Here is a 72,089-nt window from a genome sequence, read left to right as displayed (position 1 = left end):
GTATGTGGTCATTACCAGACTTGACATTACTTTTTTTGTCAATAAAGTTTTTCAATTCATGCATAAGCCTCTTGACCAGCACTTCAAGGTTGTAAAACGTATTCTTAGGTATCTTCACCACAGTGTGAACTATGGACTTTACTTTACAGCAGTTATCAACTTGGATTTGGTTGGTTATCCGGATGCAAATTGGGGATCTGATGTGGATGATAGGAGGTTTACTACAGGATTTCATGTGTTCCTTAAAGGTAATCCTGTGGCTTGGAGATCTAAGAAGCAACAAATTGTCTCTAGGTCAACTGCAGAAGTTGAGTATAGAGGGCTAGCTCACACTGTTACAGAAATGGTCTGGCTAGAGTCTCTCTTGTTTGAGTTACATGTTTCTACCTCAAGAAAGGCAGCAGTGCGGTGTGATAACTCAGGAGCAGTTGATGTATATGCTAAAATGTTGCACTCGAAGTTCAAGCATGTCGAGTTAGATTTGTTCTTTGTTTGAGAGAAAGTTGTTACTGGAAAGCTAAGGGTGGGGCATGTTCCAGCACAAGAACAAGTAGCAGATGTGTTTACCAAACCTTTATCAGCTTTAGATCGTATCTTAAAGTTGTTGCAAAATTTTGAACAAACAGCAACTATTAAGGGTAGTTCCAAGATGAAGACATGTTAAGGAATGAAAATTGTTATAGCAGTTAGTAGGTAGAGCTTGGTAGTTAAGGTTGTTATAATTAGTTATTAGGTTACAGATTGTGTTTAAATACCATGTCTTGGTATTCAGTTTTATAAAATAAGATTGAACCTTTCCAATCACTATGGATTGTGTTCTTGTTCACTTGAGTTCTTTGTATGTTTCTCATTAGTTTATGTTCGTTTATTAAGTTAAATAAACGAATATGAACAAAAATTTTATGTTCGTTTAATAAAGAACGAACACGAACAGAGGTGTGTTTGATTCGTTTATGTTCATGAACAAGCTCGTTTATTGACTTGTTTATGACTCGTTTATTTATTAATGATATTTTCTTATAAAAATTTCATTAGTATATGTTAATAAAATTATATTTGTTTGTACTTTTTTCATTTATAATATAATTATTAATATTTATATTTGACTATTTTATATCGAAACAATATATGTGTGTGTATGTATGTATTTATTAATTGTTTGTTTGTTTATTATTTATTAACATTGTTCGTGAACATGTTCAATTATATGTATATGAACATGTTCATTTAATGTTCGTGAATATGTCCGATTAAGTTAAATAAACATGTTTGTAAACATTAAACAAAGGAACATGAACACACATAATTTTAAATAAACAAACATGAACAAAAATTTGAAATTCTTAACGAACACAAACTGAACACGAGCAAGCTTAAAAATAAACAAACAAACATAAACAGATATTTGTTCGTTTAAACTCGATTCATTTACCGCCCTAGTTAAAAGTACAAGTGACTTCCCGCATTATTTTGTCTAACTTTTTAAGAGTTTTTCTTGTTTCATTTTATGAAACTCCATTAAAAACTGCTGGTTAAATTTTTATTTAGGAGTCCCTCGTACAAGTTTAATTTATGACCGAAATTAAAAGTTTATCTTTCTTTTTTTTTCCACTCATGGTAATTTTTTTTATTACTTTTTGGTAGATTAAAATTTTCTTTTACATCATTATAGTTTCTTTTGGTTCCATTAAAACATATTTAGAATTCATATAAAAGGACCGGACATCACCACAAAAGATCAAGAGCTAATTGCATAGGTAAATACACTTTCTGAGTCATTTTAACAATTCAATTAGTCAACATTATAAGGGAAAAATGGTTAAGACTCATTCTTGATTCCCTAATGACTAGGGTTTGTTGATGTAATTCTCTTTCTCTTAATTTGTAACTTGACTTTATAAAAAAAAAAAAACCCAAATTAACAGCCTAATTAGCCTTCACTATCAATTAACTGAAAAATGCCATTTTATATTCGACGTTGACAACATACGTGAAACAATTTAGCTTATACCATGTCGTTTTGATCCCAGTATCCTGATCCACCTTAGTATTGGTCCTGGGAGGTTTCTTGGACTTCTTGCTCCTAGAGACTATAGCCTTCAGAAGGTAAAGTCATAGGTTTTTGTCAGGTTCCATAGACAGCGTCAATTTTTATAACAATATAGTTATACAAGATGTTGGACAATCTAAAGAGGATAGTTCACACTATAAATGGTGTAGAAAGCTGCTAGAATATGTGGTAATATCGTATATAATACGGAGAGTCACTAAAAATAGTGATTTAAAAGAATTTGGAATAGTACTTTTGTAAAGTATTGAGTGTGGCTTTTAATATTCATGCCTTGATATGGAAAAGGGATATTTATATAGTGAAATCGGTTTGGCATGCGTCTTAACCATTAAGTTTCTTATTCCCTAAGTGCAGGTGGTAAAGCAGTAGATGCTAGTCAAAAATATTGTCGAGTTTAGATAAAACTTTGGTGTTAGAAACTTGACCTGTTATGACGAAATGTGCGTAAGTCTAGCGAGATATAGTAGGAGAAGGGCATAAGACATACAAAACTATATTCATATTCTAAACAGAAAGCATGAAAAGTGGGGATTATGCGGCCTCCTAATATATACTACTGTATAAAATTATAACTTCCAAGATGTGTAGAGACAGCAGAACCCACACTACCACGCGTGTGCTTCCTCGTGTTTTCCCATTTTTTTTTATGGTTTCTTTTACTTAGGGTTGCAACCCCACCCACTTATTCTGCATCAACTCCAACACAATTTTTTAAAATCATTTTTCGTATATTTAAAATCATTACATTCCTTGGGCATAAGAATAATTGTAAGAAAAGGCATGATTGCTGAAATGATATATATGAAAATAGTATATATATTTAATTTGTGTGTGAAATATATAGGATGGGGGTGAGAATGAAATAAATAAAAAGTGCAGCTCTTTGGTTGTTCCTAAGTTGTAAGTGGAAAAATTACGATCAGCAAAATGATTTTGTGGCTTGAAAATCTTTGCCATCAATATCATATATCTATGCTTTTTTGCGCCTTTATTATTAGGCTCCCAAAGCACGCGCATTAGCCATTTTAGCCACCACTAGCTACTCTTTTCTCTTCCTCCCACCCACGTATGACTTCAGTTTCACCTAAACCAATTTTTCTTAAATTTTAAAATAAAATATATTACGCCTTTAAATGATTGTGAAATAGATAATTTGAGTCCACTCATTTTTTGGTAGGAATTGTTGATTCTCTTAATGAAGTCAAGTAAGTAATACACTCATCTAGATATTTTGTAGCTTCCATTCTAAATTTGGCAATTAATATATATTAGAGATGTTGCAAGTTGATCACATCTTGGTCTGTAAGATAGCAATTGGGAGAGATATTTATATACTGCATGTATAGTTCGATCGGTTTTTTTTTTTTGTCATAAATCAAATGATGGGTGTAATAGGAAAAGTCATTATCCTGAATATTTAATAAAAGAATGCGAGTAGTACAGAATCCAAAAACATGATCTTCGTCAAATTAATTCCAACGTCTACTTTTATATCAAATTTTGTGATTTTTTATTTATGGTTTATTTTAGATTCTATAAGTAAATTAGGTCTTGTAGAAGTATAAATATTTAGAATATTGTCAATTTTTAATGTTGTTTGTGGAAGAAAAAAGTACACTGCCAGTGTATCAAATACTAATCCAGTAAAATATTAAAAACACACACATGACAATTTTAGGATTGCTTGTGGGATAAAAAATACACCAAATACTAACCCAATAAAATATTAAAATAAATATTTAAAAAATACGCGTGACAATTTTTAAGACTGCTTATGAAATAAATATATATATATATATATATATATATAATGTCATTGTACCAAATATTGACCATTTTCTTTTTATTCATAGAAAGGAATCCAAAAACATTTAAGGGGACTTTTGGTTTTTAGAATACAAAATTATCTATGTTAATAGAATTATCTAAATATTAAATTATGATAAACGGTTTATTTATACGATTGTAAAAGTCAAGTAGTTTTACACACTTTCGTAACTTTTCTTTGATTAATATTTTAACAATTCAATCGTCATATTTTATGTTCCATTTATATAAATTATGCATGGTATGTTTTGAGCAAATTAAAATGCCTAACTCTATGTTTTATGTAAAAAATTGAATCGTTAAATATATATATATATATATTAATAAAAGTAATATTTTAGATCAATAAAATCAACTGTTGGATTGCTAAAATATTTGTAAAAAATTTATGGAAGTGTGTAAAAGTACTTGAGTTTTACACCAATGTGAGTGGATTCCTCCTTTAAATTATTTAGCACATTATATGATTGGATATAAGATCTTTGTTGTATGTTTAATTAAATGTAAGATTATTTTAAAACATATTTTACTAAATTTATCCTCATATAATTTGTTTTTATTTTTTATTTTGTATTGCGTACACAACAATTTAAGCTTGTAATAATTTATTTTAATAATAAATTAATGCATTTCTCTAGTAAAGTAATTTCTTAGGGAAGAATAAAAATTAGTTAAGACTTTCCTTTTATCAATGTAATAAAAATGAAATAAAAAAATTAGGGTTAGGGTTTTTTAAACATGTTATTTGTTGTAACTTACGGAAAACTTTAAAAAATTACAAAAAAAAGAAAGGTAAAATATTTTATGTTATTTGATAGATTTCTTAAAAATATTTCATAAAAGCTATTTTTAATGTAACAAACATACATTCGATATTTTCTTATCTTTTATTGTTTAATTGAGTTTATTTTATATCTATAAATTTATATTTTGCATCGTTTTTGCATATATTAAGAATATTTTGTTAAATTTAAGTTCATTACAACGTCATTTTTTAGTTACATGACTACCAAGTGAGTATTTTTATTTAAAATGTGACATCAACAAAATTGATTTTTTTACCAATATTAAGAATAGGACTTGATTTTCAAATTTAAAGAGTAGAGGAACTAAATTCTTGAAAATAAAAGTACAAAAATTAAATTGTAAATTTGTGAATAGTACATAGATTTATGACATATTTTAACCTTTATACTACAAAACATTTATTATTAATATATTTATAATTGTAATAAATATTTATTATTAAAAATTAATATTGAATATTTTCAATAATATGTGAAGATTTATTTAAAATTATTATTTTTAAAATTTATTAAAACAACAAATTATATTAATTATATTAATAATTTATTTTATGACTAAATATAAATAATTAAATATTTATTTTTAATAATATTGAAAAATATAATATTTTATATTAATATTTTACTAATTTTAAATATTTTCAAAAATAAAATTATTATCAATATAATAATATTAAGCTTGATTTAAATTAATTTTTATATAAAAATAAAATTACCTATAGAGAAGCTCTTTTCCGGAAAATGACTTGCGCTTTTCAAAAGGGTAAGTCATTTTACAGGAAAAAAGGTTTATTTTAACGTTGACATGTAAATCATTTTTCGTCGACCAAGCTGTTTTTTGTGAAACAAACACAGGAAAATGTATAAAACATTTTCCGTCAAAACCTTTTATATGTAAACAATCGGACCCTTAGTCTGGTTCCCACTTACCAAAAAAGGCATGAAAGGTTTTAACTGTTACACAACTGTTTTCTCGCCAATTTATAAAGAACTGTACATAAGCTTATAGGCCTGAATTGTGAATATCTTTCAGGATGCGCAACTTTCCGAATGAGAGCAATCAAAGTTTTATAAAGCGCCTCCTCAAGCAAGTTGCCATTCAAAACATCCTTCACCATCGAAATCACTAATTCACCAACAATCTCCCAATGAGTCTATTTTTTTTTTACGTGATATCCATCGATGCAAGGTGCCTTTGACTGATGCATCGCAAATAATGCTGCATGAATTTCCTCTCTCAAAAACTCTAGCTGTAATATTTCATATTCAAAAGTATGAATTGTGAGAAAGAGATTACCCATTGGAAACCTACCAACAACCGAATACTCAATTGAATAAAAAGCATGGAAGAACCTAATAGCTTCTGTAATGACTCGATTTTAGCTGGTGTTAAAAAAATATGATTTTAGAAACCCAATTCCATAATCCGAGTCTGTGAGATTATAATAGGAGGATTTACAGATTTAGTATGAAAATATATTAAAGAATTGGTAAGAAATTAAACCAAGAAAATCGTTAATTGAAGTTTAGGGACTAAATTATAAAAGTTCAATCACTATTGAGTTTTAATTTAGAAAATGCTTAAGGACCTAGTTAGTAATTATCCAAATGACCTAAATGGTTAATAAACCATTTTTTTGTATGAGATAGCGGAAAATGATAATTATGATGATACCTACTTAGTTTTCATAATTGAAATTAATAAACAAATGTATGCCTTAATTAAGTGGATTAATCATGATTAGTTAAGTTAATTAAATCCTTAATCTTAGTATAAATATTAAATAGTGGGGAGAAAGAGATGAGTCTTCATCTTCTCCAAGTCTTTTCTGTCCAAATAGGAAGAAAATGAAAAAAATGTTCTCTTTTGCTCTGTTTACAAATTGGTGCAAAATCTTAAGGTAAACATACTTTTTCTTTGAAATTATTATATTTTCATGATCATGTAAGCTCGATTAAGCTTACCCATGTATTAGATTTTTCAATTACTAAATATTTATCAAGTTACTATTAAAGGGTATTTGATGAAATTGAGCTTGATCTTGATGAGAAATTGAACTGAGTTTTGAGCATGTTAGCATTGAGTTGAAAAGTAGAGAAAGGTGTAGGAATTAAGTAGAAATCTAACTAGGCTTTATAATTAGTTTTGTGACATTAGGGACTAAATTTAAATTGAAAATTTTTATGATATTATGTTATAGATTAAAAGTGAAATCGAATTTTGATCCAAAGTTAAATATCAAAAAATATAAGTATATCGAATATAAGGACTAAAATGGATAAAATGCAAAATATGTTTGATTATATGTATTTCATGTGATTGAGTGGAAACTAATACTATTTTTGAAATTGAATTATTGAATGTAGCTAAAGACAACATCAGGTCGTCTCGAGAGAAAGGAAATGTGAGAGTCGTAAACAAGTAACGACAACAGTTTGTACTTTCATGATTTGAATTATATATATGTCTTGTTACAAACTAGCTTATTTGAGTTAAGCATCCTACGTGTCTCATGATTCGATTTGTATTAGATAATATGAAATGTTGTGAATTGAACTGAGATGAGATTAGCATGGTACAAATGAGTATTATATGAAACTATGATATGTGATAATGAATATATAAGTGTTTGGATCATTGATTACCCTATTAACTGTCTCGAGTAGAGTCAGGTAAAATTGGCATGCTATAGGATTAGTGTAGAGGGTTATATTTTAGTTTATACCAATAAGGCATAGAGCGCAAATTATACTTCGGACATTGCGATGAGGTGTGGAGCACACATTACTTTGGTTTATATCGATAAGGCACGAAGCACAAATTATACTTCGAACATTTCAATGAGGCACTAGGTGCCAGATATAGTAGAGTGTTGGTAGGATGGTCTGTGTATCCGTTTTAAGTTCATGTCTGATTAATATGGACTATAAAACATATACCAATTGATATGAAATGTTAATAGAAAATGTTGTATCATGTATATAAATGTTAGAGTGACAAAATATAGCATGTGAAAGATCATGCGAACCGATTAAATAAGCCCTGAGGGCCGATATGACTATAAAATGAATCAATGTATTCAAAATAGAAATGAGAAAAAGGAATGAACCTTGTAACATGCTATGATACATAAGTGAATGTGACATGATGATGAAAAATACAGTATGATATGTTCACATGTTATGTCAAATGAAATATGGTATAAGTTTTGGCACAAGAGACATGAGTTGTAAATTGAATTTGTTTAATACTAAATCACATTTTGATTGCATTTTTAATATCTTATTTTTATTGTACTATTTATTTAAATCACAGAAGTACAACTGAGCCTTATTGCTTAGCGCACAGTTTGTTTATTTCCATGTGCAAGTACCATTAGATCTCGTGGTTTTGGAGAAGTAAAACATCTGTAATAGCCTATTTTCAGTGATGTTGAAAATAGTGGTTTTGAGACCACAATTTAAACCAGTGAGTCAGTAAATATTATTTATTTAATATTTACGAGGTCATTAGAGGGTCATATTAAATTTTGGTTCGAAAATTTTGATGTTTGAATAGTTAATTAGGGAATAAAGACTAAATTATAATAGACATAAAAGTTAATTGCTATTGATTATTTTTAGCTAAAATGCATGATTAATGTTTGTTTAAATATTTAAATGGTAATTAGACCCCTTTTAATGTTTTTAAACGATTAGTGGGTGAACTAAGTTAAAAATATGTATTTTATAATATTTTTTGTAATTAAACATATGTTAAAATAATTAAAACAATGTCATCATCTTCGTTCTTGCTCCTCCACTGAAAAACCAAAGAAAACACTATTTTTGAAAGGTTGGAAGTTCGGCCAACTCTAGTCCATTGCATGTAAGTGATTTTCAAGTTTGTTTTTAGTAAATTTTATGTTTTTGATATCGTTGTAGCGTAATCTAGCTAACCCAGGGACTATTTTTGAAAAGTTACCATTACTTCTCTTAAAGCTTTTCTAATGTTAATTGTTGAGTTTGAAGCTTGATGCTAAAATAAGACTATTTTGTAAGTGAATTTGGTTAGTTTCAGTTTAGGGACTAAAATGTTAAAATGATGAAATTGGTATGAATTTATTATAAATTTAGTTGTTTGAGAGTTGCTAAGGGATGAAATTGAATTCATCATTAAGAACTTTAGCTTAATTTTGAAAAATATGTAAGTTTCGATTTTAGAGATTAAATTGAATAAAAAGTAAGAGTTTAGAGAAATATTGTAAAATGCTATTAAAAGGGTCATATTCATATGTTTAGAAATTATAGGGTATTTGGAATTGTTAATTAGGTTAAATTATTATATAGATTAAGAAACAAATCAACCGGTCAATAAACGCGAAAAAAAGAAAAATTGCTGAATAGTCCTCGGTGTTGTGTTTGTTGTTGTTTTGTTTAGGTAAGTTCATATTAGGTTTATTTTGAATAATACTTCTTTATATTTTTATTACGTATATATGTGTTGGCATTATTTGGTTTGAAATAAACATTGAAATAGATATTGAAGGACTAAATCGTAAAGTGTAGTAATTATCTGTTTTTGGAATGAATTGAGAGATGTTATGGAATGTAATTGGCCATGTTGAATATGAGACTATGTTATAATGATGGAAAGTGTATGAGAATTGAATTAAAGCCCGTGTGAACTTAGTGAATTATTAGGATATAAATGACATGTCATTAGGGTTTATCAAACACTATGTGTAGGTGTTTATATTTATCAGGTACTATGTACCGGTGACTATATTATCAAGTACTTTGTACCGGTTTTCATAGTATATCAAACACTATGTGTCGATGTTTATATTTATCAGGTAGTATGTACTGGTGGTGGATACCATACCGATGGCTAAGATCCAACATTTGTAGCGGATTCTCCATAGCTTGTGTGAGCTGCATCGAGTAATGGTTAATGTACCAGTTTACGACTCATGAGAGGAAAGTTATCCCGAGTATCCAAATTTAATTTACTATAGTTCTCTATGAAAAATAATAAATGAAAATGAATTGAAATGGAAGTCTATGGTATAAGATGTTATTCATGAAATGAATTTTGAATGACATGTGTATTATGCTATCTATATGTCTTGGTGATCATGACTACCCATTTTGGTATGGTTGGGAATACGTAAGGTGACAAGAAATGCTAAGTTATCATCTTTATTTCAATTAGTAAGATTTTAAATGAGAGGTACGTTGTGTTTAAATTATACGAACTTACTAAGCTTTTAAGTAAGCTTACCTTGTTTCTTTTTCTTCCTTGTAGATTGTTCGAAATCGTGTCGTCGATTAGATCATCTTCAAAGCTCGCACTATTCGTCAACTCTTTTGGTAGATTTTTATCATTTTGGTTGGTTATAAGTGGCGTATAAATAGGTTAATGACAATGTGTATATACGTAGTTGAATAATGTTTTGTGCCATCTTTATTTGAACTATATGTATAGATGTAAGCCTTAATGATTGTTTTGGTTGGTTATGGCATGTGATGGTATATATATGTTTTGGTACTTATGGTTATTTTTTGTTGTTGAATTTGGCACTTGAGAATGATGATTTGGTTATGAAAGTATGACATGAATATTTGGATATACTTGGTGTGAATGGTTGATTTAATCTTGATAAATTGTGGTGTATAATGTGGTATATTAGTTTGGCACTTAGGGTGGATGATTCAAGTTGTGTTTTTGGCATGTTTTTGGTGTATTTGAGCAGGTTGAGGAATGGTATATTTGAATGTTTGGAGTTGTAACTTGCCTTTTAGGGTATCCTTTTGGCACACACGGTCTAGCACACTACCATGTGCCACACACAGGCAAGTGGCATGACTGTGTGGTTTGTAAGATTTGGGAGGTGATTGGTGTGCACGACCTCAGTGAGTTCTACGGTCATGTAACTCTATTTTACACGACCACAATCTATTACACGGCTTGGCGACACGACCATGTGACCTTGTTATATACGAGTTCAGTTTGTTGCACGGTTTAGGTACACGACCATTTATTTAGCTCCACATGGCCTGGCTAAACAGCCGTGTGACTCCTATTTGGCTTTTTTACCTATCTTTTTGTACAAGTTTTAAATTAGTCTTGAATTGATTCTGACTCGATTTAAGAGCTTTTATAAGCTCAATTAAGACTCGATTTTGGTTGTAAATCATATTATTCTTATATTATTGAATGCTTTGTTGTTTGATTAAATATTAAAGTTGAATTCATAGGTGATAATTGTCGTTAACTGCCGTAACATCTTATAGCTTGGGTTCAGCAATCGGACCGGATGTAGGGTGTTACATTTAGTGGTATCCGAGGCACGAATGAAGACCTCTTTTTCTTTCATGTTTTAATGTTTTTATTTTAATTAAATTTTAACTTAATTAATAAAATATACTATAAGAATATGCACTGACCGTACAAGCCATTTCATTATGGTCTATTTGCCTCTTAACCCCTCAAACATTTTGACAAATAAAAATTAATATCAATCAATTTTTAGTTTTCTTGGATTTAACCTTTTTTCATTAACTAACCATTCAATCACTAAAATTTTTGGACCAAATTTCAATTCAACTATATAAAAGCTCCATAAATATTTAGTAAAAATAATCACGGGCTCGATTTACAAAAATGAGGCACCGATACCTTATTTTTCAAAATCACCTATCTTTCGAAACGTACCACTTATTCCTTGACTAGTTGACCAATTAATAAAATCTATTAAATCACAATTCATAATTATACTATATTTAACTAAAAATATTAATTAAATATATCTATGGAATCTCTCGTCAGAATTGTGGTCCTGAAACCACTATTTTCGACACCACTGAAAAATAAGTTGTTACAATTACCTCTCATTCCCCCTTCTTCTTAGTAGCATGAATAATGGCATTAATGTCTCCTTCTAGTATCCATGGCTCCAACATACTATTGGCTAACGAGTCAAGACTATTCCACAAAGCCTTTCTCTTGGAGCAATTTAGGCTTGCCATAAACAATGGTAAAGAAAAAATTATGAGCACAAATATTAATGCTAACATTTAAATGAGCTAACAGACTATGATTACCAATATTAGATGTAGTTACATTCTCACGCCAGCAAGTCCAAATGCCACTAACAAGACCATGTGCCTCAATTCAATGGGAGAACTAAAAACCCAATTTAGAAATCACTTTATAAACTACTACACCACTAACTTGTGTTTCAACTAAAGCCAAAATGTTCAAATTATGCTTTCAATAATACTAACGGATCACATGGTAGAACCTCGGATTTCCACATCCTTGAGTATCCTAAACAAGTATTTTAAAATTCATAGAATAATATGAGAAAAAAACACACATAACCTAGGAAAATTAACATTCACCATTAAAACCATCAAGCTCATTACCATGGTTTGTACCAACATCTACTTACCCTGGGTCCATTTCAGTCACCCAGGCACTCTTATGACTCTATCGAGAATTCCTTCCATTACTAACATTAGATTCAACATCTTTATTCCTTTACCATGAACCTTCACCTTTTTTTATCCTTTAGAGCAATCAGGTAATCCTTCCATTTGATCTTTGAGACATTAGAAGGCAAAGAGGATGAGAACCCATTGTGGTAGAGTCGGATTGCTTCACCATCTCCAATGTAGGAATCTTCAATCATGATATTGGGATTTTGGTTCTTCTCAAGTTGAACCACAATATGTTTATTTGGGTACAAAATTAAACTTGATCGCACAGTTGTGAAAACAAGATCCTTTGGGTTAATATCTGAACCTTTACCCAATGTTGCTGGCGCAACCTTTACTGCCTCCGGACATACTAACATCCAGAGTAGGAATACTGCTACAAAATATATGGAATTGAGGCAGTGTCCGCAAGTATATGGGTCAAGTTGTAATATAGTTACAACGAAGTAGGTAAGTACTCCGAGGATCGTACCCAAGGGATTACAGTTTGGAGAGAACTACTAACAAGCCGATTACTGGAAATAATTACTAATCTACTTGTGTCAAGAATTAGTAGTGTTCATATGGAAGTAAGATGATGATAATATTAATAAACTAAATAAATTGAAGTAAGCCTAAATTTACTCCTAAGTTTATGCATCGGTTTCTCCTATCCCTTGTTTCAACTATGCAAGTTCCATTAGCCTAGATCCAATTGCTTTACCTAATAAATTATTAATGTAGGGCTTTATTCAACCAGCTAGTCATCAACCTAGATGCGCCTCTCGACATTCAACTAACCTAATGAGTCGGCAAGAACTATTTATCTCTCGACCTCACAGCTCAGACCAATTTAGGACTAAGGTGTTCACGGATAGACCATACTGATTTTGGGCTAATTCCCACCTAAATACTTCCTAGGGTCGTCAATCCTAGGGTTTAAGTTCTTCCTCTCCCAAACAAATAATCTGCTAAAAAAACTCTATCTTTCAATCAAGTAATAAGATCAATACAATTGAAACATGTGAAATATAGATAAAGTATAAACTGATTCTAATATTTTACGCAAACATTCAATTAACAATATTAAAAAAGAGATATAAAGAATGGAATAAAGGAAAGACATGCTCATAGAATTATCGATGAAAGCATAGCTCCGGAACAATCTCCACTCGTAAGATTCTCACTTGAAAATAGGATCTTCCAATTACAAGAACATAAAATACCCTAAGTAAAAACTAAAAACAAAATAAAAACTCTAAATATATTTTCTATCTCCCTCAAATTGTATGTTTAAACTGATTATAAAGGACTTTATATAGGTTAAACTTGGAATATTAAAGTGCCAAAACTATTATTCAATTCCTTGGAGTTTGATTAGGACAAATACACCTAATTTCCCTCAAAAATGTAATTATCTCGTGTAGGGATTTTTGGGTTGCGCGAGGTCAATGTTGCAACATAGTGGGTGTCATGACATAGAAGGGAGTGTGTCGCGACATCGAAGGTAGTTTCGCTCCAGGACTTGTTTTTGGCTTCTATCTTTGGTGTTGCGACATAGGCATTAGTTTTAGCTCGACTATGTTTCTTTAGCTCCTGATTTGCCCTATAACACCATGTAACCTTATTTAGATATATAAAATGTAATAACAACTACTCAAAAGCATAAATTACTACTTTAAGCATAAAAACATAAATATATACTGAGATGATCTGATTTAACTATTAAACAAGCTAAAGTTAAGTGTAAAAAGGATGTAAATAATTATTTAATTCATGGTAGATCAAACCTAAACTACAGTGCCTATTTTGGATTAGTCTTGACGGGGCCCAGTCTTAAAACTTGATTTATTCTTTACATTATTCCCAATAGGTTGCCTACTATTTTTCTGGCCTGCATTCAATTGATTGCCTAACCTACATTCACCCAAGCCCTCCATCATAAAAGATGAATAAATATTGACTTGAGGACTGTTATTAATACAAAGATTATCGCTAGCCCCAAAATTTTATCCCATAATTCTGTAATTGAATAGAATATTGATCTTATAGGATTCTTCCTATTACATCGCCTTGATTTCCACTTTCTACCTTTTTCCTTGTCGTCGTTTTTGACGTTCCACCACCATTCAAGGGCCAAATTGCTCAGATGCAGCTAGGTCAATTACTGACAAAGAGACACCAAAAACTCCACTCTTTTCCTTCTTTTCGTTTGCTACTTTCATTAGTTCAGGCTACTTTCTTTAGTTCAGGCACCATTCCTTGGGGTGACCATATAACCCACAATTGAAGCAAATATTAGGCAAAACCTCATATTCAACTTTCTACAGCCAATTCTCAATCACAACTTTAGACACTAAGGGCTTGTTGAGGTCTATCTATACAGCCATAAGAGCAAAACACCATCTTGATCCATTATAGATTTTTTAGTAAAATTTAATCACTTTCCCAATTAATTCCCAATTGCCCAGGAAGCCTTGTCCATATTACAACCTTTTGGGGATACGACTGTTTAGTGGAAAAAAAAGTGTCCAAGATGGGTTGTCAAATATTGAGCAAAAATCACCTTACAGCCTTCCAAGAGAACCTTGGTATAATTCGTCTCATATTTGAACCACATCAAAAATTAATCATATCCAATATCCATAAGATGAATTAGTTGCTTCGCATTCCACAAAGTATGGATCTTAGCAGACAACTAGAGAATTAGATTCAAAAGGGTCGAAGTTCTCATCTTCAAAATCTGTCATAATCATTTGGCTATACCCAAAGTCATTCAAGAGCATATCCTTAAATGAAGGATATCTAGTATCATCCACAGACATTGCCATCCACCTATTGGATTTGCTGTCCTAAGTGTAGTATTTTCGTTTATTTACACTTGTAATTTTTTGAACAGATTCGTTGATAAAATTATTCATGAATTACATTAATATCTTTTGTATAATGTTCTCATCTGATTTTTACATGTAAAGCAAAATATAAGCAAATATTAGCTCGTTTGTTGTCTAATGTTTAACTAGTACTAAGCAAAATTACGTGGTCGAATCATAATATGGAAAGAAAAATTATATTAGTTGACGAACCTAAACATGCTCTTATTCTAATTAGAAATGAGCTAACCAATTGAAAGACTAATATGACATCTATCAAGTCCAATTGGGGAGATTTTTTACCTTAGGCATCAAAGTGGATGACTCCTAGAAGATAAAAACATAGATGCGACTGACTGGACTAACCATATATCGGTTGGACATAAGAAGAATAGATCTTGAATCCATTAATTGATTTATTCACTTGTGACATTCAAAGTGTGGCATACATTAATCTTGAGTGGATGACGAACTATGTATGAATGACTAATATACTTTAATGTAAGTAAAAGCTCGGGTTCAAATAGATAAGGAATCAAAAGTTGGTGCATTGGGTATATGATTTCTACAGTATGTAGCCTCATTCACAACAGTGGAATTCATAGCCTGAAATATAGGTAAATGATATCCTCTCATTGGCATTACATGGTTGATGGAAAGTAAACATGGCCACAGGTTATTCATCCTTGTGATGAATGACTTGATTACTATTTGATATTAATTTACTTTTAATGAATAAAGATATAATGGTTTACCATGAGATAAAATAAAATCATATTGGAAGAACAAATTTATCCCAAAGAAATTAAGGATATTGTAATGGCCTGAATTTTCAATGGTGTCGAAACGGTGATTTGAGATCACTAAATCCGACAAGTGAATAGAAATTATTATTAATTTAGTGAGTATAAGTTAAATGTGAAGTTAGGAAAAATTTTGAAATAGTGAATAGTGTACTAGGAATAAATATTAAAATAATTAGAATCGAAAATGAGGTATCGAAACCCCAAATTCATAAACTGAGCCATAAATATTTATAGAGTCTCATTGAGTTGGTATTAAAGTTTCATTAGAAAATTCTAACGTTTGGGTGGTCAATTAATTAAAAAACCGAATCGAAAATAATATAAAATTTGTTAAAAGTGATTAAATAGCGTAAGTGATAAATAAGGAGGGACTTAAGGCATAAATATGTCAATATGGGATAGTTGAGACGACATAAGAGAAGAAAAATCTGAAAAAGTGATGTAATAAGGGTAAAATTGGAAATTTTGTAAAATTAACAAATAAAAATCTTAATTAAAAGAGTTTCGGAAATTCTTCATATTTCTCAGCCAAAACGCCATATAAGAGTCCTCCAAGCTTTTTTTTCATATATTTGAATCATTTAAGTTTAATTCTTGATTATTTCTTCTAATTTTGTGATTTTGATACTTTTACAATTAGGTCCAACTAATTATTTCATTAGTTTTAAATTTCATGGCTGATTTTAGAGTTACCATTGATGAGTGTTGAATTTTTATGATGAATTAACATGGAATTAAAGCTTTAATTTTATTATATGATGATTTTATTAAGTAATTTTGATAGAAATTGATTTTAGGGACCTAATTGTGAAAAATTTTAGAACTAGGGTTTGGTGTTGGGCTTTTGAAAATAAAAGGCTATATAGCAGTGTAAAATATTTGGACAATGTGTTAATTGAGAAAAATTAGATCAATTGAGGGGTTAATTGAGAAATGACTGAATTGTATAAACTGTGAAATTTGGGGCAAAATGGAAATTAACTGAATTGTATAAGCTGTGAAATTTGGGGCAAAATGGAAATTAACATTTTTCACTAAAGCAGTTTTGGATAGCAGCAGTAGTCTAACTTTGAAAAAATCACCAAAAATTGTGGGAATTGAATTAGAGGATGAATAAAATAAGAAATTAAAGCTTATTGAGTCTAGTTTCTCATAGAAGAAATGGTGTAAGCAATGAAATTATAAATCATGTAATATAATAAATTTTGTGAGACAAATTCAGAATGATTTCGGGTTCACCTGTTCTGAATTTGGAAAATCATCAAAAATTGAATAAAAATAATTAGGGAATTAAATTTATATATTTAAAATCCTGAATGAGTTTATTTTCAAGAGAAATAAACGGGAACATCATTCAAATCCCGTACGAGGAGATAATTCATTTTTAGTGAAGAAGGGTTGGAACTGTCAGACAGTAGAATAGGGGTGACTTTAAAGAATAAACTGTATTTACTGGCTAAATCAAAAATTTTGAAAATTTTATGGTAAGAAGATATGTGAGTTTATTTTCAGGGAAAATTTTGGGATCTTAATTTGGAGTTCTGTATCTCAAGATAAAAATAATTTAGTAACTATGACACGGATAGACAGCATTGAATATACATAAGTAAATAGTAAAATTATAGATAATGTTACTTATAAGTGGGTTATAAACATTAAGGATGTGAAATGGAGTGAAGGTGAAATCAATATTGATAAGTGATTGATTTTACAATGATAGATGGAGAACCCGAAACAAGCCGAGGAAAAGAAAAAGTAGCTGATTAGTCCGTAAACTTTTACAAATTCTGCAAATCGACCTAGGTAAGTTCATATGGCTGAAATTTAATGATTAAATGTTAATTTCATGAATTATATAATGTATGATGAAATATATTTATTGTTGAAATGAGAATAAAATAAAAATGTGAAACCGAATAAATGAACAAATTGAGCAGAACGCCGGATTTGAGTACTTCTGATCAGTGACAAGTGATAAGTAGTAGCTTCAGATACACTTATCTGATCAGTGAATAGTGGCAAGTGATAAGTGATAGCTTTAGCTACACTTATCTGATCAGTGACAAGTGGTAAGTGGTAGCTTCAGCTACACTTATCTGATCAGTGACAAGTGACAAGTGATAAGTGGTAGCTTTAGCTACACTTATCTGATCAGTGACAAGTGGTAAGTGATAAGTGGTAGCTTAGCTACATTTATCTGATTAGGGACAAGTGATAAGTGATCATACGTAAGACCATAGTTATACTATGGCAAAGTGGAAGTGAAGTACTCAATTTTCTGTAACCGTTCCCTAATTTTGATTAAGGATGGTAAGTGACAAATGGGCCCAAAAGAATTATAGTAAAAGGATAAGTAGTAGTGAGTTTATACCAAGGGACTCACCAGTGATTGTGGTTGACAGGTAAACTTAGTAATGGTGTATAATGTATAAGTGTATAAATGTTTGGTAAGATTTATGTTTTATGCCTATGAACTTACTAAGTTTCTATAAACTTACTTCAGTGTATTCAATGTCTCTTGCAGATTGACGTGAAAATATACGGAGGATCGGATCAGCACTGAGGATCACACTATCCAGATTATCCCTGGTAGCTTTTGTAAACTTCCTTTTTGATTTATATGGCATGTATATAGTTTGATGATAATATAAATACTAAAACTTGTTTAATGAATATGTATTAAAATAAAGTGAGATGAATATGTTAAATAGTATAATTATAATTGAAGTATGATTTGGTATCAAATTGATTGAAATAGATTGGTTGGTTTGGATTGATCTCCGTTTTTAAAAATTGCAGGGCAGGTTGAATATTTATAAAGGGATTATATTGCGTTTTTTTTAAAAAATAAAAAATAAAAAAATTTTGGGACTTTGCGAAAAGTTCCCTATGGTTTTGATTAAATCCTGGTTTGGTCCCGAAGCATGTTTTGGGCTTTGGAGACCTATCTAAAGGATGTCATGACATGTTTCAGTAAATAAATAGTAATTAACTTGTAATAACGGGAAAATTAATTAGGTAAACTTCGGTAATGCCTCGTACTCTATTCTGGCGAAGAATACGGGTAGGGGGTGTTACAGATATCCTATGAGGGTAAGACACTTATAACAAGGTTATTGGACAAGCATAGATCGAGTTGCTTCCGTAATGGTATGCCATTAGAGAGAACTCAGTCACGATACTATAATGGAATGAATTCATGACTATATGAGTTCATAAGGAATAGGCAAAAAGCTGGAATTTAATTATAAATCATTTGAGCCCTAATCGCATATGTCCAATCGGCCCCTCATCTTGTTCGTTGAAACCAAAAATAAATTGCATGTTAAATCAAATGAATAGAAATTGATGGAAATGGTAAAGTTAGAGAAATAGGAAACATTTGGAAATGAATGTGGTTTTCTCTAAATGAAGATGCCTTGAAAATGAATTTATGGTTTTTTGAATAATTGAAGTTCGAAAGTGGAAATAAATTTATTGGTCATGGTGAATCCGTTGAATGTAGAAATATTAAATATATTCTCATATATTCTTTTAAAGTAAAATTGTCATGATTTTAACAGAATTAGAATTGGGTTGAGAAAATTAATTAATTGAGAAATCAATTTAATATGTTTATTTTGGGAAATAGAAAAATAAATATCGGGTTGGGTTGAATTATAAAGTATTGAGTTAAAAGTTCAGAAAGTACTTATAATTGGACCCGATATAGGAGAGGCCCAAAAGTCCCTCATGTTTAAAGCAAGGGATGGCAAACCCTAGTTTTTTTAACTAGGGTTGTCACCCACCTAATCCTAGTTAAACTAGGAGTTCGTTTTTTCTATTGAAATAGACTTATACAATTCAACAATAGTTCTACTTCTTGTAATACCCCTGACCTGTATTCGTCGTCGGAATAGGGTACGAGGCATTACCAGATTTTACCGAATTAATTTTTACGTAATTACGAGTTAAATACTATTCATTTACCGAAACATGTCATGACGTCCTTAGATGGGCCTCCGAAGATCAAAACATACATCGGGACCAAACTGGGATTAAATCGAAACCATAAGAAATTTTTCGCAAAATCCCAAAGTTTTTTTTTATGAACTCAATATAACCCCATTATAAATTTCTAACCTTCCCTGCAATTTTAAACCGAGACCAATCCAAACCAACCAACCCATGTCAACATATTTTCAAGATAGATTCAAACATATCCATAAGATAACCTCATCACATACCAAAACCAAGATTTGTTAGCCATACCAATGGCTAACCTTACATTCATTTCACATTAACATTTACTTTATTAGCTTATACATGCCATTGATTTCCAAAATAAAGTTTCTTTATATACCGAAATCTTGAGGTTGATAGTGTGATACGTCTCTGGCAGAATCCGACCTCCGAGCTCTTAACACTACAAAACAGGGGAAAAGGAAATAGGGTAAGCACTTTGTGCTTAGTAAGCTCATGTAACGAGAATTATACTTACCTAATATTTTCAATACAATGCAATAAACATTCATACATCCATTCAATGCATTCTTCCCCTAACATGCACAAACTCAACATTCAAGTTAGTCCAATAATTTCCATGTATCAATAATACATACCATGATTGATTAGCTCATCACTACCATGATTTCCATCCCCTTGTTATTTTTCCATATTTATCCCGTTGAATTTCTCAGAATTTTGATGGATTTTCAGGGGTACACTTTAGTATACAAATCCGGGTCCGTCAATTCATAATCATGTGCGCACATTTCCATTTCAGAGAGCACACTCCCGTGAACCTCATCCTTACAGCAGGATTACCAGTCCAGGCTAAATCCACTATAATATAAACTCATTGAGTATTGTCGGGATTACCAGTCTAGGCTAAAACCCCTGCAATGACAATTACTCTAATGAGCTTGGATCTAAATTACCAGGCGAGGCTAAATTCAGACCTTAATTCGAATTACTTGTCCGGGCTAAATCCATTTTCCACATATTCTTCGGGAGGGCTATATCAGGATAGGATCACTCATCCACGCTAGATCCTTTTTACCATCAATTCCTTTTCAGAAATCCATCGAATTTTCCTTTCATTCAACTGGGATTTATTTTCCCTTTTCATCAAGAATATCAATACTTCATCAATTATCATTCAGTACACATCCAAATCATATTCACATCAATAAAAATATATTTCAAGCATTTAAGAATATAATTCAAGTTACACGAACTTACCTCGATACTTGTTCGTATACGAAAATCTACTAATCTCGAACTTTTTATTTTCCTCGATCTAGCTTCGTATTTGAATTTTCTGGATTTAAATAAATAAATTTAATCATTAATTTAATACATTTCATGTTCATATGTAACATTCTCTATAATTCCATTATTATTTATAGTTCATTTAGAGTTGTCTCCTTGAGTCATAGTCACTAAATTATTTATATCTTGAGCAACAAAACTCCAAATTAAGATCTACTTAATTTTTCCGAAACTACACTCACATATCTTCTTACCATAAAATTTTCAGAATTTATAGTTTATCCAATAAGTACAGTTAATTCTTTAAATCCATCCATGTTCTGTTGTCTGACATTTTCAACCCTTCTTCACTAAAAATTTAATTTCTCCTAGTACGGGATTCGGATGATGTTCCTATTTGTTTCTCTTGAAAATAGACTCATAATAATTTTAAAAATATAAATTTAAGCCCCAAATTATTTTTATCCAATTTTTATGATTTTCCAAAGTCAAAACAGGGAACTATAATTCATTCTAACCTTGTCTCACAAAATTTATTATATCTCATGATTTACAATTCCATTAATTACACTGTTTATTCTATGAGAAACTAAACTCAATAATATTTCATTCCATATTTTTTCATTCTCTAATTTGATTTTCACAATTTATGGTGATTTTTCAAAGTTATCCTACTGCTGTCCAAAACTATTTTAGTGCAAGAAGTTAATTACCATTTTCCCTAAGCTTTCAATAAATGATAATTTCGTCTCTACTCAATTAACCTCTTAATTGAGATGATTTTCTCAATTAAAACTTTATTCTATCACTTTAAACTACTTTATAACCTTTGGAAATCAGAATTTCAGCACTAGACTTTAATTCCAAACTTTTTCACAATTAGGTCTTACAAATCAATTTCTATTGAAATTACCTAATAAAATCATCTCATAAACAAATTAAAGCTTCAATTTCATGTTATTTCATCATAAACTTACATCACTCAACCATGGTGACTTTCAATTTCATCCATGAAATCAAAAACTAATGAATTTAGTAATAGGACCTAGTTGTAAAAGTCTTAGAAACACAAAAATTACAAGAAATAGGCAAGGATTAACTCACTTGGTGCAAAAATTATGAAATACCAGCTTGAATAAACCCTTAGGACGTTTTTGGCTGATGATAATGAAGAACATATGAAGAGAATTCTAGATATTCTAATTTGGTTCCATTTTTATTTTAGTAAATTTTGTTATTTTCCCATTTTGCCCTTATTTCACCAATTCTCCTGATTTTTTTCTCAGCTTATGTTGCCCAAAATATCTCCTTTTGGGCTTATTTGCACTTTATGTCCCTCCTCATTTAACAATTGAGCTATTTAATCCTTCTAGTAACTTTTACACCTTTTTTTAATTTAGTCCTTTCTCACTTAATTAACTACCCAAACGTAAAAATTTTCTAACGAAATTTTAATACCATATTACTAACACTTCATAAATATTTATAAAATATTTTCAACTCAATTTTATGAGATTGAGGTCTCGATACCTTTTTACCCAATTTTCTTCAATAATTTCTTTTTTAACTAACCATTAAATTGGTAAATTTTTTTCTATCGATATTTTCATACGATTTTCCTATCATATCAATATTCATACAAAAATATTAAAATAAATTTCTCTTTAAATCGATTTGTGGTTACAAAACTACTATTTCGATAACCCCAATTCAAACCATTACACTTTTTCTCCTTATAAATAGATAGAATCAGTAGGACTAAAAAAGAGAAAGATAATTTTTCTACAACTTTGAGGATTGTTATTTTGTCCGAAAATAGTGAGAATTTATTTTCTAAGTATAAAATTTATTTCCAGAATAACAATTTTATCGGTTTCTATTCAAAGAGAATTTGTTTTCTAACCGCCTTTCTCTCCGCTTCGCTCTCATGAACGACTGGAAAAGAGGAAGAAATAAATAGATAGAGACAATGATTGAATAAAACTAATCCGTGCGATGTCTATAAGTGTGACAGGCCAGTTGTAATATATTTGTACAATAGGGTATAGGAGTACTCTGAGGATCGAACCCAAAAAGAGTAAAAAATTGAACAATTTCTATTAACAAGCATGCAAAATAGAGAGTCTAACCAACTAATTGCTAAAAATTATATTATGAAAAATCATACATTCAAGAGTGATTACACTAATCTACTATCTAGCTACCAAGGACTAAATTGTAAAACGTGCAAAATTATGAAATTAACAAATACTTAACAAACGGTGGTTGATTGATTTGATATGGTTCACTCATTCTCGAATTAGGGATTTAAATTGCTTAAACCCCTAAAATGGCTCCATTTTACCTCTCAGTCTCAATTTTACCAAGTTAGACAAGTTAATTAGATTTATCTCTCGATCTCACCAGCTAACCCGAGATTAACGAATCGGTGCTCAACAGGATCTCCTCTCAGACTCACTTGCCTAGATATTATCTTAGGGTTGTCAATCCTAAGTTTTTTGGTTCATTCAAATTAGCCTAGTTTATTACAATTTGGTCCCTCATCCAAAAATTAGCTCACCACATCTCCATGAACCAACATTCTTAACAATTTAGTTACCTATACTAAAAATAAAGCTAACGAACATCAAACCGCAGAAGATGGAAGCCATTAAAGAAAATCTTAAGAAAAATGTATAAGTTTGCATTTTTATGCAAGAGAACTTTAAGAAAATGTAAAGAGAAACATATTACATGAAAATCTAAAACAAGAAACATAAAAGGAACAAGCTTAATAGATTAATGTAAAAAGAAATTTAAATGCATTAAACTAAAATTGAAAATGTCATTACAAACAAAGTAAAAGTGCTAAATGTGTAAATAAAGCTAAGCTACAGTGTTAACTAACTTAACTAACTATAAAAACACTAAGAACGGAAAGAAAGTGTAGAAAAATAACTTCTACAACTATAGAAGATGAAGAAAAATGAAAACCCTAGAAAAATGTAGAAAAAAACCTAAGAGAAAACCTAAAGGAAACTAAAGTTAAACTTCTCTGTGTGTGGCCCCCTATCTCCTTAACTAATTTTGGCTGATTTTAGTAGCATTTCTGACCCAAAAAATGTGACAAAAATACCCTTGAACGGACCCCTTCTGATTGGTGCTTTAGTTAGACAAACATTGCCACTAATGCCATTTTTGTCCCCTGACGACAGTATATTGCGATACCGAGAGCTTAGTATTGCGACATCGTCACTAATCTTGAAATAGGGGGTCTCCTTGTCACTTGGATATCGTGCTAGGGGGTATCGCAATTGTCAAAAAATCTGGTCTGAAAACAGTTTTCTTGCACAATGAAAAATTAAAATTTTGAAAACCAAACCGATTTGTGTTATTTATAACAACAAACCCTAACAGAATTCATACATGTGCTTTCAGCTTAGCGAATGTTCTTTGTTTCCAGATTTCAACCAAACGATCTTCTTCACTATTCTTGTACTATGGACTATTTCAAGTGTGGGCTTGAACCAATTGAATCAAAACACAGAACTAGAAAAGGATTTCTCTCTTTTGTTTGAGGTGAAAACAAAAATTCTCTCTTCTTTAATAGATACCAGTAGAATAGTTATTCTGGAAAAATATATGTAATAGTTAAGAATAAATTCTTTCAATTTTTGATAGAATAACAATATTTCAAAGTTATTTTTAATGCCCTATTGGTGCCATATATTTATAAGAAGAGAAGGTAGAGCCCTTATTGAGTTGTAGTGGTTAATTTTAAATAGAAAAACTTCCTACTTAGAGTTTGAGTGGGGTGGACAGCACAACCTAGTATTCCTACTAGGGTTATCACCCTTTTCATGTTATATGAGGAGTTTTGGGCCTCTTTCACATCGGATCCAATTACGAGTACTTCTTGAGCCTTTTGACCTAGTACTCTATAATATGATCCAACCCAATTTAGTTTTTTTTTATTTCCCAAAATAAACTTTAATAAATTATTTTAAACAATTTTCTCATCCCTATTTTAACCCCAATAAAATTTTGAAATTTTATCCTCGATAAGATTTTTGATGATTTTACTCCTGGTAAAATTTTGAGAAAAAATGTTTAATATTTCATAAATGAACATGTTCACTGTGACCGAATGGTTTATTTTCATTTTCGGACTTCAAAACAACTTAAAAACATAAACTCATTCTTCCGATCATTTTTAAGTAATCCATATAAAATTGCAAATTGATCATTTCTATTTCTATTTTTAAAAACCTACATTCATTACCAAGTGATTCCATTTTGGAAAAAACCATAATCCTTACTGAATGTTTTTCATTTCTCTTTTCCTATTTATTTTGTTTATTTCTATTCAAACTTGTAATTTATTTCTAGTTTCAACGACCTAGCGGAGGGATCGACTGGACATATATAATTAAGGCTCAAATGATTTATAATTAAGTTCTTTCATTTTGCTTATTAATAATAAACTCATTTAGTTACAAGTTCATTCCATTATAGTATCATGACTGAGTTCTCCCTAACAACATACCATTACGAAAGCAACTACTTAGTGTTCGTCCAATGACTTGTCATAAGTGTGTTATCCTCATAAGATATCACTAATCTCTTCGATATAATATCCGTTCTCCTAATATGATCATACTTTATCTAACGATAATAATTACATCTTCTTTCATGAAAAGTAAATCACTATTAAATAGTGATCAAGTCATCCATCACAGAGACGAACGACCCGTGGCCACGTTTACTTTTCATCAACCATATAATACCTATGAAAGGATATCATTTACCCATGTCTAGGGCTATGAATTCCACTGTTGTGAATGATGCAACATACTGCAGAAGTCGTACACCGAACGCACCAGCTTTCAGTTCCTTATCTATTTGAAGTCAAGCTTTTGCTTACATCAAAGTGTACGAGTCATACAAACATGGTTCGCCATCCACTCAAGATTTAGGTATGTCATACTATGAAGGTCACAAGTTAATAAATCCATAAACGAATTTAGGATCTATTCTGCTTGGGTCCAGTCCAATGTACTGTTAGTCCAGTCAGTCACGTCTATGTCTCTGTCGTTTAGGAGTTATCCGCTCTGATGCCCAAGACAAGGTATCTCCACAATTGAACTTGATAAATGACATATTAGTCTTTTAATTGGTTTTCTCATTTTTTATTAGACTAATAGCATGTTTAGGTTCATCTACTAATACAAGTTGTCTTTTCGTACTACGATCCGCCCATGTAAAACTGCTTAGTATCAGTTTAAATAATAGACAACCACTGAGTAACATTTCTTCTATTTTTCTTTGCATGCAAAAACCATTTGAGAAAAATAATACAAATTATATTAATTTGTTTTATTAACCAATCTGTTTGAAAAATTACAAGTTTTACAAACACATATACTACACTTAGGGCACCAAATTCAATAATGATACCACTACCTTATGCCTTGGTCTCAGTACTAATAATGGTATCATGACTCTAGAGCCTTGATATCATGATAAACTTGCATTGCTGAAGTTTTCATACAATTTTGAACTTCTGCCAAGTACCTACAACATTTAAATGAAAGTTAGGGCACCAAATGGCACGATTTGCCAACTTGGGTCTCAAAAGTAAGTAAAATGAGGAAATTTTACTTATTAATCAAAAAACTTAAAACTATCAAAAACTACGTAAAAAACGCTACTTTGTTAGAAAACAAGCTCCTCAAGTTTATTAGGAAAGCCTAATTTGTCATATCAAATTATGACAGATCACTTTCTCTTGAAAAAAATTAAACTATTCATGGTTCTATGTTAGATTCAAATTCGTTCGAGCTCACACTCGATGCAGTTCGTGGTACAAGAATAGAGGAGAAGATCGTCCGGTTGAAAGTTACGAATGATAAGGATCTATGTAGCCAAAAACACAGGTGCGATTTTAGTAAAAGGTTTATTGTTATAAATATCACAAATTGGCTCGATTTTTGAATTTTTAATTTTCACTGTGCAAGAAAATCATTTTCGAACAGGATTTTCTCCATCACCCCCACCATATTGTGTTTCATCCTCACACTATCGCACCTTTTTAGTGTCATTGCCTTCATTCGTTATCATTTAAGAATTGTAACATTCAAATTCCTAATAACTCAAAAATTTGAAATAAATGAAGGACTAAAATGAAAGAGACTGCAAGTCAGTGGCCTTTATTGAAATAAACGAAAAGTTGGAAACTAAATTGGACATGGTTGAGAACCAAACCTGGTTCAGTTAGGATGGAACCCGTCGATTCCTTAGTGGGAGACATAATAATTAGCTATTGACGGTTCCCCTAAGGTTGGTAATAGCGTAGGAAGGGCTATAAATAGCTAGAATATGGTTTCTAGGGTATGATTTTCTTCTCGACTTAGTCTTATTGTCTCTTTTTCATCATCTTCTTTGGTAGCTTAAGGAATGAGGCTATGGAAGGTTCTGCTTGGAGCAGACTTCATGAGAATGGAGATGGAAAAGTGGGGAAACCAACAAGTAGGTAAGGTTCTTAACCCTTCTATATACGTAAAGATAAGGACATAAATTTATGGACTATAAAACCATTTTAAGGGTTCTGCTATGAGAATGGAAGCTTTGGAGATCGAAAAGGTTAAGCTATGGAAATAATGAAGTTTTACATAAGTTCCTAACTCCAAACGTGTTGTTATGATCTACGTTGTTTATGTCATGTTTGGATAAACATGAAGCATGATGATATGTACATGCATTGCATGACTGTGGGGAAAACCATCATGGTTTAGATTAAGTTAGGATGGGAAAAAGAGAGTGACTCTATTAGTTACCGCATTGGACAAAGCTCCGGACCTTGCGTAGGGAATATTGTGGTGTTTTAGCATCAATGTTAGGTGGTGTAAAGGAGGTAATGATAGGAGGATTCGGGAAATAAAATTATAGAATAGTAATTATCGCGACGGCGGTATTGATTAGTCCTCGAGGAGACACCGTGACGATGGTATATGGCGTAAGACTATAGATGAAAGAGGCTATGGCAATCTCGTATAAGGTATATGGCGTAAGATCATAGGTGAATGAGGCTATGATAGTCTGGTATGAAGTACATAGTGTGAAACCATGGATGAAGGATGCCATGGCGACATGGTAAAAGGTATAAGGTATACGGTGTGAGACCATAGATGAAAGAGGCTATGACAGCCATGTATATTAAGTAAGACCATGGATGAAAGACTTCACAACATCATGAGGTAGTACGCTAGGATGGCGAAGCAGTATAAGATCATGAATGAAAGACTCCATGAAATCCATAAAAAAATTCGCTGAGACAGTAAACATAGAATAGATAATCCGTTGGGACAATAAACACAGAATAGATAAAGTTTATAGAGACAGTGAATACGAGGTAAGTGCACCAGGACAGTAAACATAAGGTAAGTCTGATGGGACGCAGAGAACGAGGAAGAAGGGTATAAGACCATAGCTTGGCTACGGAAACCCATAGAGTCTACCATGGAATAGATGCAGAAAGTACGTCAAGACCTCAAATGATAAGTATACGGCCAGTGCGTCAAGTACGATAAACCACGCAGGTGGAAGAAGAGTTAAAAGAAAGTGTAAGTAGTGGCAAGCGAATTTGGAAGAATCTGCCAAAATGATTGAAGTGATAATGAAGAATACATGGGAAATGACTCAACAAGAATTAAAGAGAGATAGATCGTACGAAAGTTGGCCTAAGTATGGAAAAGTAAGAGGAGACAAAATTTTTGTCGAGACTATTCCTCTTTGAGGAAAGTCCAATATAGGTACACCGCCGAGTGATAATTCCCGTAGAGAGGAAACAAGTAAGTGAGATGGAAAACTCTTATAGTCACATGGATGATAACTTGTTGACCCAGCACATTAGACCAACCTTCACATTTAAGATATGTGAACTCCCAAGTAAAGGCTAATGAGAGGGTTGGAGTACTAGAATTAGATCCACCACTACGAACAATAACGTGGAACAAGAACAGGTTCACAAGAAGGGTGAGGTCCGCTGTAAGTTAGCACATAAGGAAATTCCCACGAGTCTTCTAAGACTAGTGTATGGAAGGAGAGGAGTTCGCTAATGACTAGACCAACCAAAGAAGGCCGCCAAGGAAACGTATGTCCTAAGAATCCTTGTGCAGAACATTAGGATAGTTATCATAGAGAGCATTAAACACTCTATGTATAAGGTATATAGAAGAAAAAGAAAGACCTGGCACGACGAAGTATTAGAGTTATGGTCGAGTAGAGAGCCCGACTAGAAGAAGGTCTTACTGTGAGACAAGTAGCTTAGAGAAGCGGGTGAAGTCCTTCACCCTGATAAATAAAACTCGCCTTAAGCGACCTGGGAGTTAAATTAAACTTAATTTGTTTTACATTTGTTACCCTTGTGTGATAGGGTTATTTATGGGTAGTAAAGGAACTCGCCAAGTTCATTTGAACTTACAACAATGTGGTTGATGTTTGCAGGATTTGTGAGGTTGATCGAGAACTCAGAAGAGGGACCAAACCAGTTGGATTGGTGAGATCGAGGTCCACAGACAACTCAAATCATACACATAGGAAGGGGGTACCATTGGAGGCTTTGCCTCAGGATCAAAACAACGAAGCCAAATAACCTCCCTAGAATCTAGATTTTTAGGACAGATAGTCCTTAGCAAGATTTTAAAAGTTGTATTGTAAACAAATAGTTTGATTAGAGCTAAGAATTTGAGAGAATAAGTATTCAGTGGCTTTAAGCTTTAGTTGTAAGAATTATTATTTTTTCCATATTTATTAGATTGGTTTTATTATTAGTTTGCTTTATAGCAGTTAAGTTAGCAAAATTAACTATAGGTCCATTTGTAACGCTCCATATTGGGATCCCGTGGATAGGTCGGGTGTGGGGTGTTACAAGAATCTCTTTTACAAATATACTTATTAATTCATACAAGATAAGGATGGATCCTTAAGAACTTACCTTCCTTTGAAAGAACATAATAACCCATTTTCCTTATTCTCACTAGCCCAAAGCTTCACCACCCACATACCACTTTCTTTCCTTCATAACACATAATATACATAATACCCAAAATCATGCTAAGGAAGAACTCACGTATAATAACATTGAATAATCATATTAGAGATGAAAAGCTTTTCTCATTACTCTAAGGAAGGTGGACGACAAAAAGAAGAAAGATGATGGCTTTCTTCATTTTTCTCTCTTTTCTTCACATAAATTTTAGTCAAAGTGAAAACCAAAATTTAAATTAATGCCTCGCAATTTCCATGAATTAAAAACTTCAAATATATGGCCATCCATTTTCCCATCTTTTCATAAATAAAATAAATTCTACAATTCTCATTATAAAACTCTTGAAAAGCCCTAAAATTATTTATTGAAAAATTTGCACTTTTAGCTCCTTTCCAATATCACTTCACTTAATTATACCAAATATTACACTTAACGCATTAAATCTTCACATAACATCAATGTTAAAATTGCATTTAATCCTTTCTAAGGATACCAAAGATGGAAAATCAGTAATTTGTTCAGTGCACTTTTCATTTTATTCAATTTAGTCTAACCTCACTTTTCTTGATACAAGTACATTTCCCATGACATTTTAATATCAATGTTATTTCCAGAGTTTGAACCTATGTTCTCTCTTTTGGAGTGCAATGTGATTCATCACTACACCCAATACTTATAAAAAAAATTAATTACATTGTTTCCATGTCTTATTTGGCATTAGGTTATCACCTTCTCTATCTCTAGAAACAAAACATATTTTGAAAGGAAAATTAGTTGAAAGATACATCTTAAAAGCAAATTTAAATTTAAAATAAAAATCTAAGGATTTGTTTAGTTTTAGGAACAAATGCTATTTTTGTTTTGTTTTCTTAAAAGATAAAAAAACTAAAGAAAATGTGTTTAGTTAAGAATTTTAAAAATAATATTTGAATATTAGAAAGTAATAAAATTTGTTTTCAATAAAATATGTTTTGAACTAAAAAATATTAAAAATGAGGAATTTTTTACTTTGAGTTTATGAATTAGCCTTTGTCCAAACTTACATAAATGTAAAAATATTTTTAAAAAAACAGTTTTTAAATATAAGTTCAAATCCATATGAATGTAATAATTCATGTTTCTATTATAAAAACAAAATAACTACTGAAGATTTTTCATATTTTTATTTCTATTTAGTAAACATATTTTCTTATTTTAAAAAGAAAATAAGAAATAAAGTTTCCAAAAAAGGAAAAAAGAAGGGAAGGGTCAAAGTTGAAAGATGGTAATTATGGTTGGTATTTTGGAAAATGTAAAAAATGAAGGAGTACGTGAGTTTAAAAAGACTAATAATGAAAACAAAGAGAGGAGGAAATGCAATTCCAATGAGAAGGTGGAAAATAAGTGGGTGGGGCCAAGGTGGCCACTAAAAGCTAGGAGTGCGTGCCACGTGTTGACTTCCTAACTCCCTTCACTATACGACCTCATCTTTGTTTTTTACTTATTTCATTTTCTATTTAATATGAAAAATTTTATTTAAGAAAATACGCGTTGCCTACATGTAAAAACAATATTTTATAATAATTATTTAAAAATATAACATATTATTTTAAATTCTAAAATACATGATACTTCCATGTATTAATATTTCATGACATAAATTATATGTTTTAAGTATAAAATTTAGACTTCAATTTTTTAACTATAAAAATAATTTGTTTGGAGCCATAAAAGTTTAAACCTTAATTTAAATTTTCTCTTTGTCTAATCTAACTTTTAGTTTTTGTATTTTCTCTAATTGTTTTATTAATAGTTGAAACATAATATAGAAATACTTCTTACATCTAAATTTATATTTCAAGAATTAGAAGTCACATACAATGACAAATAATTACAGAAAAGAACTACAAAATCAGGAACTAATATCATAGAGTTTTTGATGTTTGTATAAAAGTGGTAATCTCAGTTTTCTCAAAAAATTTACTATTTCATTATATATAAAATAAATAATTTATTTATGAAGAAAAAATATTTGAGTAAAACTAATAATTAAAATTTTTATAATATTTAATTATAATTTGATTTTTTTATTATTAAATTCAGGTTTGGGTTTTTCAAGTTCGAATTTTTTACTTTTTTTGATCAAATTGGGTTTAAAACGAGTTCAAACTAGGGTTTTTCGAGGTAGTTTCTTTGGGTTGAGCCCATTTTTTGCCGAGACATCTCTTTTAATTAAATTATAATTTTTTTTAAATTTATTTATATTAAAAATAATTTTTTAATAGGTGGTGTGGCCATAACAAGAGACACTGCCTTTTACTGTTCATTTCAACCCATTTTCGTAAATAATCTTTTTTCCACCCCAAATTCATAAGTAACTTTTTTGTATTATTTAAATAAAAATCTTAGTCTTTGTATTTTTATTTCTAAGAGTTTAGCCCATTTACTTTTCAGATTTCAAAATTCAAGTTCAGTTGTTAACACAATTAAACTTTTTTTGTTAAATTTATTGGTGTGACATTTTCAAGTAAAAAAAACTCACTTAGTAGCATTGTAATTAAAATTGACACTGTAATGAACCTAAATTTAATAAAGTAATCTTAACAGTGTTAACGATTGGACTTAAATTTTGAAATTTGAAAAAGTAAAGAGTCTAAATTTCTAAAATAAAAATATAAAACTAAATTCTAAATTTATAAAAAATAAAAGATTCATAACATATTTTAACCTCTAATTAATTACTACCAAATTCATATTTTTCTATAAAATTTTGGTAATTATGGTGTTGATTGCATTCTGAGTTTGTTTTTCAATTAACGATCACCATAATCAAGCACCAAATTTTTATTGGCATTGAGGGAGCTTTTCACGAATTTTCAAATTTTAATACAACTTTTATCTCCCATAGATACTGAAAAGCCTTTTATCTAAATGTAAATGTAATTTTTAAATAAAAAAATTTGACGTCCTAAGTGCAAATGTCGTCAGGGAAACAAGAGCTCCTCCACCAAAGTAAAAACACCCAAACGCACTCTTATTAAATAAATGTTAATCATGACATCCATTTGATGTGTGCATCCTACTCATCATATATATATTTTTCTAAAAAAGAGTTACAGCTTTAATTAGGTTAAATAAAAGTAAGTGATATGTAAGAAGAAAATAAATTATGACATCTCAAAAATGCAGAGATGGAATGCGATTTCGATGGATTGTCTTGTCAAAAAGTCGAACATAGAATAATATAATGAAGATCCTGTTATTTTGATGCGATTATTGATGGTCTGACTATATATTAGATGATATAATTTGACAGTCATAATTATTTTTATTATGTTAGGGTATCTCTCCATGGAAGAACACCCATCACAAAAAGTAGTAGGTTTCATAGAATATTATTAATAATAAATAGTTGATTTTTTTTGTGGTAGTAAATTAACTGATTGAAATAGAAATTTAGCATCCAGGAAAATTAACGTAGAAAAGCAGAGAGAACCAATGTCCAAGATGGAACTTTTGAAACAATAAGAGGGAATGATATGTATAGGATAACAGAAAATAGCTATACATTAATTAAAAGAATACTTTATACCACACCGAAAATGTAAATGGTAAAAATATTATGAAGGTATTTAAATTGGGAGTTAAATTGTATTTTATTTTTATTATAATTAATTAATCTATGTATATTAAATTAAAAGAAATTTAATTTTTTCTACTAAAAATTTTATCTATTTATATTGTTAAAACTGTGCATAACTAACTGAATAACTAAATTAAATTTTACAATAAAAATAATTAAAAATTTTAACCAAAAACAACCTCTATATGAAAAAGAAAACCCTCGTGCATACATATATAAGAACTATGCAAGTTGGGGAGGCAGAAAGGGGGTGCACTCAACCCTAGAAATGATGCCCACCAAGACAAAGTCGAGTAGCCAAAGAAACTCGCCCCCTCTTGGCTCCACACCCATGCCCTAGCTCAGTGCTCTCTGCAACTTAGCAAAATTAATTATTTATTTATATAAAATATGGGATGGTAATTGGAAGCCGTTTGATAGGGGGGGGGTGTTTTTCTTCTTTAATCATTTCTCTTTTATGATAAAGAAGAAAAAAAGGTAAGAATATTAGACAAAGACTTTGCTAAACATCCAACTGATTATATATTATTAAAACATGCAATGGGTATAGCATAGTGATATCGAATTTCGGCGATACGAATGTTTAAAAATCAATACAAATAGCAGTTATCGGAAGAACCCCTTTTTGATTTGATTTCCTCTATAAAACAAGTTGAATTCACTTACAAAAAATCAGCATTAGCAATATAGCACAATTTCCTGGCCATAGCCTGCCTATTTACGAATTATACTAAGAAAAAGTAAAAATGATTCCCCGGCCCCAATAGACGTATGGATATACCCTACGCTGTGGCCGTGAATGTAACGCAGCATCTGCCAAAGTTTTGACTCCGTCTTTGGATAGTTTATTTGTCAAAAGAGGAAATCTAATTGAATTTCGCTCATACTCTTTCATATAAAAAAGTGTTTCAATAGACAAATTTTCAATGCATAAAAAATAATAAGGATAATACCACTCGCTTTATTATAAAATTGTTTACATTTACTCTTTCCAAATATCCTCACTTATAACTAAATAAACTCTTAAAAAGAATTAAGTAAAATAATAATGAATATCTACGGAATACTTTTTTTACCAAGATGAAAGTTAATAATGAATATCTATAAATAAATAAAAAAGTAAAAAAAAAAAAAAAAACCTTACCACTGCGTTAGACACCAACATTTTGGCTGAAGCATCATGCACCAGTAAAGAGAAAGCATCAACAGTGAGAATCTTTTTTTTACCAATTTATCCTTCATTTTCTTTATTCTTAATTAATCTCCATTTGGGTGTTATAAAAATGCATATTTAATATTAATTAATATTAAAATAAATATTAATAGAGGATATAATAATTTATTATTTTGTTATATAAGATGTAAATTTTGGTTTTATAATAATATTAATAAATAAATTTTATACGATAGATATACAAATAATAAAAAATTAATTGTTTATTGATAAAAATATTATTTTGACATAAATAAAAATTCAATATATATGATTTTATATGAAATATAATTATTTGTTTTAAATATATAATTTAAAATTTAATGCTCTCAATAGTCATTTTCTAATTAAAACATGGTCCAACTAGTTGTTAAGATGAATTTTGATAGAATGTTGTAACACCATTATTGAAGTAATGGTAATCTATATGGGCAGTACTTATTTTGTTTTAGAAAAATGAAAAACTCTAATATCATCTGCAGACTTAATGTTGCCAAAGGAATTTATTTTTGTATGTATATTAGACTCGCTCAAAGTTGTGTTGAATCAAACAGTTTGCAGCACTCTTATCTTTCAGCTCTGACACCACCATTCGCAAGAGATTTTCAAGAATAAAGGTTTCATTGATTAAGTTCAAAATCAAACTCCAATGAAAGATTTCGAATCTAATACGAGAATGGAAAGCTCCAAATAGCTGCATTGATAGAATATCAATGTTCATAAATCTATACAAAGTGAAATGACAAAATTCCCTAGTTATATGACTGACTGCCAGACACACAGGGTGACATTCTCGGCAGGACAAAGAACATAAACTCGAAAGAGTTAAATGTAAGACTGCGAGAAATGGTGGGGGAAGCACCACCAATTTCATTGTCTTTTATTGTACACTGCATCACAGAATTTTAAGAATAAATTCAGAACCCAACAAAAATGGCGTTTTCTGTGTTTGAAGTACTCTTAGACCTTAGTTGTTTTACTATATTTGGCAATGTTTGGATCTTCCACTTGCTTCACTATATGGCAACTTTTTCATGTAAAATGGTGCATGCACGGAATGCGTCATAATTTTCCACCAGACATTTGTCCAAAAACTCTGTTTAATAGGTTCTACATGCATCAAACATGTGCATGTCAAAACAAGAGCAAAAATCATTAAGTAATCACTGAGATGCAACTATTTGCAGGTCTCAGGCGTGATCCAAACTCATGCACCACTTGTCATGATTTGATCTAAGCACACCACATTCAATATTAACCCTACTAAGTAGATGATGATATAAAAAGGGAACTTAGGAAGAGATTAGTTCACTATTATATTTAATGGTTTGGAGTTGGTATTAGAATGATTTTTAAGGGAAAGGAGGTGGGCTCCCACCATAAAGAAGACTATCCCTACATCAAATAGCTTTAACACACAGTACAAATTCTTGTTTCTCTCTCTCTCTCCCCCTCTCTCTCGCTCTCCCTCCCTCCTACAATATATTTATATGCTCTCTAGTGCACACTTTGGGAAGCTCAGTTAAAAGGAACTTGTTAGCTAGCTTCTCTCCATTCCCCACCACACCAGCACCAGCACCAGCACCAGCACTATCCACCAATACCAAACATATAGCATCACTTCATTTTAGCCATGCCTCTCAACTGCGTAGCACCAAAACCCGAACATGCCTGCAATGGACGAGTGGAGTCAGAGACGTCTAAATCCCAGAAAAAGGCTGCCCTTGCGTTCCCAATACAACACAATTCCCAGCCTCCACCCAGACTCACCTTGTTTCATATAACTTTGAAGGTCTTATTATTAATAACAATACATCATGTATTAGTTACCATTATTTACTGTCTTAATCTTTTTTCTCATATTTGTTTATTTACATTTCTGTGATTCTTTACACAGTTTGAGGAGGTAGTGTACAAGGTGAAGTTGGAGGAGAAAGGAACATGCTGGGGTTCATGGATCACCCGAGAAAAGACCGTACTCAATGGTATAACAGGAGTGGTTTGCCCTGGAGAAATACTAGCAATGTTAGGTCCATCAGGAAGTGGTAAAACCACCCTCCTCACCGCTCTTGGGGGCCGTCTGACTGGCAAACTATCAGGAAAGATAACATACAATGGGCAACCTTTTTCTGGTGCCCTAAAACGAAGAACTGGATTCGTGGCTCAGGATGATGTTTTATACCCCCATCTCACGGTGACGGAGACCCTTTTATTCACAGCACTGCTGAGGCTACCCAACAGCTTGACCCGAGACGAGAAAGCCCAACATGTGGAGAGAGTTATCGCTGAGCTGGGACTGACCAGGTGTCGAAACAACATGATTGGGGGGCCGCTTTTCAGAGGAATATCGGGTGGGGAAAAGAAGAGGGTTAGCATTGGCCAGGAAATGTTAATAAACCCGAGCTTACTTTTACTAGATGAGCCCACCTCGGGTTTGGACTCAACCACAGCACAACGGATCCTCACCACAATCAAAGGCCTTGCTAGTGGAGGCCGAACTGTTGTCACCACCATTCATCAACCGTCTAGTCGACTGTATCACATGTTTGACAAGGTGGTTTTGCTCTCGGAGGGTTGCCCAATCTACTACGGTTCAGCAGCTTCAGCCTTGGATTATTTTTCCTCCATTGGCTTCTCCACATCCATCACTGTCAACCCAGCTGATCTCTTGCTTGATCTTGCAAACGGTAAATTTTTTTTTTTCAACTTTCTTGTATTTACTTCCCTTTTATGACATATATAGAGATTGATGAGAAATTGAGATGTGGGGAAGCTTTTTTTTGTCGTTGTTGAATGTTCCTTTCCAACAATAGATGGGGTATGAATATGATCGGTTGGCCTACCAAAAAATATATGGTGCTTCCACCTTTATATCCCTTATGGACTATGTCGTATTATCAGACCCCACCCTTTCATACTTCCCTTCCTCTTGTCACTTTGCTTTACCATTTGATGATCTGATTCTGTGGTCATTTTCAACAAATACTATCACTGTACTAGGGTTATAATTTACTATCATCAAAACATATATATCAAATTTCAATGCAGGAATCGGTCCTGATTTCATGAACTCAGTGGAGCAAGTTGAGAGTACGGAAGAAGAACAGAAATCCGTAAAGGATGCTCTTCTCTCTGCTTACGAAAAAAACATTTCCACAAAGCTGAAAGCTGAGCTTTGCAATTTGGATGTCAATAACTTCGTCAATACAAAAGAAGCATCAGCAAGTAAATTTTCTTTTTTTCGTTTTTACTTAACTCCGGTTTTGAGGGTGAACTCGAGTAGTAATTTATGATGCATTATATTAACGCAGGATATGAGAAGTCAGAACAGTGGTGCACAAGCCGGTGGTATCAGTTCAAGGTGCTGCTTCAAAGGGGGGTTAGAGAAAGGAGATATGAAGCCTTCAACAGGCTAAGAATTTTCCAAGTGATCAGTGTGGCAGTACTTGGTGGACTACTATGGTGGCACACCCCAGCTTCTCACATCTCCGACCGCGTAAGACTGACAGTTCTTCTCTGTTAACCCGTTTAAAACCAAACAATAGTGGTGACTTCCATGCTAAGCTAAAGTTTCAACATTTTACCCAACTTCTTGTCATAATTCTGTCTAATTTTGAAATTCATTTTTTTTTACTTTTATTAAAAAATCGAAAACTTAGTCCTTAATTTAATTTATGAATATTTTATCTTATTATTTTATAAAATTGAAAATTTGATCTACTATTAAACTTTGAAGTTAAATTGTTAACTTAAAATGAACCATTCAACCCTTTCCCCGTGAAAACAAAAACAAAATTTGAAGTAAAAACATATTTTTTTTTCACATGTTCAAATTAGTTCATGTAAAGTAAAAATGAGTAAAAAAATCAAAGCTTTTTTTTTTATAAAGGATTTATTTTTATTTTTTTGGAATAAGATTAAGAAAAAGTTGAGTCGTTTATAAAAACGTCGATAGTATTTTTAATGTTAAAATTACTAGTTATATATATATATATATATGTATACATATTATAGAAGTAAAAAAACTATTGCCAACTTCGACGAGCTAAGCAGGCTTTTTGTATCTTAAAAACAGATTGCACTGCTGTTTTTCTTCTCGGTCTTCTGGGGATTCTATCCACTCTACAATGCGGTATTCACATTCCCTCAAGAACGAACAATGCTAATCAAGGAACGCTCTTCCGGAATGTATCGCCTTTCATCCTACTTCCTCGCCAGAACCTTCGGTGACCTTCCACTTGAGCTTGCCCTCCCCACAGCTTTCGTATTCATAATCTATTGGATGGGTGGCCTAAAACCAGACCCTCTCACCTTCATCCTCTCTCTGCTAATCGTGCTTTACAGTGTCCTCGTCTCTCAAAGTCTGGGCCTAGCCATTGGGGCCATTCTCATGGACATCAAACAAGCCACCACCTTAGCTTCCGTCACCACACTTGTTTTCCTCATAGCCGGGGGATACTACGTTCAACAAATCCCTTCCTTCATATTGTGGCTTAAATACCTGAGCTACAGCTACTACTGTTACAAGCTTCTGCTAGGGGTTCAGTACAATGAGGATGATGTTTACGAGTGTGGGACGGGAGGATTGTGTAGGGTTGGGGATTTACCTGCCATCAAATCTATGGGATTGAACCATTTGTGGATTGATGTGGCCATTATGGCACTCATGCTGCTAGGCTACCGACTCCTCGCTTACATGGCTCTTCACCGAGTGCGGTTGAGGTAAAAAAATAATTTATATGTAGCAGCAAAGGTGAATAATTTTTAGATTAATTTTGAAGGAAATTATGTATCAACTTTTTTGTTTGTCATAGTTGTTAGATAATATACTACTAACTCACATGTTCTTGTCCTAATTTGAGTTTGATGAATCCAAAGAGTTAATTTTAAATAAACACATGAAATATATATAGATACAAAAACCAGACACCAAGAGTCCCACTAATATTATGCAGTGGTGGTGAGGTCCAGATTTTGGTGGGGTTCTGAATCTAAAACCCACTTTAGCTGAACTTCAACAGCATCCTCCAACAGGGCTAAACCTAGTGCCCTCAACAGAAAAGGGAAAAAAGATTGAATAATTTATGTAACACCTGATCATGGTGATGACTGATGGAAAAGACAGGAGTTAATCAGAGCATACCACCAAAGCTTTCTTTTTTCTCCCTTTAATTTGTGTATTAAAATTAGCTTTTAAATTAGTAAAAAAAATGAGAGAGAGTGATCTAGATTCAGTTAAACTTGGATCTTTTCTGGTCAAAAGCAAGTGAGACAAAAATGAGAATCCCAATCAATATCATTGTCCACCATTATTATTCAGTAGAATTCTTTAGCAAAATCCTTTTTTCTTTCTTTATAGCATAAAAGGGTGGCTATTGGCTATTTGTTTGAGAAATTAATTTCACTTGATGTTCCGTTACTATAATCATGATTTGAGCAAATCCCAAACATGCATTTTTTCCATCTTAGATAAGTAGTTGCCTGACTATCATATATAATTTTCCAAGGGAAAACTTAATAGGTGATAATAATATTTATGGTAAAAAAAGTTAGGAGAGATAAGGGGGAGAGGACCACATGTACATCCACATGGTGGTAGGGCAAAAACGATGAGTGGAGAATCGTGTAAACAAGAAATGACAGCACAGGTAGGCATGGGCATGCCAATTTATATATACATATCCATGTCATTTCCTACTTGAAGATGGATCGTGTATTCCACGCTAAAAATTCATCATCCTCGAACCATGCCAAGCAAAGGACAACTTGTAAAATCTGCACCCTGTCCTGTCCTTTTATTCTTTTATAATAATAAATTAATGGATGATGTGGGTTTCATTTTCAGCTTTCTTTTCTTCTAAGTGCTAACCTCATCAGGGATACTACATTCCCAAACTCTAATAAAACCAAAACACTTGGATTTTAAATTTAATATGAAGAAACTCAACTCATGATGCAATAAAAGATGAGTAGTAAGGGTCAGTTCTTCATTGCTTAAAAAAAATACTTCTGACTTCAAAAACACCTTTAGAAGAAAAGCGGTGCAAAACAAGTTGCTTTTAACTGAAATTTTTAGCATTTTAGAAGTGCTTTTCAAAAGCACTTCTGAAACTGAAAAGGAGAAGCTAAAAATTTTAGATTTTCCTCTTCCAAAAGTACTTTTGGTGTTTAATTATTTTTTCACCCCTCCAATAACATTGTACTTTCATTTTCTTTTCTTGGTGCTTAATTACAAATGTGTTAAAATCATTAATTAAAAATAAAAATATATTTTTAAAAAATACTAATTACAAATATTTAATGGTTATATTTAAATATTTAAAATATAGTTTATATATTCTAATTAAATTTTATAAATAATTAATATTTATTCATTAAAATATTTAAATTTTATATTTCATATATTAAAATATTAACAACAAATTATAATAATAATTTTATATTCTTACTAAAATATAATAAAATTAACAAATTTAAATATTATTTAAATGCATATTTGTTACTTAATAATAACATGTCTAAAATTGACATTTTATTTCTCAAAAGCATTTTTTGACAGCAATACTAAACACTCAAATTTTAAATCAAACTTTTCAAAAACACTTCTCAAAAGCATTTCTCAAAAGCACTTTTCCACAGCACTTCTCAAAAACAATGAAGAACTGGCCCTAAGTTTAAAGGTGGCTTACCAACCATGTAGCTGTCTATCGTTCTCATGCTGCCAACGGTATAGAATATGTAAGTAGATCAAGTCCATAATGAAAATGTTGGAAATTTGGGATTTAGAAGCCCTCTGCGTCTGCCTAATTATTCATGTAAAGGTTGCAGGTGTCTTCAACGCTCGTGTTTCCGCCTTACTGTTTATTTAGTTACGTATGTTTTAGGTCATGGTGTCTTTCTTTTCTTTAAAGGTCGGTACAAACTAGGAAGCAAGTTGCCTTCAAATATTCAAGTGTGATCTTCGCATATTACTTTTTTTCTTTGAAGGATGATGATTCCTTTCAATTTTGTTTTTTTTTTTTTTTTTGGATACAACACATTGCAATTTTCTAAAATCCAACACTTATGTATTATTGGATCCAGCACCTTTCAAATTATTTTAGATCCAAAACTTATGTATTATATATATATGGAATTTTATTTTTGACCTCTTTTTTAATTAATCATACATTAACAGCTTAAGAACTTTTACTCATGCTATGATATTATAGAATTTAAAATTATTTTTGTTAAAAATATCCTACTGCAAAATGAAATTGTTAGCACTGACAAGAAATAAAATTGAGTGTAAATAAATAAACCAATCATTGTGTCGTGGAAGAACCACTGTCTTAGAAGTAAATTTGTCTTGATCGGTACAATCTAGTAATGAACATCGCCCTCCAAGGTTGACGCAGTAGTTCAATATTCATACACTCAAATAAAGAAGGGAACACAATAGGTATTGCTCTTCTCGAAAAGAATTGAAACTAGAAAAACAAAAGCTAGAAGAAAACCGACAAAACCACAATAGGTTCAATTCCCAGAAAAGATTGGAAGGGTTATAGACAGTCCCGCTTAAAAACCAATCTTCTAGACAGAATTTCCCTCTCATGTAATTTCGTATAACACCATAATTTAGATAACAGAAGAATGAGAGAAGTTTTTCTCTTGTTGTGTTCTATGAAAAATGAGGATAATAACCTCCTATTTATATTGTTTTCTGAAAGGGCAAAACAATAAATTTGTAGAGTCAATTTTCTAAAAAATCTCAACAACCATATTCTGATGTTGTCAAATCGTAATCGTTTAAAAATAATTTTTTCAATTTATTTGCATTAGCAATAATTTTAACTTTTAATATATATATATAAACCAAAGTTTCTAATAAAACATAAAATTTATGCTTCATTTGGTTATTAGTGTAATAATATGAGAAAAATTATTTATTACATATGTATTACAATTGTTACAAAAAAAAGTTAGTATAAATTTAAACTTGAAACTAGAAAGATGAGTATTAAACATTAAATTAAATTTAATATTAAGATAATCACCTCAATATTAAATTAATAAAATACTATTAAGATAAGTATTAAATTAAATTTAATATTAAACTATTAAAATAATATTATTTTTGGAATAGTTAATTTGAAATCAAATTCTCTAGTAGAGTCATAGTAGAAGTGTAACTCTTCCACTGCTCAACCATCAACAACCAACCGCCACCAACCACCGAGACGCCGCCATCGCATCTATCGGCACCGCCATGTTTGGTGATGTAGGTGCGACACCCTTATGGCACCCCGAGCTAGTTCGGCTATTGTCGAATAGATCCGGGTCAATGACGACCCGACCAGTCGGGTCCAATCATCGGTTGGACCGTCAGTCCGATTTCACACACTAGGCTCGGTTCGATAATTTTTGGATTTCGGTCTAAGTTTTGGTCTCTTGGGCCCAATTTACAATCTCAGGTCCAATTTTCAAGTTCAATTACCTATTGAGCCAACTGTCTGTCTTGAAAATTAAGTTCCAAAAATATCATATTAATTTTAATTCATTTGATTAATTTAATTTTACTTGATTAAAATTAATTTTTTTCCAAAAATCACTAAGATTTTCCAAATTAATTTTTCAAGAAAATTCTTTAATCAAATTCTCTAGTTGAATAATTCTTACGACCACCTAATTTAATTCCACATCGAATAAATCAACTCAATTAAATTATTCCCAAAGTTGTAGAATTTTCTTTTGATTTAAATGTAGTCCGATCAAGCTTTTGTTGAGCTAGCGGAGGGACCAATTGAACATATACAATTAGGCTCTAGTGATTGCAATTATGTCTAAAAACATCGTTCCAATAATTCGCAATTACTTAATCATGGAGTCAGTCCACAAGAAGTACCATGATTGAAAACTCTTTATTGTATGCTCTTTACGAAAGCAATTCATCCAACTGATTTGTCCAATGACCTAGTCATGTGTGTGTTAACCTCATATGATATCCTTGATTCATTTTAGTTAAATCCGTTCACTCAATACAATCCTATTTTATCTCATTATCACCATTGTGTCTTCTTAATGATTAATATGATCAGTGTCAACAAATGACTGTGATAAATTGCTCATTCGAGAATAAACAACCCGTGGCCATGTTCCATATTTATTAATCTACACAATGCCAATGGGAGGATATCATTAACTCTTTATTTGAGTAATGAATTCCACTGTTGCTAGTAAACCCATGCCATACACAAGTCATGTACCCAACATACCGGCTATGGGCTTAGTCATCTTTAGAGCATAAACCTCTACTTATATCAAAGCAAATGAGTTGCATACGCATGGTTAGTGATGAACTCAGGATTTAGATAAATCACACCATGAACATCACAAGTGAATTAATTCACAAATGGATTCAGAATTAATTCATCGTGAGTCCAATCCAATGTATCATTCTACCAATGAATACATCTATGTCTCTACTCGAGGAAACAACTGCTCTGGTAGCCAAGACTAGCCATCTCCCCAATTGGGTTTGTAAACGACATAATAATTCTTATCAGTATTTAGATAAATCATACCATGAACATCACAAGTGAATTAATTCACAAACGGATTCAGAATTAATTCATCGTGAGTCCAGTCCAATGTATCATTCTACAAATGAATACATCTATGTCTCTACTCGTGGAAACAACTGCTCCGATAGCCAAGACTAGTCATCTCCCCAATTGGATTTGTAGATGACATTATAATTCTTATTAGTATTTAAATCAAATGCTCACTTTGATTCTTTTATGAGATTACAGACTCATTTAGATTATCTACTGAAGTAAGTCGTCTTTCGTACAGTGTAAACGTTATTTACAATGCCACTTATCTTCAGTTTGAACTTTAGACAATCGATGAGCTAATATTTGCTTGTCACAATTTCGCTATGCATGCAAAATATAAAAGACATAAACCCTAAACCCTAAAACCCTAAACCCTAAACCATACAAAAGGCATAATAGTGAAATGTGAAATTAACTTTATTTATTCACCGTTCAAATAAATAGAAAATAGTTACATGTTTACTACAGTATTGCCACATTTCCCAACACAATCGTCGGACCCGAGCTACGAGATGTTACTACAATAATCGAAACTAAAAATATACAAATAAATCAAGCAATAATCATTCGTATATCAATCGTAATCATATTATATCATTTAAATAGAAGTTGAGACTAAATCGAGCTTACGAAAGCTCTATTGATGACCTGAGCATGAATTAGAACCAAATTATAATCTTTTGAAAATTGGGACTCCATGTCGTGACGAGCCGATCTCATGTCATGACGTTGTTGAGATAGTGAGTCACGTCACGATGTCAGACCACTTGACGTCGAGACGTCACAAACTATCGTTCCATATTGCGACGAGGAGAATTTCGTGTTGCGACAAGGACTATTTTTAGTAAAATATGTTCATTTGGTACCTAATTCGTACTAAGCCAAACCATTGCTCAAATGGTGCATATTTGACCATTCAAACTTGCACAAAACCAGCTTAAACACATACCAACACATCCATTTAACCAACCACAAGACCATTCAAGCTATTCCACATGAAATGGACACTTTGCTAATCATAACAACCTTCATCAACTATACAAACAAAATTTAACATTCTAAATTCAACCAAAATCACATTCAAATTATGGCATTCAATAGCTTAACATATATCTTACCACAGTACCATTGATGCACATGCAAACTCACTACATAAAATTATTCAAATGCAAGCATTATCTAAAGATCAATGCTATCATTTCATGTAATTTCATACACTTAACAAGGCTTAAAACATTCACCATAGCAAAGTAGGGCTAGGGCACGACAAATCATGCAAATAACATAATAGTGATAGATTTGATAATATTCTCTGTTACCCCGCTCTATTACCATCCTTAATTTAATGTGCTGTATTTGAGTTTTGATACTTTATGTTTTCATTAATTGTTGAAGCAAGTTTTGAAGTGGTTGACTATGTGCCACTGGAAGTGTTTATTTCTATCACCATAGTGACAAAAGTGTTACTTGCTATATTTGATGTTGGCAATTTATTGAAACAAAATCTTTGGGCTATGCTAATATTGTGGAATCATTCACGTCATCAATAAAAATTAATCCATTTTAAGGAACATATCTTAAAGATCAAACTAGATCAATTGTACAAAATCCCTTAGATCAATAATGTTGAATTGAGACAAAACTTGACTTGTTCTCTAACATTCCACCTTAAATGTATTGCAACATACTAAACTCTTAAAAATTTGTAAAAATTTTATGAATTAATTAAAATTTGAGGTATATATTAAATTATAAAAAGAATTAAAACAACTATTAATGGTAACAATATGACATAATGACATTTTTGGCTCTTGCACTTTTTAAAAAAAATTAATTAAGCCCCTACGAACTTCTGCACTCAATTGAATTTTTGAACTAACAAAATTGGCTAAATAGACCCCTTGACGTGATCGTTAGCAGACGCCACATCAGCACCGTTTGCTAACATGACAATACCACATCATTACTTATCGTTGATGTGATAGTGCCACATTAGAAAAAATAAAAAAATTTAAAAAATAAAGAATATTTTAAAATTATTTTAAATAATACACAATGAATCTGGACAAATGGTTGTTCAAGTTCATTTGAAAATGGACAAGATTCTTTTAGAATTATAAAAAAATAAAAAACTTATAAAATTAAAAAATAAAATCTATAATAATTATTAGAAATTAATTAAAAATAATTTTTTATAAAGTTTATAAAAATAAACTATTAAAAATCACAAAAAATTAGAAAAATCATTTATAAATTGTTATAAATTAATTAAAACATAAAATTATATAAAAATAAATTCTTTTCATAAAGTTTTACAAAATTATTTTCTCATTTATATTAAATAACTTATATCCAAGTATATCAAACATTGATATTTTTCTCTCATGCAAACTATTAAAAGTTCTTCTAAAATATTAGGCCTTATTAATCATCAATGGCTTTTTTAATTAATGATCAATAGCTATACTTTAATAAAAATAAGAAAAATATTTTTTATAAAATTTTATAAAACATTTAATTTATTTTAATAAGTTTTGTGGTTTTAATTAATTTCTAACCATTTTGATAAAATATACATTATTAATTTGTTATAGTTTTTAATAAATTTAAAATTTTATAATTTTAATTAATTTATAATAATTATTATAAATGTTCATGATTTTTTTATAATTTTTTATGTTTTTATAATTTCAAAATGAATCTGGACAACAAGTTGTCCAAATTCATCGTGAACTTATTTTAAAAAATAATTTTAAGTTTTTTATTATTTGAAAATTTTTATTTTTGCACTGCCGTGTCAACCTTTAGTGATGATGTGGAACTGATATGTTAACGGCTAGTGATGATGTGTCACTACCACGTTGGTGAGTGGTGATGATGTGGGCGTCTATTAATTGACCATATTATCATTTCCGTTAACAAGTAACTGTCAATATTAGTCGAAGATCTTATTCGATCAATTTTACTAGTTCAAGACTTAACTAGGTGTACAAGGCCTTACTTAAGTTTTTTTTGAAAAAATTTGAAGGCCCATTAACCTGAAAGTATTGAACGCTTGAAAAACTACAGCGGGCTTGATTTGATAATTAGAAGGGGAGAGTGGAAAATCATATAATCGATAGGCCTATAAAGAGTGGGTGGGGCAGCCCGATCCGGCAATCCCAAGTCCCGAATCTGGTACTAGATATTAGAAAATTTGGGAATGGAAGTAGAAGAGGACGACGAAATCTGATACTCCTATTTTGGTAATACAACGAATTTATTGAAAGAAGAAAATAGCGAGTGATAGGATGGATGGAATCGGAGAGGAGGGGGGAGGAATAAGGCTGAGAAAGAAGTTCCCCGATGACAACAAGCCTGGCTCTTCCGCCGAAGTTGACTACAAGACAAAAGCCGGCACTGCTTGGAGCCATTCCTATCTCAACCAGAAACCATGGCATCCCCTCTCCTACCCTAACCAACGCCGCAAATGGATCGCTGAGCAGACCCATGCCCAGCGCGTGCGCCGTGCCGACGAAGTCGCTCGCGAGGTTGGTCTTTCTTTTTATTTATTATTCTACCACACACACACTCTCTCTCTCTCTCTCTCTCCCTCTCACTTGCCCTAGCACTAAGCATTCTATCTTATACTTTGATGCAGTATTCCCAAGAGCAAGAATTCTTTCGCCAGACGGCTCTAATTTCCAAAAAAGAGAAGGAAAAGGTTTTGAATATGATCCTATCTAAGTGGTTGCCCTTGATTTCTATCTTCATTCTTTTGGGGACTAAATTACCCGAAAACCCTTGTTGAATTCCTAGGTGGAGATGATGAAAGCTGTTAGCTTTATGTATGTTCGTCCGCCTGGTTATAATGCTGAAAGTGCCAAAGCGGCCGAGATTGCTGATGAGAGGAAAAAAACTGATCATAACAACGTATCCGATGATCATTCTACCGATGTGCCTTCCACAGCAATGTAATTTTGATTTGAATATAAAACTTTTCATGTGTTTTCCTTGCTTTATTTTAAGCTTATTTTCATATTTGTGAAATGGCTTTCTCAATTTATTAGCTTCATCTTGCAGGCAGCCGGAATCTTTGCCCGGTGGAGATGCTACTACTAAAGAGAAACGGAAATCAAGACCTAAAGATGTTTTTGGACGTTCTTTACCGACAGAGGAAGAGTTTGAAGTTCTTAAAAATGCTCCACGGTATGTATCAATAGTAGCTTCTGCAATATTAACCAATGGTAAATTGAATATACCTGCATGCACTACTGCACAATCTTGGCTAGTAAACCAAAGAAAATATGATCTACTATGGAGAAAAGCAGACAATTTGATTTGATTTGATTTCTATTGCTGAAATAAGCTATTTGATTATTTATTTCCATGGTCACGCTGTGCAAATGAATTTAATTATTGTACTGAGCAATGAAACTGGCTTACTCACATGAGGAAGCTCAAGCTACATCTTTTTAAGGAATGTTAAAACTAACCATCTTATAACAAGGGCAAAATATATTCATCTCATGGTTACATTATTATAACATGAAAGTGCATTTTATAACTTCTATTTGAGACGATGATGGAACTTTCAGGCTGGAGACTGGTGTTCCTGGTAGGGTTAAACCATTTGCTGTTGAAGTCCGTAATGTAAAATGTCTTAGATGCGGAAATTATGGTCACCAGAGTGGTGATCGTGATTGTCCATTGAAGGATGCTATAATGCCGAATGAAGAGAGCCGCTTAAAAAGAGATGACCCATTGACCGCTATCATGGCTCAAATGGATCCAACTGAGGTTGGTATTACTTCTTTATTGGTTCTGTTGAAATTATTGAAAGGTATTAAAGCTTTATTGCTCCAAATAATACATCTTTTGAAAATATGGGAGCTGTCTCTGTCGTCCTGTCACTATTTTTTATCGGTATAGAGTAATTGTTGTGTTTTAAGTCAAGGAGGAGGCCATAAGATTTTGAAATGTCCGTCTTATAGGGAAGAGCTGTAAATTAAACAGGATAAAGAACTAAAATACTACTTTGACAATGTTAGAAATTTTCGAAAGAAGTTTATTTGCACTAAGAAAGCAACAATATTTGTTGTCTCATCTGTTTCTTTGTTATTCATTTGGTTATCGCAATGATATGTATCCCATTTGTAGCCTCTGAAGTGGGAGCTAAAGCAAAAACCAGGTATGAGTCCTCCTCGTGGTGGATTTCAACCAGATGATCCCAATCAACAAATAGTTGCTGAGGATATATTTGATGAATATGGAGGTGAATACTTTTTTCTATTGAAGGGTCATTTACTGACAATTCCAGCTCATAAGATATAAGCAGCTACATACTAACCGTTATCCTTTTTTTTTTTTGAAAAAAAAACAGGATTCCTTAGTGGGGGTAATATCCCTGATTTGTTGACTAACATCTCGTGCAAACCCAAGAAAAGGAAGTCCTCAAAAAAGAGTAAACACAAGAGGAATTCATCTCCAAGTAGTTGGGACTCTGATGTTCCTAATCAAGATGGCTTATCCTCAAGTTCTGATGACGATGAGAAGAAGTCAAAGAAGAAGAAAACCAAGAAGAAAAGGCGGAATTATTCTGGGTCAAGTTCTTCTGGTGGTGCAGAGTTTGATAAGCATAAGAGGCAGAGAATAAACAAGCATTCTTATTCATCAGAAGACTCTGACTCTGGCAGGCAATACAGGACTAAAGAAAGCCGAGAAAAGCGTTCATATACATCTGAAGGTTCCAAATCTAATCCAGAACCCTGTGGTAAAAAGAACAGGTCAAAGCATTCTTATTCATCTGCAGATGACTTTGATAGGCATTATAGGAAGGGCAAATATAAGCGGTCTTACACACCCGAAGATTCTGACTCTGGCAGGCATGATAGCAAGAAAAAGAGTACCCGAAAGCCATGTACTTTGGATGAAACGGACACTGATAGACACAGGAAGAGTCAAAAGAGCAGACAAAGGCATTCTAATTCATCCGACGAGAATCATAGGCATGATAGGAAAAGCAAAAACAAGCATTCCTATTCATCCGAAGACTCAGACTGTCATAGGCATGAGCCTAGGAAAAAGACTATGCGAAAGCCTTATAACTCAGAAGATTCAGTCATTGTTAGGCATAATAGTAGGAGGGAAAAGTACCGACTTAAGCATCATTATTCATCTGAAGATGATGCTTATAGACATCTTAAAGGTGAAAAGAGTCGGCATAAGCATTCATCATCATGCGGATATGAAGATTATTCTAACTCAGATTCGGAGCGCAGAAGTAAACATCATCGTCGTCATCACTGAAACCATAAAGTTTCCATAATTTGCACTACAATGAGAATCTGGTCGTTTGATTCTTTTTTAGCATATACCAGAATATGACGATGATGAAGAGTAGGGTAAGTATACTATTTTGATAGCTTAGAAGCATAAGCAATGGAGTATCCTTGTCAAAATCATATGTACACGTTCATAATTTCAGTTGTTGCTATCAAAGGCATTTTTGTCTGCTAAACTTCAATTGTAGCTGGTTTTATGGCTTAGATTTCGAGTCAGCCTTGAACCTGATGAAGTTAAATGGACGCTGACCATATCTTCGGGTGTTTAGAGATTGATGAACCATCGAGTTTCTCTTTGTAAAACAGATTTATACAAAGCCTGGAGGCATTTGTTCTCCGTAGCCTTTTGGTGATATTATTGTGAGGAGCAAGAACGTTATATAGGTATATTCATCTACGTTTTGTGATCTGCGTTGCAATCCCTCAATGTAGGAAGGAGATCGTATTGTTAGTAATTTCTCTTGCAGGGAAGGGATCTTTAGTTGCTTTCTCATCCTAGTAACAATTGAATGAGTTTTAACTTAATTGGCATCATGTAACATAAATGCAAACAAAATTTTTGTTACAGTTTCTTCCTTGCATTTTGCTAAGTTGGTTCAGTGATATCATTTTGTGAGTAATTTATAAGTATCAAATCCAATCTTTTATGAGATTAGAAGTATGCTCTAACTTTGAACACTTGCTTGTATATGGTCTCCTCTCAACTAAGCTTTTATACACCAAATGTATCTAATGTAATATAGTGAGCAGCAGTATTTTTGCCCTAGCTATTTGCATTATTCAAAGTGCTGAATGGAATAGTTATAGAGTTAAGTTATGAATGAAAAATAGATCTTAAGACTCTAGATGTGTCAAGTGTAATAAATAACGATAAAAGTATTACGAAGATTTTTATATTAGGAATATAATTGCATTTTGTCTCCCACTTAAAAATAAGTAAATTAGTCATTGTAAACTAGTTATCTTGTTAAAAATTTCATCCATTTCTACGGTTAAATGTGACATGGCATGTGTAACTGTTTGGTTATTATGTTAGTTTTTAACGGTAAAAATATATTAATTTAATTTTTTTATTAATTAATTTACTTATTTTTAAAATTTGAAAACAAAAATACAATGGGACTTTTTTAGTATACTTATCGCAAATGGCTGAATCTCTCACACAAACAAAAAGACGTTAGGATTTGGGTGTGAAAGTCAAAATCTAAAATTTGCTTAAGAGTGTAGGGTACAAACATTGAAAGGCTTTCCCTAATGCGTCAGCCCAATTATTCTTTTCTATTCGATTATAAGCCCAATTAGGGTAACAACAACCACTTTACTTTTTTCTCTGTTTCCTTAAAAGGATCACAAGTTTCCTGTCTCACAGACTTAGGGTTCACTGGCCAAAAAGAAAAGAGCTTAGGGTTTTAGGAGCTGAAAACTGAGGAAGAGACAGCGATGATGGCTACATCAAGACTGTTTGGAAGGTGCGGCGGATTGTTAGAAGCGGCGAAGGCTTTCTCTGCTTCCTTCGCTTATTCGTCTTCTTCTTCTTCCAGTGGAAATGGAAGGGGGCTTATGCGGGTGATACCTGTCTCTCCACAGCTGGGCAAGTTCCTTGGAGCCTCCGAAGCTTCTCGCACCGACGCCATTAAAAAGATTTGGGACTACATCAAGCTCCACAGTCTCCAGGTCCAAAACCCTTTCCTTTTTTGTCTTCCAATATTACTGTTACTTTAGCCTGCTCTCTTGTTATTGGTGGAATAATTAGAGAGAATATGTTAATCATGTTTGTTTTCATGGTAGTTTCAATCCATCTTCTCATTCACTTTGTCCTAATCCCCCCAAAAGTAAAGGATGGCTCTTTTTTCTGTATTTATAAACAAGAATAAAAATTTCTGCAAGTCACGCCTGTTAGTCAAACAGAAAATATGCTTGATACCATTTATTTGTGAAGAGGGAAAACAAAGTTATAAAAGGAGCAGCATTTTGCATTTTGTTCTACAACTATTCAGTAAAAATATAAATCCAAAAGCTCCTTTGATGTTTAAGTCTATCAGAATTCACATTTTTTTTTATGTTTATTGTTCAACTCTTTGAAGTTTTCTTCTTTAATCCCACCTAAGCTAAGTGTTAATCTATGCTTTATTTTAGTCCCATTAGTATTTATATTTTTAAGACTGTTGTTATGCAAGGAAGCATGTATAATCCTATCAGTATTGTCTGTCTTTTCTTTGCTTGACCCTGTAATTTGCTTGCTGTGATGTTGTTCAGAACCCTGCAAACAAGAAGGAGATTATTTGTGATGAGAAGTTGAAGACGATATTCGCCGGGAAGGAGTCTGTCGGAATGTTAGAGATCAGCAAATATCTCTCCCCACATTTTCTGAAATCCAAATAATCTTTGCCTTCGCCTTTGCCTTAGCTTTAGCCTTTTTTTGGAACTTGAAGACCTTAAGTTGCATTGTGATGAATCTGAAAAAATGCTGTTGTCATTAATCTTTTTCAGTACAAATGCTTAGACCCCTTTTTCCCCCTCGATGGTTGAAGATGGATGCTTGTTTAACCCTGTATTCATCCACCTATTGATGAAAATGACGTGGAACATGCTTATCGTGATTCATGATGCTGTTCACCTTTTTTACTTCTTTGCCTTGTGAATCGTTCTGCATAACACAAAAATTGTGATCGTAACTATTTTTGTAACTAAAGGGTGCTCACAAATCTCTCCATTATTGTTGATAAATTAATTCCCAACATTTTGTGTTTGGTCTGAAAGTGTAGGCTTTTTTAGAAAAGCTAGCCTAACAAATTATGAAAATGACCCAAGTAGCAGATTATTTAGGAAAACAGCCTAAAATCTACGGTATTTTTGGGTGACGCCGCACTCCAAGGTGATATCACCCCAAAATCTCACTCAATTATCACCCATTTATCAAGTCAATTATTAGTTGAACAATTTTTTTTTTGTGTCAGCATCCATATGAGTTTTTTCGAATATTGTATTTTCATAAGTATTTTCGTAGTAATTTTTTTTTTGGTGTCACCTCCTTCAATGGAGGCACCAAATGTTTGGAAAAAAAATTTGGTTACAAGTTTATAAGTGGTGACTAAGATTTTTTAAAAAAAATTTTTTTGGTGCCTCAAATTTGTGTAATAAACCAGGAAATTTTTTTATTGATTTTAGTGACTCTACATGAAATGACTACATTAGAAAAAGTAAAAAAATTACTGGTGTTGTCATATTTGGAGTAAGCATCAAAGAATTTTTTTTGCTGAATTGGATGACTTCACATGGAGTGGTAACATCGAAAAATTTTAAAAAAAACTTACTGGTAGTGTCACATCTGGGGTAAGGACTAGGGAGAAATTTTTTTATTGATTTTGGTGACTCCATGTGAAATGGCCGCACCGAAGAACTCAAAAAAAAAATTATTAGCACTACCACATCTAGAGTTGGCACCAAAAAGAATTTTTTTCCAGAAATTTGGTGCCTCCATTGAAGTAGGCGGCACCAAAAAATTAAAAAAAAATTCCTAGATTGGTGTCGTCACTTATAAGCCTCTAACCAAAATTGTTTCCAAACATTTAGTGCCTCCATTGAAGGAGGCGGCACCAAAAATTGGTAAAAGAATATTTTTTCTCTTTACTCTGGAAATACCCATAAAAATACAATATTTGAAAAAACTTCTGCCTTGAAAAGTAGTGGCACAAAGAAAATTAAATATTTTTGTTCAACTAGTTATTGGCTTAATAGTTGAGTGATGATTGAATGAGATTTTGGAGTAGTGTTGGCTGTCACTAAAAAACACTGTAGATTTTAGATTATTTTTCTAAATAAATTGACAATTTTTTAACATTATTGAGTTAATTTAAAAAAAAGGCCGAAAGTTTAGCTGAGTTGGTAAAACATGAAAGTGGAATCATTTTGCAAAATATGAAGATGACATGGGAGTGTGTGAAATGATGGTTTTGGTTCATAAGTTTGGTGCAGTCATGCTTAACTTTATTATTAGGTTGATGAGTTGGAAAGTATTAACTATTTGGAGTAATTAAACATCAAATAGCTGTGATTTGCCAATCAGATGATGGTGTTCTCTAAAACTCTGAATTATGAGTAGGGAGTTTTTGGATTTATATTGATAAATAAATTTTCATAAATATTTTTATGAATAAAAATATAATCAATAATTATTATATAATATTCTATTAAAAGTAATTTTTATATTTATTTATTCAATATAAAATTTTATTTTTACATCATATTAAAATTAAATATAATTATTAGTTTAACTCGCATTTCTAAAAAAATAAAAATAAAAATAACGCGGTGGTATTTGTCGGTGGTAGTGTTAAGAAGTAGAAAAAATAATAGGATAATAAGTTAAGGAAAAAGGGAAAGCCTAGTGCCAGGCCCAAGAGCAGTAGAAAATTAGAAAACATGGGAAATAAATACTGATGCACTGCGTCTCGTCTGCTGCATAGCATTGCACTGCGAGGGTGGCATTACGTTGCTTTCTCTTATCTCATTCTTTGCGTCTACATCATATCTTTCTGTGCCTGAGCCAAGCGCCGATCACCTCTTTTCCCTGCCATCAATCCATTCCATTGCCTTCCATCCTAAAACAAAACAAAAATAAATGGTCAGCTCCCTTTCTCTATAATCACCGTTTTGTATTCTGGTATGAACTTACATTTTAGACTTGTACTTTGCGTCCTCGTCTGTCTTGGGTTTCCGTTGTTTTTAACTGCAGATCTACACTTGTTTGACTTAAGATCGATCTCGATTTATTTATTTTTTATTTACAGTTTTCAAACAATGTATTCGGTTCCCATCCCATGTTCTTTTTTTTGTTAGATATATTTGTAGGAATTTGTTGATTGAAACTAAATTCGGGAACGCTGTATGTAAGTCTTAGATCCCATTGTCGTAGTTTCTTATAAGCAATCTTAAGTTACAATCCTATAACAGTGATAATGATTTGGGGACATTTTACAATCCTTGATTTTGTTTTATGATGGTGGTGGTAGGAGTCTTGTCCTTCTATAAAAAATATCCTCCTCCTGGATTCCGAGGGGAACCGTGTTGCTGTCAAATATTATTCCGATGAGTGGCCCAATAACAGTGTTAAGGAAGCCTTTGAGAAGTCTTTATTTACAAAGACTCAAAAGACCAATGCTCGAACTGAAGGTAAACAATTTGTATTCCTTTTTGTCCATTCACACCTCTCTTTCTCTTCGTGCCCTGTTTCTTTTGTGTATAGATTATGTGTTTAATGAGGTTGGGGGGAGGGTTATCCACTGGACCGAACCGGGACGGGTGTCAAATGAAGATTTGAATACTAGTATTTTGCCACTCCACCTACAGAAATAATCACGTTGTTCAAGTGTAACAAGTTAACAACTATAATGTACACCTATCTCTTGTTTCACTTTTAATTTTTATTTGTGATCATACATTCTTAATCTAAGGGAAACAAATAAATTTGAAGATAAATGAAGCCGATTCTGGCTTTGAAAGATATTGAAGATATTGTTTTTGCATTTTGTTTTATTGGTTTTGCTTGGGAGGACAAGAAATGTCATTCATTGACCTTTCATAATGTGTTCATACCATTTCTTCTTGACTGTGATGGTTGTTTCCCTGTTTACAGCGGAGATAGCAATGTTCGAGAGTCATATCATTGTGTACAAGTTTGTTCAAGACCTTCACTTTTTTGTTACTGGGGCTGAAAATGAAAATGAGCTCATTCTGGTAACTGTTCTTCAAGGGTTTTTTGATGCAGTTGGCCTTCTTCTAAGGTTTTCATAATCGCTTATTACCCTGTTTACCATATCTTTACGCATGCATTGCTACCAACTTACTGTGACTCCTTTTGTTAACTACCATTTGTTCCAGAGGGACTGTGGACAAGAAAGAGGCACTGGAGAACTTAGATCTCATTTTGTTATGCCTTGATGAGATTGTCGACGGCGGGTATGCAACATGATTCATTGTAGTTAAAAGTTTACTTTTATATAAACGAGACACTATTTATCTTTGTTTGTTTGGTAATAGTCAAGATTCCTTTAATTTTGTAACTTTTTACTTGCTGCTAAATACTAAAAGTATAAATGAGACAATAAGGAATAAAAGGAGGCTGGGGAGAACATGCAATAGACTAGTTTCTCTTCAATGATCCTTGGCCTTAAGTTGCATCATAAAAAATGTCTTTTTATCTAGGTATTAGCAAAATATAATCAATAATTCTTATATAAGATTCTATTAAAAAGACATTTTTTATGTCATCAAAGTTTCTAGAATGCCATCAAATAACATTGATGGTAAATTGGGTTGAACTAATTATACAAGTAAATAGAAAGCAGTAGCTTGTATGTTTTACCCTTCTAACAATCATTAGTTTGTTAAGATAATATACTTCTTGGTTTGTACTTGCCTTTCTAGCAATGCTGTGAGAACCCTTTTACCTACAGATGAATTCGTTCCATACGTCAAGGTATTTAGACTTGGCTGGAACTTAGTATGTAAACAAGAGTTATGTGACTTACTGGCAGGAACTGAAATGGTCATCTTAGGGGTTCTGAATTATCTCAATCCACTTAAAGCCATTAGATTGATTTGCTATCCTTAATTCTTTTCTTTGTTTCTACTTTGCAGCATCATCCTAGAAACCGATGCGAATGTCATTGCGGGGAAGGTTGCTAGTCATAGCATAGATGCGGCTGCTCCTTTATCTGAGCAGGTATTGTTACTTTTTTTTGAATAATTCTTCCAACATGTCTCCATCAGCTGGCAGACGTTGAACCATATTTGAATTTTTTTTGGTTAATTTTATGTTTTGCAGACAATAAGTCAAGCATTGGCAACTGCTCGGGAACATTTAGCAAGATCTCTCCTCAAGTGATGATTACAAGGGGAAGGAGCAAAGCAAAGAGTTTCGAATTGTTATTATTTCTAGCTTTTTATTATTCTTGTATTTGTATTTTGTACCATGGCTGCTAAGCATCGACTTAGTCCGAGTGGATGATGATGCCATGTGGTCTGACTAATATTATTTATTTTTATAACCCCAAAGGGATTGGTTGCATTTACCCCATTTTTCATGTTTTATAGTTGTAATCCTGTTGAGTAATTTAGAGTATATTTCCTTCAGATGGGTTACACTGTGTATTTATATGATATTGTTATTATTCATGGATGTGATATTGTAGGTAGCTTCCCATGCATGTCGACATGTACCCTACTTTAGGGTTTACACGTATTTTCTAGATGTAGGTTTGCCTACATGGTAGTGCGAATTCATATTGTGCGGTCTCATAGAAAGGTACGAGCACCTTGCATGCGAACCTAAAGTGCGAACTGCGTAGAGTATGGGTTAGGACTCAATCGGATAATTGAGTAGTGAGTCGGTAATAGTGAATATCATAACAATATGTCCCTCGACTGGTTCAAAGAAAAGTTATAAAGTGACTCTTCTTAGAACTTGATTTCGCGAGATGAGAGGTCACATAAGGAGAAGCTTATTAAATACACTTTGTGCTTTAACCTGTCATGTACACTTTGCCACGTGTTAATGAGTGATACAGCTGTACACAGTTGATCCTGCCCTTATTATTGGATATAGGAATCGTTAAAGTGTAAAACCCTTTTTTAAAAATAGGTTACTTAAACCTTAAAAATTAAACTATTTGAATTCAAGATTTTGGTGGAGCCGCTGTTAAGAAGAATAACTTCAAAGGTAATTTTCTTAAAAATCTCATCATTTTTGTGATTTTTTCTAAGTGTATTAGAACACAATGGTTAGGATGAGAGGAAGCGGTTGTGTTATTCAGGGTATCTTTTCACAACACCACGAAGTGAGTACTCTAGTGGAGGCGAAGGCTTATGTTTACACCACCAAAAAGGAAGAAATGAGTCGTGTTTGGGTTGCTCGGGAAATTCAACTACCCAATTTCGCTTACGACTTCTCAATCGTCGAAGGATCAAACCGATTAAGCGACACTAATGATGGAAGTTTCCTACTTTCATTGCACGTGATAGAAGCAAGTTTCCATTTACTACTCCACTTTTTCTTCTGCCATCTTCTTGATGAATACAGAATAGCTCTGAGACAGTTATTTGACTTTTTGTGGTGGGTCGCAATGACATATTTCATTGAATGTAATCAGTAGGAGGAAGTGTCATTGATCGTTGTTTTCTAGAAGTTGTACCAACTGAAAGTGTGCAATCGAGAAGGTTGGGTGGGTTTGTTTTATTTCTCTCCTCGCGAAAATGTAGAATCAATTATATCGAATTGGTCTTCGAACCTTCGCCTAAACCGTTGTAAGTACATACGGGTTAAGTACAAGCTTAAAGATAATTTTGATTTTCCAAATGAATGGTCGATACTTAGTAAGAGCATGTGCTTGAAAAAATGAGAAATTATGTCTAAGTAAGGTGGGGTCAGTATTACAGACTTCGCAAGGGTCACATACTAGATTTAGAGGAAGTGCAAACTGTTAGGAATGTGTTTCAGCACCGCCTCTTAAATCTGACTCCTAATGGATGAAAGCCTATTGATGATAATTATGGTGCGAACATCATGAGGGTATTGTCTGCGCAGTTCGCATGGTCACATAGAGCCACTGATAATTTGAGGCTTATACTCTTAGGGAAGAAAGAGGAACCTAAGAACTATTTTATAGCTTTTGTAAATTAAAGTCTCGTCCGTGGTTCTCTAAACCTGCAGGGGATCCAGAGAGTGATGCAAACCCCATTATGATAATTGGTGCTGATAGACTTCTTAGTGATGCAGGCACAGTTTGCGTTGTTGAAGAGAATTCAGAGAAATTCACAAGTCTGTCCAGGGAGATCGACGAATATATGGATGTTCGATTGTTCATGCAAAATGTGCGAGGCGGTCCATCTCATACTTTCGTTGGAGAAGGAAGTGTAAGCAGTAAGAAGAAAAAAAATTATTGTAGGGGCTGCCAATATCATTCTGAGCAGTGAAGATGAAGGTAGCCCTTATAAGGGAACTTCGTCGAAATAAAGGAAAAGATTGTGCTGCAACATCTAGCGATGTAGTCCCTATTGCTATAGTCCCTGCTGCAACTCCTTCTCTCCTTAACTCTCTTGTTGATCTTCAACCACCACCAAAGAGTACCAACTGAAGATACATTCGGGGTTATTGTTGATTATGGCCCTCTCGGTGGTTCCATGAAGTTTACTACTTTTTGTGGTGAGACGGGAACATTATTTTTGTGGCGCGAGCCTCTCAGCATGCAAAAGTTTCCTTACAGTCCTATTAAGGCGAGCAAATAGTGGAAAAATTCCATGCCTGAAGAAGCAAAAGAGCATATTTGCCCGTCTGCATCGTCCAGCTATATAAGGAAACCTTCATTATAGGAGCTTATATTATCTCTCCAAGTACCTTTTGCTAAAGTTGGCATGGTCAGTATAGGGCTCACCGAGGGTATTGGTTGAAGTAGAAGCGAAGAAAAAAGAGACTGAAAATGCTTATCAGTCTACCATGGGGGCACTAGAAAGGGCTCGCAAAGTACGCAAGGGATTGGATGAAGAAAGCAAGAAATTAGTGGAGCAGAATAGAAGGTTAAAGGAGCATCTCGCCCTTGCTGAAAAAGATATTGAATAATTACATGAAAAGGTCACAGGTGAGTGAGATGATAGTGATGCCTTGGAAGCGACCATGAAAAGGATGAATGAGCAATACAAATTTGCTATGGCTAATCTAGTGAAGAGTCATGAAGAGGCTTTGGAAAAGTATAAAAGTGATACCATGCAAAGCTTTCAAAACTACTTGCCAAATTTAAAGTCTAACTTCTTGTTCTACGCTGAAGTAGTTGGTGGTCCCTTCGATGCTCGTAGGGTAAACTTTGATGCTCTTAGTCACCTAACTAGTGCCCAGTGCCCAGTTGGATTTCGATGTTCATTTCCATTCTGGGGTAGCTTGGGAGGAATTTGTAGAATAATGGAAGAATTCTAGCAGGCTTTTCTTCGCTGAAAATCCTGCTGAGACGAGTGTAGCTTCTAGTGCTATACGCGAAGGGGATGGAAAAGAAGAAAAAGATGAATGAGAGGGTGAAGAGCTCACTGACCCCCAGGATACCAATGCTAATTCATAATTTCATTGTTTTCATTGTAATTTTTTCTTTCTAATTTGAAATGAAAAATATGTGTTTATTTTGTATTGAAACGGTGTGGTGTTTGATTGTGAATTTATTTGAGCAAAATGTATGATGAAGTTGTCAACGCAAATGAGTCAACAAATATAACTTAACTAGTGATTGGAAAATAAGCTAACACAAATGAGATTGTTCATGATATTAAATGGAATGAAATTAGGTTGTAATCTTAAAATAGCGAACCTTAACGATATCAACTGCAATATTAAATTAGCAAGTTGGTTAGAATAGTGATACTAAATAAGCTAACTCAAATAAGATTGTTCATGATATTAAATTGAATGAACTTAGGTTGCAATCTTAAATCAGTGAACCTTAACGATATCAGTTGCGATCTTAAATTAGTGAGTCGTTTAGAGTAGCGATATTAAATCAGCTAACTCAGATAAAATTGTTCATAATATTAAATCAAATGAACTTATGTTGCGATCTTAAATCAACAAACCCTAACAATATCAACAATGATATTAAATCAACGAAATGTTTAGAGTAGTGATATAAAATTAGCTAACTTAGATAAGATTGTTCATGATATTAAATCAAATGAACTTATGTTGCGATCTTAAATCAACAAACCCTAACAATATCAACAATGATATTAAATCAACGAAATGTTTAGAGTAGCGATATTAAATTAGCTAACTTAGATAAGATTGTTCATGATATTAAATCGAATGAACTTAGGTTGCAATCTTAAATCAGCGAACCTTAACAATATCAGCTGCGATCTTAAATCAACAAGTTGTTTAGAATAGCGATATTAAATCAAATGAACTTACGTTGTGATCTTAAATCAGCGAATCTTAACGATATTAGCTGCGATATTAAATCAGCGAGTTGTTTAGAGTAGCGATATTAAATCAACTAACTCAGATAAGATTGTTCATGATATTAGATTGAATGAACTTAGGTTGTAATCTTAAATCAACAAACTTTAATGATATCAACTATGATATTAAATCAGCAAACCTTAACGATATCAACTACGATATTATATCAGCTAGCTATTTAAAGTAGCGATATTAAATCAACTAACTCAAAGAGAATTATTCATCCTAGATAGACTAAACAACATTTGCAAATAGTGTATCTTTATTGAAAAAAAGGGACAAATTACTCATACATAATATTTCTCTAGATGACATACATTCCATGTATGAGGCAGGACAGAGCCATCCATTTTTGCTATTTTTTAAGCTTTATAGCCTATTTTTTCTACAACTTTGTAAGATGCCTCCTAATTAGGGGCCACTTTTCCTTATTGTGATGCTAGAAAATTGACTTCAATATTCTTAAAACAAGATCTCCCACTTGAAACTGCTTGTTCTTCACTTTGGAATTATAGTATTGAGTGACTTGTTAAGCTTGTGTAACACTCCTAATTTCGTTATTTCCCTAACTTCATCAATAAGATCCAAATTGAGTCGAATGGCCTCCTAGTTGGCACTTTCATCAAAATGAGTTTTTCTGTAAGATCGCAAACTTATATCAGCAGGGATTACTACCTTTGACCCATATACGAGTGAGAATGTTGTCTCTCTAGATGCTGTATGAGGTGAGCTTTATAAGGCCCATATAATTCTTGTTAGCTCTTCTAATCAGGCACCTTTGGCCTCACCAAAAATTTTCTTCAGTCGTTAAAATCTTCTTATTCATTATTTCTACTTGACCATTTGTTTGGGGAGTTTTTATAAAGTTTTGAGTGAGAGCAATCTGTAGGTCCTTGCAAAAGTTCTTGAATTTTCCTTGAAATTAGGTTCCATTTTCTGTTATGATCAAGCATGAGATGTCGAACCTACAAACAATGGATTTTCAAAGAAAACACTATATTTGTCTCTCTATGATTGTAACCAGTGCTTCAGCTTCTATCCATTTAGTGAAATAGTCTACAACTATTGGAAATGGACCCAAAATATCAATTCCCCAAGTTGCAAATGGCCAAGGGATAGACATTATTTGTAGAGGCTTAACTGGCGATCATTGCACTTGGGCATGTTTCTAGCAGGAATTGTAAGTGCGAACCATATTGTGTGCATCTTTTTGTACAGTTTACCAGTAATACCCCTACCTAAAAGTCTTCTATGCTAACAACCTCCCACCTAGATGATCGTCACATATTCCCTCATGTATTTCTCTCATAACATATTTAGCCTCTGTGGGAGCAAGACATCTTAAAAGAGGTTGGGAGTAGCATTTTCTATAAAGCACACCTTTTAATAGGATATATCTAAATTTGATAGATTAAACAGATTTAATTGAATGATAACTAAGTAACCTATAGATACAAGGATATAGTAAATGTAAATTATAGCATCATACCTTAGAGCCTTATGCTGAATTTTGGCGAGCTCCTTTTTACTTAGGTGGTGAATTTCCCCTCGTAGTGCTTGTACAATTGGTGTCATCCATGTTTCTTCCTGGTTCAGATTGAGCACTTGATGAGTGCCATAGCTTAGGGTGGCTTTATGCTCTAACAAGATTTTTCCTCTCTACTCAATAGTAATAGAGGACACTAACTTTGATAAAACGTCAGCTTTGGTGTTCTCCATCCTGGATAGCTGTCTAACTTGTGCCTTATCAAACTAAACGAGTAGATGGGTTTCTATGGCATGGTACTTTTTTAAGCTTGGCTCTTTTACTTCATACTCCTCATTCATTTACTTTACTACGAGTTGAGAATCCGTGTGTATGATCAATTCTCTCGCCCCCAGCTATAGAGCCAGTTGTAATCTTGAAATCATTGCCTCGTACTCTGCAGTGTTGTTAGATGCCTGGAACCCGAGGGGTAGCCCATACTGCCTTCATTTTCATCAGGACTTATAAGAAGAACACCCGTTCTTGACCCTGTCTTTACTATTGAGCCACCTACATAAATTGTTTAACACTTTGGCTTCACAACTGAACTCGTTTGCCCCTATGATGAGCTAACTACTACATCTTATGTAATAAATAGAAAATTTTTTAGAACCAAATGTATACTTGTAACAAAACATCGTAAGACAAAATAAGTATCTATCAAGTAAAATTTCAATAAATTGTGTGACATGCTACCATATAATTTATGTGAGTAATATTGTTTGAATAAAAGTTACCTGCAGGGTCTAATGATTTGTCAAAAGAACATTCCACCATGAAATCGACTAAGATATGAGCCTTGATCGATGTTCTCGAGGCATTTTCTATTCCAAATTCGACCAATTCAATTCCCCATTTGGTCATTCTACCTAAAGTATCCATCTTAAAAGAAAATATCCTTGATGGGCTGATTCATCATGATAGTTATAGGATGAGCTTGAAAGTAAGGTCGCAACTTGTGAGCTGCCACTATTAAAGGCGAAGATGAGATTTTTTGTCCTTGAGTACCTTTGCTTGCTATTTTGTAACACCTTGGTAACGTAATATACTGGAAATTGACGAACTCCCTCTGTCCTGATCAAAATTGCTACTACCGTTTCTTCAGAAGTCGCTAGATAAAGATAAAAAAGTCTCCCCCACTTGAGGTGACATCAGGAGTGGTGAAGTCATGATATATAACTTGAGCTTCTCAAAAGTAGCTTGGCACACCTCTTGTAATGCTCTAAACCCGATCTAATGAACTAGATTCGAATATAAGGTGTTGTTGTTCAAGTACATATGTAGCTCACTCAATTACAAAAATTTACATTCGATTAGAACTGTTTAATTATAAATTCCTTTAAGAAATACGTAAGTGTGAATGATATGAGAATTCAATGGTATACACAGAGAATTTATTTACAACTATGATTGAATTGATATCCTTGTCTATCATGATTATTCTGTGTAAAGGACTTCTATAAAATAACTCTAACTCGAACACGCCAACAAGTATGCTCTATATGCATAATGGCCTATGACGCCACTTCTTCAGCATAGCCCTAGCGTCGTCCTTCTAGATGAAGACCCTCAAAACCCACCTGAAACATAACACACAGAGGTAAGTTCAACGGAACTTGGTGAGGCAAACACCATTTACCTAAATCATACTTGCACACCACATTTAATGTTTCAAGAACCATTTTGTTGCTTTTATTCTTCATCGAGTGAAAAAATTGCCTCCATTTCTATTTCTTTATTCACGTTCATTATCATACCTTAATCTAAAGCCCTTTTTCCATCTCTTTAGTGTGTTTGAGACCTTAGCTACATTCTTGAACCACTAAGCCACGAGTTTATCGAGTTTCAGAAAGAGACCCATACATAGATTATCGGTGTTTCGTTTAGAGCGTACCATGTTTAATTCATTTTCAAAATATATTTTCATTACTTCGCTATTTCTCTTTAATCCCCTAACTCTATACAAGTCTTAATCATACTAAATACCTTACCGTTATACCCATGGATACGTCTCGTACTTACTGGTCATATTGTTTGTATTTAAGGACAATGTAGGATATGCCAATTTTGTAGCACAAAGTTCACTGTAAGAACGTTCTTCATGGTTCATCATTGGAAGCCCTTCCAGACTATGCCACCAAGGTAGCCCATCCGGTGTGCGTCATATAAACCTTCCTTGTAGGATTCGCCATAGAGGTTGTTTCTTCACAATCCACCGCAAGGGGATTTCCTTCATATATTGCTTCCAAAACTTTAAATTCCAGAGATTACCTTTCATACTGTTTCTTCAGAGCCGGTAAAAATTTTCATTCTTTCAGAGTTCATCATTCATTCCATTTCTTGTATTTAGGGTCCGCCACAAAGGCAATCCTTTCGTATGGTTGCCACAAGGGCCATTCTTTTAGAGAATGTCACAAAGGCTTCCATTTCAGACACACCACAAAGGCTTCCATTTCTTGACATGTTCACAATAGGGATTCGTTGAGACTCACGTTCCGTGAGGTTTGCCCTTTATCGTCTTAGGTCACGTAGAAAACTCCATTAGGCAATAACCTTCCTTTAGTTCTTTCCATATGATGCCATAACCCATCAAATATGGTCTTACACAACATGTTGCTATGGTCATGGACTCTTCCTTTCAGATATTATGTTTACAGTCCTGATTGACCCCTTTAGATGACTCTGCAAAGATAAACATAGACTAACTTGACAGAATTTCATGTATTGATACCACCTTCATACTTTAGCTTTTGATCTGTTCATATATACTAGATAGACATACACATATTCAATTCAAAATTAGGACATAAATGAAATGTAAAATTCTTGAGTAGTCTACTTCCCCTCGAATGTTTAATCCTCTTAAATTAAAATTAAAAGAGTGTCATAAGGGATTTACTTGTCTATATAACTTTTCATTCAATCTCTTAAGTCCTGCGGTACCTCGACGGTTATACCACGATGCCCTTAACTTCAATCCTAAGCCTATATGCTATGTATAGACTCCTGTAACCATGACATATTTGTTTCCTTTAACATAATTTCATTTATTTCTAAAACAACTAAGAGAAATGAGAATGGTTAATTCCACACAAAAAAAGTTTTTTTTTCACGAGGTACAACTCAAAATTCCTAGCTATTTATTTTTACTGACTCGGCCATAGACTAATTCTTTTTTTATTTGGGAGTATTGAATACGCTCATAATTCTAAGCTTCATGTTACTCTTCCCAAGAGACATGTCAGAACCAGGGCATCCCAGTTCGATTGAATGGGATGACAGTTTCTCATTCCTAATCTACAAAATAATAATTTCGATCAAATCACACATCGCAATATACTAGACCCTCTAATTCTTTAAGAGGTTTATCTAAAAGATTGGCTATATAACTAGGAAGATGTTTCAAATACCATACATGAGTTACTGGACATGCCAGCCTTATGTATCCCATTTGATATCTTCGTATTTGAGAATCAACAAATTCAACTTCGCATTGTTCACAAAATTTAGGGCCCTCCTTTTAATTTCCAATTACTCAATAATTTCCACAAGTGAAAATTCCACTTTTTATAGGTCTAAAAATTCTTTCACAAAATAATCCATCCTTTCTAGTTTCTTGGTTTTGTAATGAAAAGTATAGGGTTTTGTCACCTCTCCAATGGTTTCTCCATTAGGTGGGATTTTCTTACCCCAAGAATTTATTTGTTGGGGAGAAACTGATCCAATTCGGAGTTGTTGATGTTTATATCGGTCGATCATAGAATAAAGATTTTGATTAATTTCGATTAAGCTTCTTTCCTATTAATCTGGAAGTTCTTCTCATATACAAGGAAATGATTCAGTTCCAGAGGCAAAAATCATAATTCTCGGTCAAACAATCGAAAAGATTCTGGAGCATCTTTGAGTTTAGGTATTGTTCCTCGAATGATCGTAGTCCCTAGTACTTCTTGGTGAGCTCTAATATTGTAACAGCCCAAATTTCAATGGTGTCGAAAACAGTAGTTCGAGACCACTAAATTCGACAAGTGAGTTTGAAAATTTTATTATTTAGTATTTATGATTTAAATGTGATTTTAAAAAGACTTTTGAAATAGTGATTTGTGTTTTAGAAGAAAGTATTAAGGTAAGTGGTTTTGAAAATAAGGTATCGAGACCTCGATTTCATAAACCGAGTCGTAAATATTTTTATAAATATTTACAGAGTGTCATTAAGTTAGTATTAAAGTTTTGTTTTCAAAATTTAACATTTTGATAGTTAATTAAATAAAAAGGACTAAATTAAAAAAGGTGCAAAACTTGCCAATTAAAGAAATAATGATTAAATAGCCAAGTGGTAAATAAAGGAGGACTTAAAGTGTAAACTGGCCTAATGATATGGCTGGGGCGGCCTAAATATGAAAGAAATAAGGATACAATGTGAACTAAGGACAAAATTATAAATTTTGTAAATTAAACAAATAAAACAACAATTAAAAGAGTTTCTAGCAATTTCTTCATAATTCTCAGCCAAAAACACCATAGGAGTCTCCAAAAGATGTTTTTTTTTCATATTTTTACGTCAAGTGAGTTCAATTCTTACTCTTTTCTTGAAATTTTTGTGTTTTTAAGACTTTTACAATTAGGTCCAACTATCTATGTCATTAGTTTTTGATTTTATGGGTAAGTTTGAAAGTTACCATTGATGAGTACTAGATGTCTGTGATGAATTAACATGGATTTAGAGCTTTAATTTTGTTATATGATGATTTTATCAAATGATTTGAATAGAAATTGATTTTAGGACCAAATAGTGAAAAGATTAAATACTAGGGTTTGATACTAAACTTATGTTGATAAAAGGTTAGATTATAGTTTATAATATTTAGATAAATTGAATATTGAGAAAAATTAGCTCATTTGATAGGCTAATTGGTAAGGGAATAAATTGTAAAAACTATAAAAGTTGGGGTAATTGTGTAGTTTTGAAAATTTAAAGGTATTAATTGTGAAGTGAATTAGAATTGAAATATATGCTAATGGATGAATAATCTTATATTTTAGATTAAGAGCACTGTAGATAATCGTGAAAAGAGAAATTAGCGTAAGAGTCCCTAAACTATTACAAATTTCACAATTTAATCCGTAAGTTTGTATGGTTAAACTTTAGTATTATATGTTAATTTGATAAATGGTATTATGTATTTATTCATATTATTTGTTGAAAATAAAATTATTGTTAAAGTTATGAAATTGAATTGAATGTTCGAAACAAACGGAATGCGAGATTGAGTACAGTTGTTTAGTGAAAATGAGGAATTGACGAAAAATTACCCAAGTAAACTGAGGTTCAGCATTTGTTCCGAAATTTTGTGTTTACTTTTCGTTTAGCTCTCATGAGCTTCAGTTAACTCATATGAGTTTCAGTTTAACCCTATTAGGGTTTCGTTCAACTCTTTTGAGCTTCACCTTAACCCTTATGAGTTTCCGCTCAGCTCTTATGAGCTTTCGTTCAACCCTTATGGGTTTCTGTTTAGCACTTATGTGCTTCTGTGAACCTTCGGGCTGCAGTTTATGATGCACTCATATCCGTAAGACGTTCTCCGATTTGACAAGGGTTGGTAAGTGACATATGGAATTAATATCTGAAGATTTAAAGTTATTATTGATATCAATTTGAAATAAGTGAATTCATCGATTGAAATTGTGTTTGGGAGGAATAGTATATTGAATGATTTATTTAAATGAATTGCTATAGTATGTGCTGTAAGATTTACGTTTAAAAGCTAACGAACTTACTAAGCTTCATTAAGCTTGTGTTATTTAATGTTCTTTGTAGAGTTTTAAGAAGCCGGAAGGTCGGATCAACACATCGAGCCACACTATCCAACTTGTTTTCGTAGAATTTGCAATACATATTATGGTTTATATGGCATGTATAGGGATTGAAATGGTTGTATAAATGTCAATAATTACATTTTGTTTACGTTTCAAGTTAACTTATAAATGAATGGTTTTATCATGTTTGGTATAGTATTAGTGTGGTTAATGGATGGATAGTTCCTAGGCTTAGTGATGAATAAATTGGTAAAACATGTTGATATAAGTGGTTGTATGTGTGAATTATTTTATGTTCTAATTAGAATGTTAAAATATATGTGATAATATGACCATATTAAAGTTAGGAATTAGTTGTTTTAAAGATCTTGTTATAGCTTATATGTATGAAACTTTAAGGTGTGTAGGTTGAAATCAAGAATGGGTGAGAAAAGAGACTATAAAATGACCTATTTTCATCCACATGGGCAGAGACACGAACGTGTGTCTCAACCGTGTCTGACACACGGCCTAGCACATGGACATGTGGTTTGGCCGTGTGTCCCCTGCATCTTAAAATTTTGAAACAGATTGCCCAGGTTTTTGCACACGGCCTAGCCCACAGGAGTGCGGCTTGGCCGTGTAACCTCTGCGTTTTTCACACGGCTTAGCACACGGACGTGTGGTTGGTCATGTGACCCAAGTCAGAGAGTTACATGAGTATGGACACGGGCTGGGACACGGTCGTGTGCCTCACATTTAATGCCTACACGGCCTAAGACACGGATGTGTCTCCTGGCCGTGTGTCCCTTGCTCCTTAGAAAATTTTTGAGATTTTGGAAAAAATTTCCTGAGTATCCTGTTTAGTCCCGATTCACTTCTAAGGTGTATATTGGGCCTGGAGGGCTCATACAAAGGACAATATGAGTATTTTATTATTGGTTTTTGATATGTTTATTAAATGTTGTAAAATATTCATATTTATTCTGTAAAGTCCAATAATGCTTCATAACCCTATTTTAGCGACGGATAAGGGTTATGGGTGTTACATTTATTAATATCAGAGCTCGGTTTAGCTGATTCTGGGAACGAATGTAGTGTGTAAAGTGTCTAGAAATACATGCCATATAAATTTGTAATAGTGTGATCTGTAACACCTCTTACCCATGTTCATCGCTGAAACAAGGTAAAAAGTATTATCAAACATAAAATACATATTTTCATACAATCGGAGTTTTTTTTATAAATTTTTTGACATAATTCCTTTTACAAATGTCTAATCCCTCCTGTAAATTTTCAAAATGCAATCTCAAACCAATTCAATATTTCAACTAATACACTATATACTTAAACATAATTAAATCATTCACGACATTCAAAGTAACCTCACTAGCATTTAAAAAAACAACCTATCAATTAATATACATTAACATCCTAAGCTAAGTAGTAATTAGTATATATATACATCACATTAACATTAAGTCTTCTATACATGCCATAATTCGAAATATTGGTTTCAAAATACCAAAAGATGTAGATAGTGTGGATGATCCATGACTCGTCTCAATTCCAAGATGATTTATAACACTATAAAACAAGAAAAAGAAAGAGAAGTAAGCATATAGCATAGTAAGTACGTATGTAATTGATAAACAAATTTAAAACATGTTTCCATAGATAACATAATTTTAATCAACCATAAATTTGATATTTATTCAAATTCCAGCAAACTATTTTTCTGCGTCGCAGTCACTAAATTATTTTTATCTGGAGCTACGGAACTCAAAATTAAGTTCCATAAATTTTTCCTAAAACTAGACTCATGTACCGTCTTATCATAAAATTTTTAGAATTTTTTACATGGTCAATTAGTACAGTTTATTCTTTAAAGTCACCCCTATTTCACTGCTTAACATCTCTGACCTCTATTCACTAAAAATGAATTATATTATTGTAAAGAATTTGGATGATATTTTTGTTTGTTTCTTTTGAAAATAGACTCATTAAGGATTATAATCATATAAATTATATCTCATAATTATTTTTTTTACAATTTTTAATAATTTTTCCAAGTTAGAACAGGAGATTCCAAAATCAATCCAACCCTGCTTCTTTTATATGAAAGTAGACTCATTAAGCTGAAATTCCATATCTCATTCAACCAATAACTCATTTTCTAAAATTTTTGGTGATTTTTCAAACTAACATCACTTCCACTGTTCGTATCTGTTCTGTTTCAATTTCACTCATTTACATAACATTACAACAATTTATTTTGTAAGCACGGTACGAAACTTCATCACTCCAGTTACTCTTTAGTAAATTTTCACACTTCAATCACATACTCATATTTGTTTATCAATACTCATATCCCATTGAACACGTCGGTATAATAGCGAATATTCGGTGGTTTGCACATAGTACCACCCGTGTAATTATTGTCATTCGATACACGTACTAGCCTTCACATAGTACTACACACGTGATCAAACTTTCCGGTTCACGTAGTAGCCTACACATAGTACTACACATGTGACCATTATCTATCGATACACGTAGTAGCCTGCACTTAGTACTACACACGTGTTTATAGGCACTTTATTCAAGCCTTTCTTATTCCGACAGTCCCACAGAGATTCTTACTTTTCAAGGATTTACAATTTATCCGTACACAAATCACAATTTCAATATTTAAGTCCAATCCCATAACAAATTTAATAATTCAATTCAACTACTTCACGTATTACTTGTCAATGATATATCCACAATTCAAGCAGATTTTAATCGATTCAACTATAAATTCTAAATTTCTAATTGTTATATAACTATTTCATATTCAACCATTTCTCATATATTATAAAAAATATCAGAAATAATTATAAAAAATGTATTAATT

The 72,089-nt window shown here is 32.4% G+C and overlaps 4 protein-coding genes across 4 annotated transcripts; all 4 read left to right on the top strand.

The window, feature by feature from the left end:
* Positions 1 to 36,409: 36,409 nt before the first annotated feature.
* Positions 36,410 to 39,816, top strand: LOC105791836 (ABC transporter G family member 14). The gene is made up of 5 exons (XM_012620082.2): positions 36,410 to 36,752; positions 36,858 to 37,647; positions 38,009 to 38,185; positions 38,272 to 38,456; positions 39,036 to 39,816. The coding sequence occupies exons 1-5, from the start codon at positions 36,594 to 36,596 to the stop codon at positions 39,684 to 39,686; spliced, it is 1,962 nt and encodes a 653-aa protein (XP_012475536.1). The 5' UTR covers positions 36,410 to 36,593; the 3' UTR covers positions 39,687 to 39,816.
* A 7,900-nt stretch (positions 39,817 to 47,716) lies between these two features.
* Positions 47,717 to 51,487, top strand: LOC105791833 (uncharacterized zinc finger CCHC domain-containing protein At4g19190). Its single transcript, XM_012620078.2, has 7 exons — positions 47,717 to 48,086; positions 48,197 to 48,259; positions 48,355 to 48,509; positions 48,619 to 48,744; positions 49,134 to 49,335; positions 49,696 to 49,810; positions 49,919 to 51,487. The coding sequence occupies exons 1-7, from the start codon at positions 47,847 to 47,849 to the stop codon at positions 50,842 to 50,844; spliced, it is 1,827 nt and encodes a 608-aa protein (XP_012475532.1). The 5' UTR covers positions 47,717 to 47,846; the 3' UTR covers positions 50,845 to 51,487.
* Positions 51,488 to 52,230: 743 nt separating this feature from the next.
* On the top strand, positions 52,231 to 53,504 carry LOC105791835 (upstream activation factor subunit UAF30). Its single transcript, XM_012620081.2, has 2 exons — positions 52,231 to 52,553; positions 53,136 to 53,504. Exons 1-2 carry the CDS (start codon positions 52,320 to 52,322, stop codon positions 53,259 to 53,261), a joined length of 360 nt encoding a protein of 119 aa, XP_012475535.1. The 5' UTR covers positions 52,231 to 52,319; the 3' UTR covers positions 53,262 to 53,504.
* A 1,774-nt stretch (positions 53,505 to 55,278) lies between these two features.
* Positions 55,279 to 58,013, top strand: LOC105791834 (coatomer subunit zeta-2). The gene is made up of 6 exons (XM_012620080.2): positions 55,279 to 55,503; positions 55,892 to 56,051; positions 56,515 to 56,662; positions 56,760 to 56,837; positions 57,519 to 57,603; positions 57,706 to 58,013. The coding sequence occupies exons 1-6, from the start codon at positions 55,501 to 55,503 to the stop codon at positions 57,763 to 57,765; spliced, it is 534 nt and encodes a 177-aa protein (XP_012475534.1). The 5' UTR covers positions 55,279 to 55,500; the 3' UTR covers positions 57,766 to 58,013.
* The last annotated feature ends 14,076 nt before the right edge of the window (positions 58,014 to 72,089 follow it).

Source organism: Gossypium raimondii, chromosome 8 (genome assembly GCF_025698545.1).
Source record: "Gossypium raimondii isolate GPD5lz chromosome 8, ASM2569854v1, whole genome shotgun sequence".
NCBI classification, from domain to species: Eukaryota; Viridiplantae; Streptophyta; class Magnoliopsida; order Malvales; family Malvaceae; genus Gossypium; species Gossypium raimondii.
Note: the sequence above shows the minus strand (reverse complement) of the source record. Positions and strands in the feature narration are given on the sequence as shown.

Coding starts and splice junctions, on each gene's coding strand:
- LOC105791836 (XM_012620082.2), top strand. CDS start 36,594: ATGCCTCTCAACTGCGTAGCACCAAAACCCGAACATGCCTGCAATGGA. Junction 37,648..38,008: donor CTTGCTTGATCTTGCAAACG/GTAAATTTTTTT, acceptor ATTTCAATGCAG/GAATCGGTCCTGATTTCATG. Junction 38,186..38,271: donor TACAAAAGAAGCATCAGCAA/GTAAATTTTCTT, acceptor ATATTAACGCAG/GATATGAGAAGTCAGAACAG.
- LOC105791833 (XM_012620078.2), top strand. CDS start 47,847: ATGGATGGAATCGGAGAGGAGGGGGGAGGAATAAGGCTGAGAAAGAAG. Junction 48,087..48,196: donor CCGACGAAGTCGCTCGCGAG/GTTGGTCTTTCT, acceptor ACTTTGATGCAG/TATTCCCAAGAGCAAGAATT. Junction 49,811..49,918: donor TATATTTGATGAATATGGAG/GTGAATACTTTT, acceptor AAAAAAAAACAG/GATTCCTTAGTGGGGGTAAT.
- LOC105791835 (XM_012620081.2), top strand. CDS start 52,320: ATGATGGCTACATCAAGACTGTTTGGAAGGTGCGGCGGATTGTTAGAA. Junction 52,554..53,135: donor TCAAGCTCCACAGTCTCCAG/GTCCAAAACCCT, acceptor GATGTTGTTCAG/AACCCTGCAAACAAGAAGGA.
- LOC105791834 (XM_012620080.2), top strand. Junction 56,052..56,514: donor GACCAATGCTCGAACTGAAG/GTAAACAATTTG, acceptor CCCTGTTTACAG/CGGAGATAGCAATGTTCGAG. Junction 57,604..57,705: donor CTGCTCCTTTATCTGAGCAG/GTATTGTTACTT, acceptor TATGTTTTGCAG/ACAATAAGTCAAGCATTGGC.